The sequence below is a fragment of the Alnus glutinosa genome, chromosome 12 (assembly GCF_958979055.1).
Source record: "Alnus glutinosa chromosome 12, dhAlnGlut1.1, whole genome shotgun sequence".
NCBI lineage: Eukaryota > Viridiplantae > Streptophyta > Magnoliopsida > Fagales > Betulaceae > Alnus > Alnus glutinosa.
In genome coordinates, this window is record NC_084897.1 from 6958442 (window position 1) to 7030530 (window position 72089).

The 72089-nt window shown below is 36.4% G+C and overlaps 1 protein-coding gene across 1 annotated transcript; it reads left to right on the forward strand.

The window, feature by feature from the left end:
• The first annotated feature begins 3368 nt into the window (after window positions 1-3368).
• LOC133851509 (mitochondrial Rho GTPase 2) lies at window positions 3369-29639 on the forward strand. The gene is made up of 14 exons (XM_062287954.1): window positions 3369-3677; window positions 3961-4093; window positions 4232-4381; window positions 5286-5462; window positions 5558-5809; window positions 13979-14047; window positions 14147-14202; window positions 19006-19087; window positions 22905-23116; window positions 23312-23378; window positions 23635-23747; window positions 28458-28608; window positions 28768-28954; window positions 29066-29639. The coding sequence occupies exons 1-14, from the start codon at window positions 3451-3453 to the stop codon at window positions 29137-29139; spliced, it is 1950 nt and encodes a 649-aa protein (XP_062143938.1). The 5' UTR covers window positions 3369-3450; the 3' UTR covers window positions 29140-29639.
• The last annotated feature ends 42450 nt before the right edge of the window (window positions 29640-72089 follow it).

Below are 72089 nucleotides of genomic sequence, written 5' to 3' on the forward strand. Positions count from 1 at the left end.
GTAAAAATCATGGGTTTTAACTATTATACCTATTTTTATAAAATTGGTATTACGAGATCTATTTTGATAAATAAATATTTAAAGGTCTTGATAAATGTCGTAATAAAGTCCGCATAAAAAGATTAGTAATAAAATGTAATTGGATTAATTTTACATGCCGTTACCATGACAGAATAACGATAGAAAATTAAGTTAAGGTTTGGAAGTTAGGAATAAGAATAGTGTTGGAGTGTATTGTTAGTGAACTATATTAATTCACTATTGTGTGCATAAAAATGTATTGCAGTGTATCCTTGTGTGTTCGGTTTATGATGTTAATGAAAGGGAAAAGAATGAAGAAAACAAAAAGAAGAAACACCTTGTTGCTCTCACAAGTTACATCTTTTTTAAAAGGAAAGGAGAAAAATACTCTGTTTCATGTGCTACAGCAAGGTTGCAGTTTTAGCCCTTTTTCTAGAAGCTTTTGTCACCAATTGTATGGAAACCCTTTCGGAAGCAAAAGAAGGTAAGTATCTTTATACTTACTGAGGACGAAGCTGGTGGATTTTTCCTATAATATTGTGTCTACTGCTTTATTTACTTGTTTGCGCATGTGGCTTTGCATATTTTATTATTTTAATAATCTGTATAATAACAAGCTGTTGGATCTAGATCCACAGTGGGTACATGAGGCTTCACAGGAGTTTCTAGGTTCTCAGTGAATGAGGAGGCACCCGAAAAGAGGATAATAAACAAGCCACTGAAACCTTATGATTTCAGTTATGCTGGAACCGTAGGATTCCAGTAAAAGATTAATAAAACATGGGAGATAACTCGTAAAAGGGGGACCGTAGGATCCCAATCAACACGCTACTACGGACCGTAGGATCCATCACGAGAGGAGTGCTTCAAAGATATAATTAAAACTTTGCATATAAAACAATCACGTCATTTCTTTGTTTATTTATATATACATATACATATTCAATCAAATCTAGACTATGACTTGCAACCATAGGCCATAAATTGTCTATATATATTTATATATAATCTTTATTTTATTTTATTTCATTATGTTGCATTTCATAAATAAATCAACATTCATTATATTATTGGAAACAGCGGACTTACTTTGGTATTTTTGCATTGTTATTTCTATCTATATTATTTATTAATACAGGGTTTGAGAACGAAGAGTATCAGGACTATCCAGATGCTTAGATGGATTTGAGTAGCAGTCTTTTGAGGTTAAGTTGCCTCCTGTGTTGTGGTCTCTTGGATGTGATGGACTACTCTGCTTAGTTTATCATTTCATGCACCGGTGTCAAACTCTTTTTATATGTCTTTTCGATGTTATGATATTTTGGTATTACTAATACTTTATTGAGTGTCGCTTGTGGCACGTATATTATTATTATTCGAGATGTATTTATATTATCAGAACAAAGGTTATTATTTTATATATTGAGGTTATTCAGTCATCTCTAATATGTCATTGTAAAGAAAAAAAAATAGATATATTTCACTGCCAATATTTAACTCTGATGATGTCGTAATGCTACGTGGAAATCGAAATTTTCACATACGTCTTTTTGTAAAAGGCAGGGCGTTACAAATAATGACTCACGTAATCTTATTCCATGCATAACACTATTTTGCCTTACACCATCATATCAACCCAAAGCTTACCTGCTTTTCCTCATAATAGCCCAGATAGTTGCCCATGTTCCTTATCAAGACAGATCGTTAAGGCTAATATTTTATAGTCTAAATGGAATTTCCAGTTTCATTTACGACTACGAACAAATAATTGTATAAGTTGCAAGGATCTTTTTCTATGATATTTTGTTTGATTATTTCCTTACATCATAGTCAAATACAATGCAATTTAACAATACACAATCACACATAAGGGTGTATATGCGGACACGATTATTTGCAATACCTGCAGCCACATCCGCAAAATGCGGATACCACTTTTAGATATCCGCATTCACATAATGTTTTTACTAACCGCATCCGCACGGTTATTGCAGTTTATTAAATGCGGTTGCTATCCGCTATCTGCATATAGGTAATGTTTTAATTTTTTTTAAGCCCTAATTTTTTGTAATATATTGATTTCATATTACTTTTATCTTTTTGTTGAAGTGTTACACGAGAAAGCAACACAATCAACTAAACTAATGTAAACATAACATAGACCTAATCCAAAACATTGTCGTTTTGGTGAATTTATTACATATAACATGTATAAAATATATATTATATATAAAGGGTATGCGCACCGTTATTTGCATATGCGGATAGTGATTTTGCTATCCTCAGCCGCATGTGCGGATAGCGCGTAAGGGCTGTCATGGATAAAAATTTAACGACAGCATGAACGATTATTCGAGAGCGCAATGACAACGACGATGGGTTAGGGGTGGAAGTAAACCCTCTGATACTTGATTCTGGCTTCATTTATTCTATTGTGACATATCGAGGATGACATGGCATAGTTTAAGTAGAGCCAAAGGACTAGATGAATAACTAATTTGACAATATTTGATGATCTGGCCATAATTATATGGAGATTATACATGTAGCACAACGTGATTCGACTAACTAGCTTTTTTAACGCGTGGCAAACAACGTATTAAAATTGATACACACCAAAAACACATGGACCAATTTTATATTTAACAAAAAAAAAAAAAAAACATATGGTACACTTACAATTGGCAACACAGGAACAACGAGTTCTTTTATTTTTGAGATAAATACAAAATCAGTTTATATGATTGACCTAACTTACAAATCGCTCTCTGTCGTATCAAAGTGAATTCAGAGGTCTTAGGGTGTGCCAAAAATTAATTTAGTCATTGGATTCAAATTTTGTTAAAATATTTGACAGATTCGATTTGGTGCCATGTCAGCGTCAATAAAATGATGACACATGTTACTCTTAATAGAAAATATAAATATGTCAAAAAAAAAATTAAAATTTTTTTTCTAAAAAAAATAAATAAAAAAACTAAAAGGGTGGGTTGCGAGCCACCCCATCACCTCTAGGGGTGGCTCGTAACAAAGGGTGGCCGTCGGTTCCACTTTTTTCTTTTGTTTTTTTTTTGTAAAAAAAATTTGTTAGTTTTATATATTTATATTTCTTATTAGGAGTGATACTTGTTATTATTTTGTTAGTGTTGACATGAAACTTAACCGAATCCAACAGTTTTTTAACAGAATTTAATTATCGGGATTAAATTATTTTTTTTTTAGCATATCTAAAAATGTCTGAAGTCAATTTGATATAACAAAGAACAATTTGTAATTTTTTGGATTTATTTGACATTTTTCCCTTTATTTTTCCTGCACGCCCCAAAGCCCCGGCTTCCTCTCCACGCATACTTGCGCCTCATTCCTAAAACAATTACAAAACCTCGCACACGCGCACGTGCTCTCTCTCTCTCTTCCCAATCAAATCCAATGGCGTTGGCGGGTGGCTCAGTCGGACACCCCAGCAGCTGCGGCAGCCGAACCGGCGTGCGAGTTGTGGTCGCCGGCGATCAAGGCACCGGAAAGTCGAGCCTGATCGCCGCAGCCGCCTCCGAATCGTTCCCGGAAAACGTCCCTCCAGTCCTCCCTCCCACTCGCCTCCCCGCCGATTTCTTCTCCGACCGAGTTCCCGTAACTCTCATCGATACCTCCTCCAGGTACTTGCCTCCATATATATATATATATATATATGTGTGTGTGTGTGTGTGTATATGTGTGTTTGTGTGAGTGCGTGTGTTGCTGAGGAAGCTGAAGAAATTGAATGAAAACTGAGTTGTTGTTGTTGCTGTTTTTTTTCCCCATACTTGGTACTAGTAATTTTAGTTTCACCTAAACTTGATTCAATTCGAGAATGGTCTGATTGAGTTATTAATTAAGCCAAATTCAATGGATAGCATTTGAAAAATAGTGTGTAAGTTGATATTTGTGTGTTAATTTTAGCTTGGAGAATAGAAGTAAGCTCAATGAAGAATTGAAGCGAGCTGATGCCGTTGTGTTAACATACGCCTGTGATCAACCACTGACGCTTAGTCGCCTGAGCTCTCACTGGCTCTATGAACTTCGTCGCTTGGAGGTTCGCAGATCACATATTTTACTAACAGTTATTATTATTATTATTATTGCTGCTGTTGTTGTTTGTTTTCAAATTTTCCTCCCTGTTAGCCGGTAAACTTATCCTGCTCTTTCTCCCTATCATTTGACAAATGGATAGATAAAGGTACCGATTATTGTTGTTGGATGCAAACTAGATTTGCGGGACGAGCACAACCAGATGAGCCTGGAGCAGGTCATGTCACCAATCATGCAAAAGTTCAGGGAGATTGAGACTTGTATAGAATGTTCTGCAGCTACCCTGATTCAGGTATATACTGAGATGCCTTGAGTTTTTGTTGCTTGGATGTTTTGATTAACATCACTGGAATCCACTGTTGGTTGGTGGTGAGTCTTGCCCCAGCTAAAGCCGTAGAAAGTCTGAGAACTTTGGTGCTTGTTTGTTTGGCTGCTTGCTGGTGTCTTAAAGTTCTAACATTACCTGATGACATATAAGTATAGGTAGGCTTTAGGGGATGTCAAAACTCGGCTCTGTTAGTGTAATGACCCAGGGAAAAGCGCTAGCTACATCTGCGCTATCACCCCAAAAAGACTAGTCAATTTAGAGCTTGTCTAGAATTCCTTATAAAGCCTAGTTTCACTTAGTAACTAGGCAATGTGAGACTTAGCACTCATGATTATTTTTATAAACCATCCACTCTATGTGGGCTACTCTTTATCTTCTCAATGAGGGACAAGGGTGTTACAGTTAGTCATAACAGTATCTGATATGTCTACCCATTTTTCCAATAATACAAAACAAATATAAATCTAAAAAGGGTGGGAAAGACACAAATCTCATGAGAAATTAAGGAGGATAAAATTGCTGGAGTATACACTTGTGAGAATGAGAGGTGAAGTCCCACATTTAATAGCAGTTAAAATTGTGAGTGATTGATATAATATTATTGGACCTAAACCTATAGGATTAAGCTTTTTTTGTTAAAGTGGCGTCTTGACATATTATATCAAGGCCTTACTTGAAGACTTTCCAAGTGTTTATCTTCCAACAAACATGTCCTTTTCAAAATCAAAGATTGTCTAGTGGTGCTTGTCAACTATAATCTCTATCGTCTACTGAATGTAATATGTTTTTGCACCTATATTATTTACTTGTAAATACTTTAAACATCATGATCTGGTTTAGATATTTGAGGTTGCCGCTGTTATTGTAGGTCCCTGAAGCTTTCTATTATGCTCAAAAAGCAGTACTACATCCGACAAGCCCATTGTTTGATCAAGAAAACCAATGTTTGAAAGACCGATGTGCGAGGGCATTAAGGAGGATATTCATTCTTTGTGATCATGACATGGATGGTGCCCTGAATGATTCTGAGCTGAATGAATTTCAGGTTCCTTTTCTTTGATATTTTCTTTTTTTATATCCTTTTTCAGATTTATGGGAGCCTTTTGTTCTATCTTGACATTTTGTAACTACGTTAAACAGGTTAAATGTTTTAATGCTCCACTGCAGCCTGCTGAAATAGTGGGTGTTAAAAGGGTTGTTCAAGAAAAGATACCAGCTGGAGTCAACGATCTTGGTCTTACTCTTACAGGGTTCCTTTTTCTCCATGCTCTTTTTATTGAAAAAAGCCGTATTGAGACAACTTGGGCTGTCTTGAGGAAATTCGGATACAACGATGATCTAAAACTCATGGATGATTTTCTTCCAGTTCCATCTAAGCATGTGCCTGATCAGGTATATCTCACTCTCACTTTCTTTGTTAAGAAGTTTCATTGCAGTCTACCTTGCTCTTGTTCAGTAGAAGATTTTGGAAAACTTGCATGACTATTTGGCTACAAGAACTTTATTGCTGGTGTTAATTAGGGCTGTAATCGAGCAGACCTGAACTTGGCCTGTTCGAACTCGGTTCGACAGATCTATACATGAGCTCAAGCTCGTCTCGAAACTCGAGTTGAGCTTAAGACCCTTGCTCGAGCTTGGGCTTGAAATGTTTTTTTGGAGTTTGAGCTTGGCTCCTATTTGGCCAAAAGTTTTCAAATGAGTCAAGTCTGACTCTTAACCAAAAAGTAAAGAATCAAATAGTTTAAACAAATACAACAAACATTATTAATTTAATCAAGAAGAGAGTTGTGCTTAACAGATGATAGCTTTCACTTTTTGTAAAAGACTGATTGGCTTCCCTTTTATCAAGTTTCTCTTCTGGGATACCACTTCTTTCTGATTTGGGATAAGCTGTGACCACCTTCATTTTTATAAAGTTGTTCTTGTGTTATACTACCTCTTCCTTACGATGTGGGACTGTCAGATTTTGTATAACATATAAGCTGCAAGACGTACAAGAAAAACTACTGGGGCATATATGTGAAGAAGCCACTGTTATTATATTGGAATAACGGCAGCTTTGTGATCACCGCATTATGTCTTTGTATGCAAAATATAGCAGCAATTTGACTACCACTATTGTATACCGAACATATAAGGTGCTCACAAAACATTTGTTATTTCTCATCTTTATACATATAATGATGGTTTTGTTGACCACTGCTATTTCTTATATAACTTTTTTAAAAAATAAACTTAAAAATTTGAAAGTATGGGATTTTTTTGTTGACCACTGCAATTTCTAACAATTCAAATACTATATGTTAATGTGTATCATTATAGGTATATGTAAATACACTATATAAGCTCTCCTCTCTCTCTCTCGCTCTCTGCCCTAGGAGCGGCGCATGACAGCGCGTTTTACCAGGGGTTTGCCCTGTTTCGCCTACCAGACATCCGGTTGCTGTACGGGGATAGTTTCTTGAGCGTAAGGTGTCTGTGGGTCGCACTAGTAGCTCGCGTAGGGGCGTCAACCGGTGGGTCTTGTGATTGTGTGGCTCCTTTCCGTCGAAAATGTGATCGTTCTCTGGGTCAGCCGCTTGGGTTCCGGGTGTTTTTTGAGATGGAGTTTAGTTTTATCGTGGAGTTGAAGACTTTTGTCTTCTCGGTTCTGGATGGGGCGTCGACACTGAGGGTGGGGGAGAAGAGAAAAAGCTTCTCCGGCGCAATTTTCATCAGTCCTTCGTGCTCTGAGTGGTTGGCTTCGACGTTGGAGATACTTGGGGGTTATCTGGAAGATCAAGTCTTCATCAAATCTTTCAGGGAAGGATCGAGAGTCTTGATTGCTCGGAGAGGGTGTAACCAAGCCGGCCGTTTCTTAGAGGAAGCTTCATTTGGGATGGGTGGCCGGAAAGGGTTTATACTGATCTCTGAGGGACGTGGAGGGTGGGGTTGGATCAAATTCTCCGACGAGCTGAGAAAGGCCGTTGATTCCTTCTTTGCTTCAGTGGGCGGGGGGTCTGGGTCCTTGCTTGAGTCGGTGGAGAATAAGGGGAAGGAAGTTGAGGATTAGCCAGGATTGGTCCCTTTCTCGAAGGGGCCCTCCTTTGTGGAGGTGTTGAAGGCAGGTTCGGCTGCTGTCGTGAAGAAGGTGCCTGTCGTGGGGGGTCGTTTATCCGGGAGAAAGGTCGTGCCAGTGGAACTTTGTGAGCTTGACTTTCTTCCGGCGGTGAGGGTGTTGGATGCATATCTGAGGTCGGCGTTGGATTGTTCTACCTTGGAGTTGTTTGATCCGTTGGGTCAGGACCAGCCTCGCTGTCCGCTGGGTAAGTCTTATCCTGCACGTGCGAGTTTGAAATTTGAAATTTCAAAGTTGCGCACGTGGAGTAAGCGGGTTATAGGTTTCAACATGGCTTTGGGCCAGGCTGCTAAGAAGCTTCTGGGTTGGCTTGCAAGGGATGGACTGAGACGAAAGGGCTTGCACTTGGGTTGCTTCATGCCAAAACCTAGTTCTTCCCGGTCGTCGTTGCCGGAGTCGACGTTGGTGGCTTCTTCTGGGCTATGCGATCACATTCTATCGGAGATGGTGTTTCCCTGTGGGGATCCTTTGTGTGGAGACAGATCTGGGGGTGGGTCGTCTATGGTTGAGTCGGCTCCTCCGTTCGTCTTCCCACCCCTGCCGATTGCGGAATTGCCGTCGCCGGTGACTTTGGCTGCCCCTCTGGCGTTGACTGGGCTTTTGTGTGGTGAAGAGCTCTCCGTCTCTTCTTTTCCTTCTCTCTCAGGGGCCTCTGAGTTGGGGAAGAAGCTTCGTTCTTCACCCTCCCCCTTGCTGCAAAGTCGTCCATTTAAGCAATACTACAGGAGGGCTAGGGAGATCAGGGTAGGGCATTCTGTGTTATGGAATGATGGGCTGTTATCTGACTCTTTGGTAGCCTCAAAGCTGTCCGCAGAATCTGTTCTTTTTAAGGAAACGGGTGGAGAGTTTCATGCGAAAAAGAAGACTCAGACTCTAGCTAAACAGGGTCTTTTTAGGAAGGGTTTTCTCAATCTTCCCCCGATTGTTTCTGTCCCTCCCGTCTTGCCGCGGGAGGTCAAGGACGTTGGGGTGGCTGGTCCTTCCTCTCCTCCGAGCGGCTGCATCGTTCCTTGTTCTGGTGAGGGAAATGGATTCTCCCAATCTCAGAGTTGGCTTGTCGGTTTTGATCATAATGGGGAGATCGTAGTTTGGGAGGAGGAGGAAGATGATTATTGGGATGGTTTGCCCTTGGATTGGGCATTGGAAGGGGCTTTTGGGGAGGAGGCCCTGGCAATTAGGGATGCCATGGAAGAAGAGTTTCAGTGGGAGAAAATGATTGCGCGCCAAAAGTCTAAAGGAAAAAGAGAGCTTCTAAATCTGCATAGCTCTATCAATTATGGTGATGCGAAAGATCGCTCTAGAAGTAGGAAAGGCAAGGCACACTTGTTGTAGGTTTGTGCGCTTTGGTGGGTGGTGGGTTGTTTTGCTCTTGTTGGTTCTATTGGGTTTTTGTGGGTTAGCTTTGGTTGTTCCTGTGTATACTGCCTGTGTGCCTAGGGGTGCCTTACGCTTTCATTAATAAAGTCTTTTTACTTATATAAAAAAAAAAATACTAAATACTATGTGTTAATATGTATCATTACTATAATTATACGTATATGTGTAGTGCTATACTTATAATAATAGTGCTATATAATTAATATAATTACATATAATGCCCATTATTTATGTAAACAATATATTATAATGTATAGTGTTAAGTATAATGAATAACATATAATTAATATATGTCATACACTACAAGTATATTATACTTATAAGTATATGTATACATATAATTATAATAACATAACATATACTTATAATATACTATTCCTTCAAAGGTGGGTACAATAAGTGGTCTTGCCTTGGGGGGTTTCCCGACATAAAAAAAAAAAAAAACTTATGATATGTTAAATTATTATGTGTGTGTGTGTGAACAAGCTTAATGAGCCGAGTCGAGCTTTGTTTGCGAGCCAGATCTAACGAAGCCGAGCTTTGGCATGTTCAGCTCGGTTCGTAAACGAGTTTTGAAATTTGTTAGAAAAATGAACCGATCCCAAGCCGAGCTAATCCGAGGTTCTTCCTGAGCCTACCCTGTTCATTTATAGCCTTAGTTTTAATTAATTGAAGTGTGTTCACTATAGAAAACTAAAAAGCCTAGATGTGGCCTATTGCTTATAGACTTTTGCTTGGAAGCTGACTTTTTTTTATTTTATTTTTTGGTTTGGGGAAGGTGGGGGGAGTTAAAAGATTATAGGACTTCTGTAATTGGTCCTCACCCAACACTTGTGGGTGGTGCATGCACATTGTTCTCTTGACCTTTTAGTTGGGCAAACCTTGTTTCATGTTGTTTGCGTGTTAATATCCTAAGTAATTGAAGTGTAACACTCTAAACCCACCCAAGGTAATTTTATGATGTTGTTACTGTTTTTATTTTTTATTTTTTATTTTTATTTTTAAATTTGTTGTGTGGTAGCTGATTGCTTAATTATCTTTTAGGAAAAGTACACATGTCCCTTTCAAACTAACACCCAATCTACAATGTCCCCCCCGAACTATCGATTGCTTTAATGTCCCCCTCAAACCACTAAAATTTTTGCAATGTACCCCCTTTGTCCCACAAAGACAAAAATGCCCCTAAAAGAATCTCAAAATGACAAATACCCTTATGATTTCGAAAAAAAAAAAGAAAAAAAGAAAAAAAAATTAAATTAAAAACCCATGGTGGCTGTGGGTCACCAGTTTTTTTTTTTTTTTTTTTTTTTTTTTTTTTTTTTCTTTTCTAAATTTTTAATAGTCATTTTTGGTACAAAGGAGGTCTATTGCAAATTGAGTGTTAGTTTGAGGGGGTATATGTACTTTTCCCTTATCTCTTTTAATTTCGTGGGTTTAATAGGGGGTTTGTTAGGGGGCTGAAAAAAAATTATAAATGACAAAAAGTTCAATAATTGTTAAGTCTAAAAGCTAGCAGAATCTGGCCAGCTTTATTTTTCTCCAAAAAGGAAGGTTTTATTTTTAAAACAAGCCCCAATTAGGCGCCAGATTTTAGCCAAATTGAAACCCTAATCAGTCGCCAGATTTTAGCCAAACTAAAACCCTAATTGCACCCTTTTCAGTTACCATTTTTGAGCCCCTAAAATAACCCTACATGATATTGAAAACTCATCTCTCTCTCTCTCTCTCTAAACTAGACCGAAAATCCTGCATTAGTTTTGCGCAAAGAATCTCCCTCACAGCTGCAACAAGAACAGATAGGATTCTCCAGTTTTTTTTTTTTTTCTCAAACTTTTCTATTGCAAACTGAAATTCAAATTGCATATATCCTTCCAAAAATTTCTGTATTGTTTTTATGCAAAATAAGTTTCAATTTGAGCCCCAAAAACTCATTCCTAGAAGCTGCCACTCGCTGTACAGCTTCTAGTCAAGAATGTGGTAAGTGTTCACAATGATTCTTTCAAGTATTTGTTATGCTTGAAAGGGTGCTAGATATGTTGGCTTGTTGGAGAGGTCAGGTGGGTACTCGTTCAGTTATAGCTGTGTGGGGAATAGCCCCATTGTGCTTAATGTGGACCATATGGAGAGAGCGGAATGTAAGATGTTTTGAAGATCTTGAAAAGTCGAAGGACGAGTTTAAGAACATTTTGGTCAAATCCCTCTTTAAATGGACAGGGGCTTTTTATATTTCTTCGTTTTCTAACTTCTCTGATTTTGTGGAGTTTTGTTCTTCTTTTCACCTTAGTGGGGCCTTATCTTTGTATACATCCTGTGTACTAGGGTTACGCTCCTTTGCGTTTTTCAATGAAATGAATTATTTATCAAAAAAAAAAAAAGTATTTGTGAAATCATTTTTCAATAAATATGAGACAAACTTCCCCTCTTGATTCCTATGATCTAAATCTTACAAAAACAGGGCAAGAACTTTTTTCTTGCGCAGTGAACTCTTGCTGCCCCAAAGAAGAACATATTCGGCCTCTTGGTTTTATCCTAAATTCACAGCCAGATTTTGCTTAGGTATGGGTTCTAATAAGCCTTGTCATTGATTTTAGTTATGGTATTATGAGAACCATAACAGAAACCTAATAAAACGTGAATAACGGAATTAAAGTTTGATGTTTGACTTTACTATGCATGATGTCAACACTAAGGAAAACCCTTTGGATCTGATTTCTTCTCTTAAACGACATAGATATTGTTTATACAACATGATGACATCATTACCTGAATGTTTGACATTATCAGTTGAGTGCGTTGTATCGCACCATAGAGGCCAAACAACAAGGTTAGGTTGCTGCAGAAAATTCTGGAACACTGCAGCCACCTAGAGGCTACGGTCTGGTTCCCTTATGCATTCGACCAGCGCTGTCACAGCCACATTCAGATGTGTTATCTTCCCTTGTTGACACATCTATGACCTCTATGCTATGATCACATGTACTATAAATAGTTTAGACAGTAACATGAAGTGTTGCATGCATTCTAGGAACCTAGGATGAGATGCTATGTGCTACAGAAACTTCTGTAGCATTGCAGTCACCAAGAAAGGTGGCTGTTATGCCTTTTCTAAAGAGATATTTTGAATCAAAGTGACCATAGAATAAACCCTCTTTGAGTTGTTTTTCTAATGGTCCAAACCACGTGATCATTGGACACTTGTAGGGCTTACAATGGAGTAATCTTCGCTGGCATGTTGCTGGAATCACAACACACACACACAAACAAACATTTTAGTTGAATCTTGAGGCCTTAAAGCCTATCTTTTTGGCCCAAGATCAGACTTATTTAGGAAACCTTAAGGTGACTTAAAAACCCAATAAAGACTAGATATAAGTGGTGTTGGGACCTACACTCTAAAGAGCACGAGAATAAGCTTACATTACATGATCCATGCATACATCAATAGTGTGATCATTCAAGAAAAGAATCGAACTTGAAATACGAAAATAAGTGTCTTAAAGAGGAGAAATCAGATCTGTCACTTAGTGTGAGAAGCAATGTTTAGGAAGATCAAACAATGAAAAAGAAAAAACAATATGTGAAAATGTTAACAGACAGAATTGTTCGTGAATGTTGTTTGCTTAGGTATGTAAGTGAAGTCTGTTGAATTCTTGAAGTTAAGGAATGAGGTAAGTAGATATGATTGTACCTTTGATTTCTTCAAAATGTGAATGCCATGTTTTCTTAAAATTGTTTTCAAGATATAATGTTAAGCCTTTATTTGGTAGCCTTCTTTATGCATCCAAAACGATATGTTTGAAAAAGGGTTTAATTGAAAATGATTTTATGTGCATGTTTCCGCTATGTTATGAATATGTTATGATACTCAATGAAAAGTAAATGGAAAGAAAAAAATGAAAGAAAAAGGAAGACGATTGTATGAAATCATGAAAAGGTTTTAAATGTTTTTCTTGGCCATATGAAATGATGTGCAATGGTACTGGAGGTAATGGGTGGGGCGCAACCATCTTGTATGATCCGTCAGGAATGGTTCACTCGAGTGCACCATTGTTTATTGAGTGATGTCCATATCCTAGACGCGGCTTCACCTGTGACCACGGGAGTGGAGTCGGGGATCCTTGTGATCGTCAACCTTACACACATGGCGCAATTGTGTGTCGGCCATTTAAGAGATTAAAAGAAAAAGAATGTTTTTGATATGCGTAAATGTTTTACTTGTACTTTTGATGTTTTGAAAATTGAAAATTGTTTTCAACTTCATTTACTGTATGTTGTATTCACTTACCAAGTACTCAACTCACTCTTTGTTTTAATGTTTTTAAAATAACCCAAATGATGTCATGGATAGTTCTACAGGTCAAGGAAACTAGGGTTGGAAGCCTTCACCTAGAAGCGGATTACATAAGTGCATATAGTACATTAGTTTGTTTTTGTTCCTGCATGATTTCTATGTTAAGACTAAGGGTCTAGAGGTTAAGTTTTAATGGGATGAGTTGTAATAACAGTAATGCGATGGTTTAAGTTTTAATTGTTATGAGGCGTTTGGTTTACTTTAATTTTCAATTTATGGAATTTTGGTATCCTTATGTTTCTGGTTCGAGTGATGCGTAACATCGTCTTCCCATTGGAAGGGGGGTGTTACATGAAGTGTTTAAGATCCTCCATAATTGAAAAGTTGAGTACTATTTGTAGTTGTTCTTTTTTTTTTTTTAAAAAAAAAAAAAAAAATAGCGAGTTACCATCTATCCAATGGCCGCGAATGCATATTCAAATTTAAGAGTTGGCTATGTTTGCCTTGCTGCATTATTGCTAATGTTCAAGGAAGCGTATAAGCTAGATTTTAGCGTTACATACTTGAAGGCTATTGTTTACCTGGTTTGTAGCGTGCGTCGTATCTAATGATCATTATGACAATCCCTGGCATAACTCCTACCCCGGTTCTAATCTATGACTGTTGAAGAATTTATATTCTACGCTTCCCTTTCATAAAAATGTTTCTTCTTTTGTAGACATGTATTTTTCTGTGAAATACTATTAAATATTTAATCTTAGATGTTCTCTTGTAGAGTGTGGAGCTGACAAGTGAAGCTTTGGAGTTTTTGAATGGGGTCTTCCGGCTGTTTGACTCTGATAATGTATGTCTTCCTGCCATTACAATGTGCTTTATGTTTATGCAGTTTTCTACCTTGCTAACTGATTTACTGTAACTGAATCTCTGATGTTTTTTTTTTTAGGATGGAGCCCTACAGCCTACTGAGCTTGATGAACTATTTTGTACTGCACCAGAAAGGTTAATTTGGTGTTAGAGTTTGTTCCATTTGTTTGGTATCATACTCATGGTTCTGTTGCTTTCATTTATTTGATGAGGGCAGCATCTGAATGCTCCTTCCAGTTGATGTTGGACATATACTTTTCCTGGGAGCTTCAGGGAGCTGCCTTTCAATATTGCTACTCTTGCTTGCTGAAATATCCATTTGTCTCCAGTGGATCCAAATTTTAAACTTAATTTGTGTCCAATTATTCTTGACAGTGCTGTAGTGTGGATTGTCTGTTTTGCTGTTCCTTAGGAACATTGATGTTATTGCTTTTGAGTGTTGGTGTACGGACTGTCTCCTCACCGTGAGTGCTGTCGACACGTGAGGGCGTGTGCTGATGCTCTCTCTCTCTCTCTCTGGTTTTCGTCAGTAGTTCATCAACAGAAAATGTAGTTCTTTTGGATGGGGAAGTCAAGCTAGTTGTTTGTCAAAGCCAAGTCTTTTGAATTTGCATTTGAGGAGGGATGTTTATTTTAGGAGTGTACAAGCGGGCGGTTATTAACCACCTAATAACTTTTTTTTTGATAAGTAAGTAAAATTTCATAGAAAAGAAAGCGTAAGGCGCCCATATGTACACAGGAAGTATACACAGGAGAGCCAAAGCTGACCCGAAAAAACCCGAACAAAAACTCAACAAAAAGACCCCAAGACAAAACCTAGAAACCGAAATAACACCCAAAAGACAACCTACAAAAGAACCCAAGCAACGCACCCAAAAAAAACCAAGAAAAAACTAAAAACTGAAAAAGCACCAGCGAACAACCCACAAGAACCCCCAAGGTATACAACCCTATGACCTAATGGCCTTGTCTTTCCTACACCTCGAAGAAGCTTTAATGTCTCCGTAATTGACAGAACTTTGTAGATTCCGAAGCTCCCTCTTACTTTCGTGTTTCTTGCGCTCTATCATCTTGCCCCAGATTTCAATGAGCCTCTGTCTCTGTTCCTCAGTCACCCCTGGATACATCTCTGTTCCGCCTAATAACTGCTAGCCACATAAACGCTTTTGTAGGCGGTTGGAAAAACCATTAACCGCTTAGGGCGGTGTGGTTAGCAGTTTTAGGGACAGGCAAAGGCGATTAATAACCGTTAACTGCCTACCCTTGTATATAACATATATGAATAATAATATACAAAATGACTTTGTTTTTGTGTTTAATAACTAAATAGCTCAATCTGCTGTGGAAAAGAACAAAAAGCCCCGAACACCCATTGAAATTCCAAATCTTGGTGAGATAATTTTTTTTTTTCTTCTTACCCATTTATATTTGGTACTAGATGGGTGGGCCACATTCTTAGTTGGTTTCTTCTGTAGTTTGTTTTGGGGTTTTTCTTCGTTTTCGAGGGGTTCGGGTTTTGTTGGTTCTATTGGGTTTTAGTGGGTTAGCTTTGGTTGTTCCTGTGTATACTTCCTGTGTACTTAGGGGCGCCTTACGCTTTCTTTAATAAAGTATTCTTACTTATCAAAAAAAAGATAATACTACTTCCACTAGATCAACTCTCTGGATCTCTGGATTGACGCGGTCCCATGAAATGACACAATTTATAGCTGAAGGCAAAAGAATTGAAAATCATGTTATACTCTGGTGTACTTAGGCGCGCCTTACGTTTTTAATAAGATTGGTTTATTACTTACAAAAAAAAATGTTATGTGGCATCACAAGCAGACATATATTAATAGCAGCAACAACAACAACTCGATTTCAAGGCCTCAAACTGATGGGAGATGGTTATCTTCTCCTCGTACATGTGTTACTCAACATCTTTTTCAGGACACAATGGATGATAGCAAAAGTGTCTCCGCTTGGGCTGCTTTCCCAAGCTATTCAACTCCACACTTGTCGAAGCTTGGAGAATGGCTCATTCTTGACCTAGTTGAGAAAGCAAAGAAAGTTGACACTGCTACTAGTTACCGATTGTTTGGTATTGAGTTGATTAATCACCCTAGAAAGAGGTCCAAGGAAGGCCCAAAACATCAAAATAGGCCCATACCTAAATAGTGGTTATGCGGTGCGGATTGAGCTTCAAATAATCGCTAACCAGCAGCTTTTTTAAAACCACTATCCGCCTAAGGCGGAGCAGTTGCGGTTATGAAAATCTAATAACCGCCTAAGGCAGTTACGGTTGCATTAGAGGCAAACTGTAACCGCTTGTACACTCCTATTTTATTTTACGGGTTCATGAGAGATGTAGGGGTGTACTGAGATTTGGGGTTGTAGGGTCTCATCTTTGCCTATGAAATATTTTGACCTCCCGGTTCAAGGTAATATATTTAGGATACCATCATTGAGAAAATGGAGAGAAGATTAGCTGGATGTAAAAAACTTTACTTGTCTAAGGGTGGTCGAGTAACGATGATTAAGAGCACACTCTCCAACATTTCCACCTATTGGTGTCCCTATCTTGATTGGTGTTGCTAATCAATTAGAAAAATTGTAGAGGGATTTTTTGTGGGGTGGTTTGGATAATGAGTCTAAATTCCATCTTGTTAATTGGAAGATGGTTTGTACTCCTATTTAGGAGTTTGATTACTTTCAATCATGCTCTATTGGGTAAGTGGTTATGGAGTTTTGCTGTGGAGGGAGGCCTTTTGGCATTAGATAGTGGATAAGAAAGTATGGTAGTTTGGCTGGTGGGTGGTGCACTGACGATGTCACTAGATCTTAATGGGTGAGTCTTTGGAAACACATTAAGAGGGGTTGAGATGTCTTCTCTAGTTTTACTAGTGTTTGAGGTGGGTAATGGCTCCGTACTAGGTTATGGCATGACATTGACTCATCTTTCCCTTGGAAGATGATTTGGAGGACTAAGGCTCATTTGAGGTTGGCTTTTTTGACTTGGACAATATCACTAGGGAAATTCTCACTTTGGATAATTTTTGCAAGCGCCACATCATATTGATAGATTGGTGTTGTATGTGTAAAAGGAGTGGGGAAACCCCAGATCATCTTCTTCATTGTGATGCCACGAGAGATTTGTGGATTATGGTATTCCAGATGTTTGGAGTGGGTTATGCCTAAACGGATGGTGGATCTGTTGATGTGTTGGAAAAGAATGGTCGGTCGGAATGATAGCAATATTGTTTGGAATGTAATCTCTTCCTTTTTAATGTGGTGCATTTGGAGAGAAAGGACGCTCGAAGCTTTGATGACCACGAGAGAACGAGCTCGGATCAACAAACTTGTTTTCTTAAATCCTTATTTGAGTGAATCTTTGCTAACACCCTTCCCCATGTCTCTAGCTTTTCTGATTTTTCTACACATTTTACTCATTCTTGATTTGCTGGGCGTTTTGTTTTATTTACTCCATGTGTAATTGGGTGCATGGTTGCACTTTTAATGAAATTCCTTCACTTATATTAAAAAAAAGTGTTGGAGCAGTGTCTTCACATTGTATTAGTACATTAGCACATCATCTAAATGATGAAGTTTTATTTTTGTTTACTATGATGAATTTTGACTTTGTAATTTGTGAAAACCCTGAACTCAGATGTGTTCTTGCTCTGCAATGCCATTGGGGCATGAGATTTTATGTGTGATTAGAATTTTAATTTTGCATATAGTTCACAGGAAAGTGCCAACTGATTGTGGGAGATAAACAAGAAACTGGATTTTTGAATCTGCATTTGCAGGTGCCCATGTTTACGCATTAAAGTTCAAGCATACACCATATAGTATTGTATATCTACTTTTGCCCCAAGCCAATTGTTTGATTACCAAGGTACTATCTTGAGTGTTGCTCTTATGGCAAATTTCTCCCTAAGCTTCTGATTTTGCCAATTAACTCCTTTGGGTTTAATCCATAAAACAAATAGATCATTCCACTCAAATTTCCATCTTGTTTGCAGTGGGAATTCAGTTGCATGTGCTATTTACATGTTTGATCCACTAGTAGGCTTCCACAAGTCTTTTATAACAAAATTCATATGAAGTTTCATGATACTATTGAAAAAAATTACCAAAAAAAGCAAAGATAAAAATTACAGAAAAAAGCAAAAAAAAAAAAAAAAAACACAGGCTGAAGGCGGCGCCTTTATTCCTCGAGGAGGGGCAGCCTCCGCCCCTTCCCCGTTGAGGGGTAGGAGGCTTGCCCTCAGGCTGCCCCTTCAGGCGCTTGAGGGCTGCCTCTGGCCCCTCAGGTCAGCCCCCTGATGAGGGGGTGGAGGCACCCCTTGTTGGGCGGCTTGAGGGGGCAGAGGCCACCCTTTATGCGAGGGGTGGAAAGGCCGTCCTCAGTTTTTTTTTTTTTTTTGGATATTTATTTTTTCAAGGATACAATAGAAGTTTCAATGGACAGGTACCTTGATGATTTGCCTATGTTTTATTTTCACCATTAAATTCATGGCTTGCCTGGGCAAGGCCATGGGTTACATTGTTGGAGAGAAAAGAGTATTGTTTATATTGAATTTCACTACTTAACTTAAGATATAACTTGATAATGGGATTTTGGAATAAGATCTGTGTTTCCAAGCCCAGATGGCCAGCACAGCATGTGGTACTTAGTATATTTATTCAGTTGCTCTATTTTTTTCAATGAAAATTCTGATGATAATCTTTGGTTCATGCCTACACATTTATGTCTTGCTGCTACTAATTACATAATGTTATTTGAATCTGGGACACACTAGTCAATCGAAGTGATGACTTGTTTTTGGTTCCATTTCTTCTTCTTCTTCCTTCTAAAAATAGAACGTTGAATTATGAAAATGACCTTATAATGGTGGTCTTATTTTGCCCAGACTATATTTCTTAGATGTGCTGTTCATGTTTTAATTTCAGTCCTTGGGGCGAGGCTCCTTATAAGGATGCTGCGGAGAGAACAGCTCGGGGTGATACTTCTCTTAATGCATTTCTATCTCAGGTGTGTATGCGTAATATCTGATTCTTGCATCTGCCATGAGTGGTTATATCAATTCCATGTTTTATAGTCCTAAAATAAATGATTGTGTTCAATGATGTATATGGTAACATTTAGGCCTAAGATGAGATAAGTATGCTACCTTCATACAGAACGGTGAAACATGAGTAGGAACTCATTTTTGGCAGTGCTAGCTTGTAGTAGCAATTAGCTGTAAAGTGGCCTCTCTCAGGTAAGTTTCTTAATTAGATACTTTTGGCTGTAGAAGGTAAAATTTATCTTCTAGTGTGGTTCTTATGTTAGAGTATACTTGAGTGGAGGGTTCTTTGGTGATATTTCCAGTTTATCCTAAATTCACATTGTTGTTTTGAAAAAGTTGTTAGATTAAGGGGCTCAATTTTTCATTCACTTTCAATCCTTTTCTTAAAAAAAAGAATTAAGTATTATAAAAGTAAAAATTTAAGATGATGAACTAACAAATTGACCAACAACCATAAGACAACTACATCCCTCGGAAAACAAATCGAGGTGGATAGCCTCTAAAATGTTACCTGATTCAGGTTGCTTGTTTAAACTCCCCACTATCCCATATGTAAACCAATAAATTGAACTAGCCATGAGATGATCATCTTAAAGTAAACATGAGTTAGAGATGCTATCTACAGTTAGAATTCAAGTTTTTGTATGTCTTCTTTATTTTGGTCCTAATTTAATTGGGATTCAGCCTTGAGTTGAGGGGAGTTCTGTCTTTACTCCATTAGCATATAACCTCGTAGGCATGACCTGTGATGATTGTAAACTTACAAAATAAATCTTTTTTTGTTTGTTTGTCTTTTTATTTATTTATTATTTTAAAATATAAAGAGATTTATGTTGTTGTTTGAACAAGTAATGTTCATGTCCAAGTGGGCATGCCATTTATTTTCTGCATGTTCATAGTTTATTACAGGGATAACATGCTTACATATCCCAGGAACTGACCTTGACCCTGAGATGTGGCATCTTGATCTCATCTTTCCTTTGTGGGAGTTTACATTCAAGGACCTCAACCCTCCCCTAATTTCTCATATTATGATTGTATTTGCAACGACTCCTCTTGTCAATCCAACTAACCAACAAGAACAGTTGGGTGCTTCCTTGCTCGGACCCACAACAACTGGCCTCTACTCCTACGGTTAGGGTGTCAGATGTAGACTTGAATACTGGGTTGGCTCTGGGAGGGCTTCCTAGGCTGACCTCTAAACTCGTGAAGTGCTATAACTGCAAGAGGAGGAATAGCAGATTTTTGAATATGGACGATAGCTTGATCGCCGAGGCAAGTGTCGGCATTCTGTGCCCCACCTCTCTCTTCTGGTGCAATGACAGGCTTGGTCCAGTCCCAATAGTGGCTGATTGGATTCAGCCCATCTTTGAAGTTGGTGGATAGTGAAGATGTTGACGGAGATTTCTGGGGTGGGGAAGATGGAGACTTTCCTTGCCCTTTTGGTGATTTCCCCCCTGCCACCCACCCGTTTGGACTGGGCTTTGATGGGGGATCCGTGTGAGGGGATCGACGTCACCTTAGAGGTTACCCCTTGAAAGGTAAAGGGTAGAAGGGAGCTTATGAACTTAGAATGCTCCATCAACTATGATGCTAAGGGAGCATTCTCTAGGGGGGGGGAAGGTAAGATTCACACTTTCTAGTGTTAGTGCCTCGGGGGGTTTTTGGGCTTTCTTGTTTTGTGGGTTTTCTGTTTGAGGGCTTGTCGGGTGTGGGATTTGTGGGTGTTCTTGCTATATTGTTTGGGTTTCTTCTGCTCGTTTGGAGCCTCTTGTGTATATTGTCTGTGTACTTAGCGACGCCTTACGCTTTTTAATAAATTACATTACTTATAAAAAAAAGCAGGTGGGTGCTCCACTACCATTTTAGTTATCTAATTAACCAAAATAAAGAAAAAGAAAGAAAGCTTCCTTCCAACCTTCCAAGACGTTAAACAACCTTCCTGGATACTCTTATCTGGCTTTGAACATGAGGGTACTACTCTTGAGCTCATTTTGCTTTGGGAGGTACCATAGCAACTGAATTTGACTGCTCCTTGAAGTGGTGAGTATCCTTGAAAGTGTTGGAATTATATGTATAAAACATAGTGAAAAAATTTGATGAATAGCATCAAGAAAATATGGCAAAGGATTATGAAAGACAAAAATAAATAGCAAGGGAAGAAGCTCACCAAGCAAGTCGGCTACCACTAGGAACAAAGGGCTGATTTGATTCTCTTGCTCATTCTCACAAAAAAAACGTATAGGGTTAGGGTTTTGAGACTTCTAAACCTTCTCCTCAATTCTGGTTAAGAGACCAAGAGTGTGAGCCCTAATGCCTGCACAAACACCCTTTTTATAGGCTTATGTCTCCTTGTAGAAGTAGTATTAGGCTTCCAAGTCAAAGTAGGACTTGGGAAAACCTTAGTTAGCACTCCCACATACACGGCCACTAGGGGGGAATGCTTGTGTAATTAGGTCAAGCCCAATAAGGGTAATAATCAGTTTAAGAAGAAACCTAGAGGGAAAATCAAACTAACTCCAATAGGCGTAGGACACTTGTCATCTTATGACTTGTCATAGGTTACTATTAATTACAATTAATTCCACTACATAATTATAATTGCACTCTAGTATTCTTTCTTTATTATTCAAATACTCCCACTGAATTCTTATATTTTGCATTTGACCTCTCTGTGAAATAATCCGTGGTCGAATTAAAGTCTCATAAAAACTGTTTAATTTATTACCTCGTCATTCTTGAGTATCCAATTTAATCCCTTGATTATTCTTGTACTCTTTGAAATCTCATTTCATTTAGTACATAAAGTTTTATAACTCCTTACTAAAATACTTAGGCCTGAGATTAAGAATAATCAATTCCATGAAATCCATCTCAAGGGGATATTTCATGTCGCTTTGATTAAATCAAAGGATTATGAATTCCATCTTGAGGAGTAGTGTTTCCACAATGTTACATGTGAGCATCCAACACATGGAGCTTTTGATTATGAAAGATCTTACTCTAAATGTATCAAAGTGATCTCTACTTCACATTCCTTTCGGGATTGAGAGTGACAGCTGTTTATTGGGTCTTTCTTGAATCCTTGAGCGAGCCACAACTATTTCAATGCATTGAAGAATAGTTAAGAGATTAGTCAATAATAGAAAGGAAAAATAGATATGAAAATTCACCACTGTTATGATGAGTTGAACGTCCTTCCTAAGACCTTCAGATCTGGGAATACAATATTATGTCGGAAATCTATAAAGAATAGAGAAGAGCTGATTCCCCCCCCCCCCCCCCAAACTCTTTTTACCTTTTATCTCTTCTCCCCTTCCCCATGAGGGTCCTAGCATAATGAGAAAGTAGAGGCAACCCTTTCGAGATGAATCTCCTAGGAGAACCATAATGCCTCCCGTTTCGACATAACAGAATCCCAACAATCTGTATGATACTTTTTAAACATGGATTGCTACAGTCAGCATTTACAATTGTGAATATTGCTGAACAAATAAAGGCCACAACCATTTTCCAGTTAAATCAATATACCTGAAAACAAGATTACCTCCCTAGACCTCCTTAATCCTTCCCTTCTAACCCAATGTCACAAAAATTTGACATAACATTGGAAGTTCCATTCAGGAAGCATTTGGGCTTTTTGTTTCCTACTTTATTAAGATTGCTTTCTTTATTCTTTTTAGCTTCCATCCATTTTCTAATTATAATTCCTTGGGAAAATCCTTGTTAATCTTCTTAAGCTATTTGTTAATTATATCACTGTTAAAAATGTTGTTTCAGTGGGCTCTTATGACCGCATTAGATCCACGGCTTAGTTTGGCTAATTTGGTATACATTGGATACGGTGGAGATCCTGCTTCTGCACTTCATATCACAAGGAGAAGATCAGTAGATTGTAAAAAGCAAAGATCAGAGAGAAATGTTCTTCAATGCTTTGTTTTTGGTCCTAAAAGCGCTGGAAAATCTTCTCTTTTGAATTCGTTATTAGGAAGGTGCTGCATCTATACCAATTACTGTAATCAAAGTAGCTTTATCAGTAAACAACATTCTTGATATGTTCGTCTTTCATCTTTCCTATTCTTCATGTTAACTGTCTTTTGTCTTTTGTTTTTATTATCTACTCACTATGATTTTTCATTATTCTTTTTCCTTCTAAGAAATTTTGTTATTGCCTATCCAAAATACAGGCCTTTCTCAAAAATTAATTCAACAGATGGCGAGCGTTATGCAGCAAATGTTGTTGATAAGCTTGGGGTGAGTACAATTAGTAGAAACACAGCATGGCCCAGTATGTCAGTTGAATCTTTCCCCTCCCCTGCTACTCATGACATTCTAAATTATCATTGACATCACTGATGTGAGTTAAAATGATGTCCTGGTAAAAGAAATCACAGGATTCTTTTTCTTTGTTTATCTACATGCTAATATCTGAAAGATAAATTTTCTCATTCATCTTTATGACTTGTTGATGAGCTATATAGTCATGTTTGTGATGTTATTTTCCTTACAGGGAAGTAAGAAGACTCTTATATTGCGGGAGATACCAGAAGATGGAGTTAAAAAATTCTTGTCTAATAAGGAATTTTTGGCTGCTTGTGATGTAGCTGTCTTTGTCTATGACAGGTAACTATGATGCTGTTGTATTATCATAATTAAATTCTATCATTTGTCCACAGTATGAAATGTTTGCATACGGTTTGGCAATTTTAATTCCATTTTCAGTGTTTTTTTTTTAAATTAAAATCGATCTTGTATACTGATATAGTCAACCCACTTGAGACGGGCTCTAAAAGAGAGTGATTTTGCCACGCAGCTATAAGACTGCTTAAGAGGGGGAGTAGAGCACATTTTTTTTTTTTGTTCTTTCTTTCTCCTTCTTCATCTTCTTCTTCTTTTCTTTCTTTCTTTCTTTCTTTCTCTTTTTATTTATTTATTTATTTTTAAATATTAATCCAAAGAGAAAGAGTGTGGCTTCAGTAACCAGCAGCAAGGACTTCTCCAGCATATTACGCTGCTGGACTTGTGGTAGAATGAAGGTAGGCTATCTCTGACACATCTTTCTTCTTGGCACCTTTGGCCCTCCGCACGGGAATCTCCACACTGCTTCACCTAATATCCTCAAAGTTCTCCAGCTTTTCATAATTTTGGAGAACTTCCAGTTATCAAGGAGGTGAAAAGCTATGTGAAGTAAAAGAAGAAAAGGTAATGGACTGCTACTAAGAACCTAACAGAATTTTTCAAAATGTGGGTTCTAAAACAACTTGTGAAGGTCCGGGTTGAGACTTGGGGGCCAACAAGGCTAGGGCCCCATTTTCCAGAAATGACTGGTCAAGGTCAATCAAAGTGGGGATTCATAGATGATTTTTAGCATAGAAAATATGTTACAAAGTATGATCACCATTTATGGAAGGATTGAAGACGGGATTGATTGTTAACTCATGCGCATATCGCGCCAGCTTCACATTTCAACATGTCTCCTGAAAGGCCAACAAAGGGTACCTCCCCCAACTGTCTAGGAGTAGAGAAGAGAGCACCTTCAACCGACAAACACCATGTTTCCTGCTCTTCATCCTCAGTAGCATTTTGGCCTTTTCTTTTCCAACTACTGTGATGAAAGAAAGCACAGAAACCCATCTTTCTTGCAGGTCCCAATAAGTGGGTAATTTAGGTTTACTCATCAAGTAAAGCCTCATTTTTTTTGGCGAAGACCAGAACTGGTTCAATCTATGTGACTTCGTCTCACCAGTTGAAAAGGAAGACTATTTTGAGGCGGGCAAGGAAGGAAGAGGCAGGATACTTCATAGAATATAAGAAGAGATCATTCTCATTCAGAAATGTCACTTTAGCCCCCTCTCTTTTTACATAGCAAACTTGTTTGTGTACTCTTCCTTGATACTGCCCTGATAGAAGTCAAGCCCTCGGTCTGAAAACGGTATTGATCTTCTTCTTTCCTAGCATTATGTAAACCATTTGATCCTTGTCATCTTGCGTGGAAGTAGCCAGACAAAGACTTCTCTTTTTCTCCCCTCAACTATTAGACTGCATCCCACCACCTGGTCGATGAAGATCTGAACCTAGCCGTCTTGCTTTGGAGATGCCGGAGACGTCAGTCCTTGGACCTCCGACCAATGTGATGATGATACAAGACGCCTTGACCTATCCATAGTTTTTTAGTGTAGTCCCAACGTGTTTGATGCTGACAAGCTTGGGTAGGACTATATCTAGCCCAATAACATCTATATATATGTCGGATTGTTGTTGAGGTCACTGTTGAAATTAGATAGCGATAGCAATGGAGTACTCTCCAAAGATGCAACTGAGGATGATACAAGGGTTGCTCTCTCCACTTCTTGCCATGAGCCTCCCAGGTAAGCTATCAAGGGATAGGAGTGCCCGGCCCTGCACACCATACTCCTTTCTCCATGCTCTACCCATCCTGTTCAATTCCCAAACATGAGTATGACTACCTACACCTTCCTTCTTCACCTTTAGTCCATCTTCATAGCTTGAAGCCTTGTTTCTCTAATCTATCTTTAGCAAGAATATCACCCTGCCTTGCCGACCTATAATGTCAAATGAGTCTGCTACCCTCTGTTATGTGACCCCCAGTACTTAGTTCTCCTGTGCCCTAATCGAGCCTTGTTGCTTACCAGGGCTTGTGTTGGGTAAGGAACACTAGCTTAAAACTCGTGGTTGGTTAAATAGCCTGCTATCTTTACTTCTATGAGAAAGAGGGTCTATTGAATTATACCTGGTAAATCTTGCCAGAGGTTGTTTTCAACTTTCCAATCACATAATTGCCATTGTGATGGAGGCTCTGAGTCGAATGATTTCTGTAGCGGTTAGTGGGGGCCTTCTTGAAGGCTTCATGGTTGGCAATGCTACTTTCTCTTATTTGTTGTTTGCAGATGATACTTTGATTTTTTGCAATGGTCGTCCTTCCCAGTTGCACTATCTTAGAAGTCTCTTTCTTTTGTTTGAAGCTGCCTCAGGCTTGAAGGATAATTTGGCCAAGTCAAAATTAATTCCTATGGGCGATGTAGATCAAGTGGAAAGCTTAGCCGATATCTTAGGGTGTGGGCTTGCCACTCTACCAGCGAAGTATCTAGGTCTTCCGATGTGGGCTTCCTATAAATCTATTCATATTTGGGACGGTGTTATCGAAAAGATTGATTGTCAGTTGGCCAGTTGGAAAAAGGTTATATCTTTCCAAGGGAGGTAGAGTCACTCTTATCAAGAGTACCCTTGCCAACATAACCACGTATTTTTTCTCTTTTGCTCCTCTCGGCAAGTGTAGGTGCTCGCATTGAGAAGTTGGAACTAGACTTTTTATGGGGAAGGATTGGTGATGAGTTCAAATATCACTTGGTGAGTTGGTCTAAGGTTTGTAACTCAATTTCAGAAGGCGGGCTGGGTATCAGAAATTTGGTGATGTTCAACCGGGCTTTGTTAGGCAAATGGTTGTGGTGTTATGGGATTGAGAGGGAAGCTTGGTGGAGAATTGTGGTGGACTCCAAGTTTGGCAATTTATGGGGAGGTTGGTAATCTTTAGAGCCTATAGGTGCCTTTGGGGTGGGGTTATGGAAGAACATTAGGAAAGGGTGGGAGAAATTCTTAGGCCTTTCTAGATTTGAGGTGGGGGATGGGGCTATGACCAAATTTTGGCATGATATGTGGTGTGGGGATACAGTTCTTAAGAAAGCTTTTCTTGTTTTATTTGGGATTGCTCATGCGAAAGATGCTTCTGTTGCGGATAATTTGGAGCTCTTGGGTGATTCTAATCAGTGGAGCGTGAACTTTTCTAGAGAAGCACATAACTGGGAAGTGGATGTTTTTGCTTCTTTTTTTCCAGGTATTGCACTTGGTTATTGTCAGAAGAGGTAGTAAAGATAGGCTGTGGTGGGTCTCCCCCAATAAAGGCTTGTTCACAGTCGGGTCTTTCTTTAGCTCTCTGGCTTGCTCTGTGGAGAGTTACTTTCCTTGGAAAAGTGTATGACGGACTTAGGCTCCTTCGCGGACGGCTTTTTTTGTGTGGCCGGTAACTCTAGATAAGATCCTTACTATGGATAACCTCAAGAAAAAGCATGTTATTTTGCTAGATAGATGTTGCATGTGTAGGCGAAACGGGGAGTCGGTGGATCATCTTCTTCTTTACTGCGATGTGGCTTACGCTCTGTGGAGTACTATCTTTACTCGTTTTGGTTTGTTTTGGGTTATGCCTAGGAGAATCCTTGACTTATTTGCTTGTTGGTGGATGTCTGGAAGGTTGAGGAGTGCCGCGATTTGGAAGATGGTGCCTGTAAACGATATATCTGTCACCTCATCTCATACATGTGCAGCATCAACTTCATGTCCAGATTCATTTGAAGACTCATTGAAACAATCTCTAACTAATGGATAACTTAGAGATAGGATATTTTGTATTTTTGAATTATATTTTCTGTTATACACTCTTGAATTTCAAACTTAGATAGGATTACATGTAATCTAATCCTCTATATATATGTTCTGAACATCAATGAAATTATTCAAGTTCAAAACCTTTCAGTGCTGACATGCATCCTTTGGTGTGTTTGGAAGGAAATAAATAATAGGTGTTTTGAGGATTTGGAGAGGTCATTGGAGGATATTTTAGCTTATTTTTTACATACTTTGTACCTTTGGACGGTAGCTTTTGTGTCCCCTTTGTCGCTTAGTTTTGGCAATTTTGCTATTCGTTTTTCGATTTCTAGTTAGGTGCTTTCTCTTGTATACTTCCCGTGTACTTAAGGGCGCCTTACGCTTTTAATATATTCGGGGGCATAATTTGTTTCAATTAGTCATTCAACAAAAAAAATTTGGTTCGGTTTGTAGATTTGGGGTAGTGTTAAACCAGAAACAATCTGAAAAGGTCAGGTTCTTAGGCGCTCAGCATATGAGACCAATTTGTTGACGATTAACTAAACCAACCCAATCTGTTGTGGTTTTGAAGTTTGATTGTTGTTCCCTTTCATTTCTTTTCTTTTCTTTCTTATTTTTTTTTTTATTTTTGCAATTTCCTTTTTCCGTAACAAAAGTCTGTCAAATATAACAGATTTGGTACAAATAGTTATGCTAGTCCCATTTACCAGATCTTGAAACCCAAACACTAGGATAAAAAAAGAAGAAAAAATTACATCTTTTCAAGGCTAGACTCACCTCCAACTGAACCTTGAAATAGAAATCAAAACTGAGTGATCAAATAATGTTTTTTGGTTCTTTGCCAGAATCAGATAGAGGTTTTTTTTTTTTTTTTTTTTTTTAATCAAGTTTTTGCATCACTATCATAGTGTGATGTTGTACTTCTATTTCCAGTTCAGATGAAAAATCTTGGAAAAGATCAAAAGAACTTCTACTGGATGTTGCTAGGCATGGAGAAGATATTGGTTATGGAGTGCCTAGCCTCCTAATTGCTGCTAAGGATGATCTGGATCCCAATCCAGTGGCAATACAAGATTCAGTAAAGGTTTTTGTTTTCTCCTTGGCTACCTTGTCTTCACATTCTCAATTACGTGTCTACATGATTTTCAACTTTTCCTGCGAATTTGGCATTGCACTTACTCTTATTTATTTACTTCATAAGAAAATGTACTGATGATTCCAACTTTTGACATTCCTGTTTTAGGTTAGTCAGAGAATAGGAATAGTGCCACCTATTCCTTGGAGCATGAAATCAAGTGATTCAAGCGAAATATTTAGTAGAATTATAAAAGCAGCGGAACACCCGCATTTGAGCATTCCTGAAACTGAGACTGGAAGAAACCGCAAGCAGTACCGACAGCTTGTTAATCAATCTCTCATTCTTGTCTCAAGTATGTTTCTCTAACCCACCCATCACCAGCATGTGTGTATGTACATCTACAATTACCACTTTTATATTGTTTATATGCATTTGTTGACTGGGATTTTGTCTCAAATCACAGTTGGGGCTGCTGTTACTATTGTCGGACTGGCAGCTTACCGCGCCTACGCTGCTAGTAGAAACACTTCGAGTTAGGCATCAGGAGTGGTCCATCAAAAAACTTCTGCCGTGCTACCGCCGTGAACTTTAATAAATGGTCGACTTTTTCTAGCCTTGCCCCAATTTTTGGCATACTAACCTTGTTGGTCATTCTGAAACCAAGTTGTATATAGAATCTTAGCAATTTATTCTCCAAGGCTTCCTATCCTTTTCAACATCTACATTTTTCCTTCTGGTTCAACTCTCACTAGCCATGTACGCTTCTTACTATCAGCTTTCAAGATCTCTTTCTGTGCTACGACTTACTGTGCTCAGTCAGTGAGGCTGAACGCCCAATGAGAGAAAACTCAAATCGGCTCAGGATTCTCCTCTCACTCACTATTTTTGCCCTTTTCAAATTTGTGCGCGAGTACATGCAATTTTTCAAACTTGTTTCTGCATGAAGGTCCCCATTTTAGTAGTTCTCATGCACTTTATGTGGTGTAAGGATTAAATTAAATGAAAATTTTATGGCCATAATGGGTTGAATTCATTTATCTCCAAGGTAGTTATCAGTTTATTTGGTAGATTGGTATGGTTCTGCTGAATTATTTGTAGTTTTCTGCAGCATCTGGACATTTGGTGAACCCCAATTTCGATTGTGTAGGCCCAGTGGAAAAATGAAAGGGCCCAAATCAATGCTAATATCATATTGTTCTTCGCACATTAGATAAAAAAAGAAATGTATGCTTAAATAATTAAATAAAACTTTTCATAATGGAATTAGAAGATATGGTTTTTTTTTTTTTTAAACAGCTTTTAAGGTCGAGTTTTTGGTTTAGAACAGTAACTTTTCTAAATTTCACTTCTTGCTCTGAATGTAATGAAAATTCTTAAGAGCATTTCCAACCTATTCCCTTCCTTTCATACAGGAAAAATATATATATACAAAAAAAAAAAATTATAAAAAATCACCTATAGCAAAAATCTTATCGGTGTGGGAACCAAAAGAGTTTCCTTATCTATTATTTTAATACAAAATGTTCATCTTTCCTCTCTCATCTCTTTGCCTTTTATTGAGAGTTGTGTTGAAATTTTGTGAAAAATGTGAGGGTAAGTAGGAACTTATATTTGTAAAGAAAGAATATTTAATTGATATATGGAAAGATAAAGAAAGCTAGTGTGGAGTGTATTTAAATAGAGAAGTAAAAAATAGTTTTGTTCTCTAAATTTTGAAAAAATTAAAGAGAAACCGCTGTGAATACTTTAAAAAACATCTTGAATTAGATTATCTTGTTATTTCTTAAATTAAGTAAACACTAAGGAAACAAAAAAATTGTATCATAGATCTAGAGAAGTAAAAGTGTTTCGCTTAACATTATTTTAATAAAAACAAATTTTCTCTTTTCTCTTTCATTTTTTTAGCATTTATTTAAAATAATATTTAAATAATTTCTCTTTTCTATTTCTTTCTTCTAATGTGTAATTTAAATAATATTTTAATAATATAAGCTAAATGATAAGAGAACAAAAAATTGTATCATAGATCTAAAGAAGTAAAAGTGATTCTCTTGACATTATTTTAATTAAAAAAAAAAAATTTATCTTTTATCTCTCATTTTTTTAGTATTTATTTAAAATAATATTTAAATAATTTCTCTTTTCTATTTCTTTCTTTTAATGTGTAATTTAAATAATATTTTAATAGTATAAGCTAAATGATAAGGAAAGTTAGTGCTACTGCTCTAAGAAGATTTCCTCGTGCACAAGAAGATTTGATCTCCTAATCACGCCGGTCACCCCGTGTCACCGTGTGTGTGTTTGTGGGCAGTGAAGGGTGGCATTTGACCCAAAAGGCAGGACCTTTATCTCCCATCAGGAATGGCAACACCACCTCTGAAAGATGCGAAACTTCTTCTATGAAAAATCATTTCGAATGCTTTCGCTACTATGGGGAATCTAAATCGTTTGGCCTCTCACTGACATTCCCTCACTTCCTCGACCTATGGCTAGATGGTGAAAAAGAGGCTCAGCTTTTTTCTTTTTTTCCTTTTTTTTTTTTAAGGAAAAATAAAGAAAGGTAATTAGTCACTTATCACAAGACAAGACGACTTCTAATTAATAAAATAAAGTTCGATTTCTGATATTACGAGTGAGGAAGCATATGATTTGAATTAGCATAATTTATAATTATTTATCAGAATTTAAGAGAATTTAAATAAAAAATTATGAGAAATCAATTATGAAATTCATCTGATCAAATAAAAAGCGACATAACGGGCAGTAACTTTTTGCTGTGATAGAGGCATCCAACGAGTTATTCTGGAGGGTGACTCTCTGCATGTGGTGGAGGCTTTTCGTCAAGAAAATCGATGCTGGCAGTGATTTCGCCAACTTATTGAGAACTCCAGGATACTGCTGCAAAGTTTGTAATCTTCTGATGTTCGTCATGTACGGAGGGAAGCCAATAGAGCTGCTCATCGTTTAGCTAAAAATGTGTTAATGTCTATGGAAGATACAGTTTGGATGATGGATTATCCCTCATTTATTCAGAGTATTGTACTTGCTGAGTAAGGTTCTTCTACTTGATATGGAATATAAGATCATTTTCTCAAAAAAAAAAAAAAAGAAAAGAAAGAAGAAGTGGGTTACCCAACTACTAATTTGGTTAGATATGTTTAATAAGTGGTTTTCCACGATCATTTGCTCGAATTATCTCAAATTCAAATAAATAATTATAGACATGATTTGATTTCTACTTCGAAATGAGAATAAGTGGGGAAGGGAGCATGGAGTGGTGAGGTCGCGTGAGCAACGTTTAGAGGCCTACATGATGTTCCCATTTCGTCTACCTGATTGAACTTGTCTAGTGTCTACCAAGATCTTCTACCTCCTCATCATCATCATCATCTTGTCCGGTGTAGGAGCCAAGAAAATGACCGACACCCTCCCTCCAACCCCAAAATTGGAAAGAAAAAAAAAAAGTAAAAAGGAAAAAATTGATGATAGCCCCTACAGAAAACAGTAATTATAGGAGAAAAAATGTTAACAATGTCGGCATTAATTAATGTCATTATCTCATGCCATCGATCAGCTAAATAGATGTCTAAATATATTCCGGCCAATGATTCCATTAGAAAAAAGAGGGGAGGGAGAAATACATTTTAATTAGGCCCTCCAACTATTACCACTTTTGTACTTAAGCCACTCAACTTTAAAAATATAACATTTGACTCTCTTTAACTATCATTTCATTCACCTGTTTACAAATAAGCCATTCCATTAAGAAGTGGCATAGAAGAAGAGCTAGTCGCATGATTATTTACAAATGCTTCTTATCACAGTATGTGAAGGTGGTTCGACCGCCTTCAAGGTGCAAAAGAAGTCATGCGTGGTGTGGCGCAAATAAGTTTTTTTGTCTATCCATTTTGACGCAAATTGCTAACATAATGTCTTATTTGTAATGGGTGTGTAAGATTTGAGAACTACATATTTCTCTTCATGAATCTTATGAGATCATTACTTTGATATTTATAACTATCGTACAACCATACAACTTATTTTTACTATGATTATGAATTATTACAACTGTTCACCTCCTATTTCATTATAGATTTTTTAACGTTTTGTATTTAATATATTGTGAGAACTCTTTAATTGTTTAGTTATTATTATTTTCAACTAAACAAAAAAATTGTAAATATTTACTGAATTCCATCGGACAACCACATGTGCCCGTTGCAGAGTAATGTTAGTAACCATTTTATTTTATTTTTTTGTTATATTTTTATCATCTTAAAGTTGATGTGACTTTTAAAATCATCATATATTGGATAAAACTCAATAATAATTCATCACAAAGCCAATAATAATTAGAGAACAAAAATATGGTTTCTATCAGGGCGAGCTCGATACATTTTTGGGCCTTAGGCGAGAAGTTTAAGTGATGCATTTTATTTAAAATTAAATATTATTATATTTAAAATTATATTTTTATTTAAAATTCATTCTTCTCGCTTTTTGAAATGCAAAATTACTTATTAAGTTTTTATATTTAATTTTTTTAACATTTTTTTTTCAATTGATAATATGGCTAATTCATTTAATATTTCTTGTGATATTATTGATCTTAGATTCTTATGTAGGATTTTAATCTTTATGATAAGATTATCTAACACTTTTAACCTGCACAAGGAAATGCAAATTAGTGTAAAAGTATTTCATAAAATCGAATAAAAAAAATTAATGCAATTGATTGATTGAGTTTTTGGTAACTAACTATGTTTTTTTTTTAATTGCTGATAAAAAATGGAATGATTTTAAGGACATGAATAGTAGTAAGTTATTAGGAAATAATGGAATTAGAGAAGAAGAGAGAAATTCAAATTTGAATAAGACTTGAATAAGGAAATTGAAATTAAAAAAGAAAATGAAAACTCATAAAGAGTAGGATTTGTAATTGAATAAAATATTTAGAGACCTTCCATATTTTTAACATTTTTTTTCCATTCTATTTTGAACATTGGACTCAATCATAAATGCACTATTTTTGAACGTTGTATGTGTTCTGAAACAATACACGTAAATGTCTCCAAGGGGTAACTCAATCGGCTAAGAACCACGCCTCATGAAGCGGAGGTCACTAGTTCGAATCCCCTCTCCCTCTTCTTGTGTGGACATGTCAAAAAAAAAAAAAAAAAAACGATACACGTAAATGAGGAAAAAAAAAAACCAATATTAATGTATTTCTTAATTATTATTTTTTTTACTATAATTTGGGACCTTAACTAAATAATATTGTCGGTAATTACATAAGATATTTAATAACTTTTCATCTTCTTAGCATATATATATATATATATATATATTTCCATTCTATTTTAAACCTTGGATTTAATCATAAATACATTATTATTTTTAGTGTCGTGTGTATACTGAAACGACATATGTAAGAGATAGAGAAAAAAAATCACATATTTCATGCAATCATATTAATATCTTTTTTAATTATATTTTTACCATAATTTGAGACATTAATTAAGGAATAATGATGATAATTAAAGCCTTAATTTTTTTTTAAAAAAAACAATCTTCATTAATATTTCTTAATTATCAGCGTTATTAAATTGGACACGCCGACTTAATCCGCCACTCTAGCCGGCCCTAGTTCCTACTTTTCCGGTTGTAAATTGTTTTTTTTTTTTTTTTCATGCATATATCTGTGATATCCAAAGTATATTCAGTAATCATGAAGCACGTGAGGCTAATAAGCAATGAGAGATCCTTTCCCTCTCTCTCTCTCTCTCTCTCTAACTAAAATGCATGGAGGGAACAAACAATCCACAAGCATGCGCTGATGGTGACTTATAGCCTGCGTGAGGACAAGAAAAGTTTGCTGGTGCTGGTGCAGGGCACAGACAGAGAGAGAGAGAGAGAGAGAGAGGGAGAAGGAGAGGCTGGGCGGCTATCGCGGAGCTGTTCTTGGGAGTGATGGATATGTGAATGGAACAAGAGATCTTGTTTAACTCTTTCTTCACGGCCTTGGATCTTCCAGAATCCTCACCTTTCACATCAACTCAACTGGTTCTCCTTTTCATGGCAAATACCAAATTCCGAGATGCCATTTCACGTAAAGATCATCATCTTCCATTTTCTTCGTTTTGTTTTGTTTTTGTTTTTCTTTTTTTCCTGCTTTCTGTGTCTTTCTCCCTAAGCAAGTATTATGGAAATGGGAAGGTGAGAGAGTACATCAAATAAAAAAGTACAAAAAATGGTGGGGCAGCCAACAAAAATCCTCTCTCTCTCTCTCTCTCAGCAAGTAAAATGGAAAAGGAAAATAAAAAGTACAAAAGACGGTGGGGCAGCCAACAAATATCTCTCTCTCTCTAATCAAGTATAATGGATAAGGAAGGGAGAGAGTACATCACAAAGATGGTGGGGGCACGAAGAAAACTATAATGAACTAGAGAAATAGGGAAATGATATTTGGAGACGTTTTTACCGTCTCTAACAGGCTTTTTTAATAAAAAAATAATTTTTTTATATTTTTTTATTTTTTTATATATTTTTTTTATTTTTATGAAAAAGCAACTTTTGATGTGAAATTAGAAGTTGCTTTTTCATTAAAAAATTATCGTTTAATGAAAAGGGGCGGGTAGGAACAGGCTGTTTTGCCCCTGCCTATCATTGCTCCTAGAAATAAAATATAAAAGTGGAATAAAGAAAATAAATATAAAGGAGTTAATGTTTTCGTATATGATTTATATCAACAGGTTAAACTTTCAGGAATTATATTTTGCTCTTATTATTTTATAATATGATTGCGTACAAGAGTAATATTAGTGACAATCTTTTAATTCTTCTTTTATCCTCTCAAAATTGATGTGACTTTTAAAATTATCATTTGATCAAAATTTAATAGTGATATATTCCAAATCCAATGATGATTTTAAGAGCCACGTTAATTTGGGAGGATAAAAAGATAGTTTCTAGCATTACTCTTGTATACAAAAGATTATTTATAGATCTTACAAAGATGATTTGAATTTATTCAAATCCAATCAAATCTCTTCATTTAGGGTAATTTATTGTCATAAAATTCCAAAATGTAGGGTAAATCCAAATATAATTTAACATTCCCTCTTAAACTTAAGATGAAAGATTCTGAAAGTTTGATTTTGAAAAGAAGTTTTTTTATTTTTATTTTATTTTTTTTTTAATTTTTGAGATGGTAGTAGTTGGTGGTGGAGGCCGAAGATGGTGGCGTGAAACTCATGGAGTTGATGGTTGCCAGTAGCAATGACTAGAGTTCATGACGGTCAATGACACTGACCGAAGATGGGCTTTTAAAAACAATGGGCCTAAAATAGGGCAACTATGGTCCAAATATGATTGGGCCAACTTGGGTCAAAAATGTGACAACTATGGGTCTAAAATGGAACCGAGTAATCAAACAAGACAAACAAAGGCCAAAATGGGCTACATGGGCCAAATATAGGCAGCATGGTGCGTGTGTGTGTATGTTTTTTAGTGTGGGCTAATGGGGAGGTTGATGAGGAGTTGATTTGAGGAGCAAAATCAGATTGTGGCGGTGCGAGGAGTTCGTGGTGGTCGGAGAAGAGTCTGGAGCGAGATTTGCCGAAGGAGACAAAGTTGATGGTATGGATTCAAAGCAAGTGGTGGGGGTGAGTCCATGACGAGTTTTGGCATTGGACTCAGTGAGACGAAGATTGTGTGGGAGAGCCATACTTAAGGATCGACCAAAGATAAACCCTAGGTCTTATTTTCGTCCATATCAGAGACGCAAACCTTAGAGAGAGAAAGAGAGAGAAAGAATGAGAGAAAGAGAGAGAGGGCTCTCTTGGAGGTTTTGATCCTCAAAGCTTGGAGAGCTTCTACCTTTTGGTAATGAACTTAACCAAATCTATAATCCTCAGTTTTTATTTATTTATTTTATGCATGCTTTCACTGTATATTTTCGTACCTAAACATGCTTAACTATTTCTTAATTACATGTGTTAAAGTTGTTGCTTTATTTTGAGGAATGTAGTTTCTTGCTGAAAAGCATGAGTTTTGACAGTAGATTTTCTTTTTACGTCAAAACAGTATATGAGCATCCATATTTTAGTAACTTAAAACACTTTTCCATGGTTGATTAGCAATGGGTTTGATTATGAGAATAAAAGTTAATGTCTTTAATATTTTTAAAGTAATGTATGGAGCTAGAAGTTTTGGGAACTTTTGGGCATGGTCGATGATGTATTTTAGGGATTCAGAAATCATTAGAAGGCTTGCTTGTGCATGAGATTCGGGTTTTATAAAATATTTTTTTAGAGTTAATGAAAATGAAAGAGCATCGATCAATCGATCCTCGAGGATCAATCAATTGATGAAGGCATGGAATGTGTGATTAAGGTTTTTAATTCATGATTAGGGTTTCACATGTAAGATTAGGACTTCCAGTATGGTTATATGCCTAATATTAGAATATAATTTGCAGTGACGTGAAATTAATCTTTTAAGACATCCAGGATTGAGGATGAGCATTTGAGGTAAGTAAATACTTATAGAACGGTTTAAAGATTTTTACCATGCAATATTCTTTAAATGGATGTTTCTTATCAAATAATTATGTTGTGAGCCTAATGATTCAACAAACATTTTATAACTTGAATTGAGACATATATTTATATATTAAATGAACTATGATAATTGAAAATATTATGTGGATCGTCATGTATGAATGGCAGGCACATGGGTATAAAGGCTTCCCTATGGTCCAAGGATTTATGTTTATTGTTTAGCCTTGGATCTAATAGTTTTATAGGTGACCGGCGCAACCATGTTTGAGTGAACACATAAACGACATTGTTAGTGGTGTAGATCATCCGGGTTTTAAATCCGGTCGGGCCACTAGTGATGAAGGTATGCGTGCTTCACCAGTGCACCAATGTAGTACTACAGGCCCCACAGGACAATGACAACCCTATTGAGAAAGGGCAAGGGCTCGAATAGACCATATGAATGAAAGTTATGGATTTTAAGTAGTTATGCATTAAAATATTATTTGAATTGCCCTTGAAATTATGCACGTCCTCATTCCAAAAGAAAACGATTTTTGACTCTAGTAAATTAATAGAGACAACACTTACTAATTTGCAAAATTCATGACATTTTCAATAACCAAGGTCAATGAATTATATTCTGTAAAATGAGGCTCATTGCATAATAAGTTTAATGATAATTTACTTACTAAATTGTGGACTCACGCATTTACTTTTCTACATGTAAAACATCTCGGTATTCTGCAGTTTAGCAAGTTATCAACAAGATATACTGAAGCAATTCGTAAGCCTGAAGATGCTAAGCAGAAAGCTTGTGTAGGCAGGTTTGCATAGCATAATTTAGACAATAATAATTGTTGTGATTTACCTTCTCTTGGAAGCTCTGTGTTTTTAATGGATGATAGATGATAATTGAAGTTATTTAGTTTCAGTTGAGATCATTATTTTATGCTTTTGGCTATATGATTACTCTGATCTTTAGTGTTTAAGGAAGCAATTTTAGCTGATTACGAGTTAATTAGTGTGGAAGCATTATGAGTAACATATTGAGTTAATTGCCATAGTTAATTAATTTTGGGAGCGTTATAGAAGGGGCAGTCCATAGGTGGATATGCCTGAAACAATACCTAATGCACCAAGAAGCAAAATCGAGAACCATTGAAGGGAGCAAAGGACTTGTAGTGGCTTTGGATAGGTATCCTACATTTGAACTGAATTCTTTAACCGTAAGAAAGTGGGTTTTTTAGCTATGGGCCTAGCAAAAGAAAATCTTAGGTAGTTTACTTATTTTGTTTGTTTATTTCTTATTTTAGTTAGTATTATTTATTTTTTTTTATAATAAATTCTATTTGTTATAATAAAATTGGACCGAAGCCGTCGAAGAATAGCACCATCGTGATTTCTGGTGAGCAGCGGAAAAGGTTCGTGGACGCCAATGAATTTGCAACTAGATCTGGAAGTCTCCATAGCCAAAAGGAGGGTACCATTTATGAAGATCAGAGAGAAATCCGTAAATTTGTTGCATAAGCAAAAAGTAGCAGCGGAGGTAGCGGCTCGTTCAGCACATGCGTGTGCTAGGGAGCGTGTGGTGGGCAAGCGCAAAGACGGCGGGAACCAATGGATGTGGCGGAGGCTAGTGAGATTGAAGGGGTGAATTGTGGGGGGTGGAGGTAAGGGAGACACAATAGATCTAGCTTCTAAGTTGCATACAAAAAGGAAAACAAAAATAAAGGGAAAAAAGGAAGGAAAGAGAAAAGGAGGGGGAAGAAAGAGAGAGTAGGCTGATCTACTACCTAGTAGTCACAAAGGGGAGTCAAGGCATTCACTATTGAAAAAAGAAAATCACTTGGAGAGAAAAGAGAGACAAACTCTCTAAAACTTTTCTCATCTCTGTCTCTCTCTCTCTCTCTCTCTCATTTTTTCAACAACACAATTGTCATCTTCAAAAAAAGGTGCCCCAGATTTTTACTCCATTTCCCTGGCAGATTTCGCTTAGGTGTTATAAAAAAGAACTACATGAGATCTTATGTAGTTTTTTCAATAGTCTTGATTTAATTTTAAGTTTTTCATGAGAGAGATTGTGGAATTCAATACGGACCATAGCAAAAATTAAAAGAAATTTCTTGTAGTTTTTTTTAGAGCAACTAAGCTAAATCCTTACCTAGCAGGTGGTAATAGAAAAGAAATAAAAATCAGTCGAATCAGCACCAAGTCATTGTAAATACCCAAATTAGACAAAAAAAAAAAAAAAAAGAAAAGAAAAGAAAGAAAGAGCGTTATCCCCGTTATTATGCCATTAGAGAAAAAAAAGTAAGTAAATCACCAAGTCATTGTTCAATAAGAATAGGCACTTTAGAAATAACATGAGTTTTGGGTAAACTAGTGAGTGTTATCCTCGTTATTATGCCATTAGAGAAAACTAATATATTTGTAAAGCAGTTAGGTCATAATTTTGGGGACAACACATATAGTACTTTAATGCATAAAATCATGCTGATGAAGTGTGTAATATATTAGTCATAACAATTTACTGTTTGTAATCATCCCCACATGGCGTACCCATACATTTAACCCTCTTACGAGAGGCTTGTATGTTTCGTAGGACCTTTGGTACAACTTGAGTACCCCAGCAAGGTACATAGCTAGCCATCACTAGTGGCCTGATCAAGTTCGATCTGAGTGATCCACACAACTAGCAATGTCGCAGGTTATAACCACCATCTGTACATGGCTATACTAGTCACTATAGTCAATGGATCGAAGGCATCCTAAATCTACCATCTCTAAGCCATATTGTCAAGTCTATATAGTAGTATGTACGTACCCCAAATTCTGCACCTCTTTTTCCCATGGTGGTACGACGCATAACAAATTTATAAATAACTAATTGAGAATATAAATTTAGTTCATGATAAGCAATAAATAACAATGCAATAGTGAATCATTGTCTATTAAATGTTAAACTCACAACATAATTTGATAAAAGACATGAGTATAAAAAATACACAGTTTATAAACAAAATAATCATGTTTGATGACAAATATTTTAGTTGTTCCATGGGTGATTACTTACCTCAAATGCTCTTTTCTAACCTTGGACATACCGAAAGGTCAAACTTCTCATTTTTGCAAGACATACACGAATATTAGTCAAAAACTTAATCAAAACCCTAATCATGCACTTTCTGCCCATAACGATTGATCGTTCCTCGTGGACCATTCAATCGTTATGCTTCAGAATGTGTTTTTCCCCATTACAATACTTCTAAAGAGTACCATTTATCATGCTCAAATGTTTGAAACAACCAAGGTCGAGTGTACAACTTAAAAACTTCAAAGGTCCTAACTTTTTTCTCATAGTCACATCTCCCTTGTTACATAATTAAAGAAATGCTCTAAGGTGTTGAAAGTTAGGTATTTTAACACTATTTTAGCGTTGACAAGAAGGCTACTCTTTAAAGTTTACATCTCTCATGCAAGGATGATGCAAAAGAAAATCAGGTATAAGATTTGAAGATTATTTATTGAATAAGATCAATCAGAGAATAGAAAGAATCGTACAAAATATTTGAATATTATGTTTAGAATAATATATTTTACTTTATGTACAAGAATTTTACTTTGTCTCCAAGTTTACGGTTATGTTTTGTATTTTTAATTCTTTCATTTTCTCCAAGTATTCTGCTTGGAGAATACTCAAACTTTGCATATATAAATGTATGTTTGTATTATTTTGGAACGAAGTTTTGAAGTCTTTCAGAGTTATTTCTCGATTTACTTATTTGGGGCAATTATGATTTTTCTTTTCCCTATTTATTATTTTCTCTCTTTTTGAATTTTCTTTTCTATCTTCAATTCATAGTTTCTGCTGCTATTATAGTATATTTTTATTAGGTTCTTACATTTTATGTCGTAGAAAAACTTTGAGCAAAAAACTGTCTTTTGGTTTAGTAAAGAAGAAATGTTTCTTCAAAAGTAAATAAAAAACATTTTGGAATGAGTTTTTTTTTTTGGTTGCCTCAGTAACATCATATCTTTAATATGTAGTATTTTTTACGTCGTTCGATGTAAAAAAGGGTCCGGGTTCACATAATTTGAGAATCTATTTTTTTTTTTTTTCTTTTGAAATTATAGAGTATTCTAATCCCAGAAAAGATGACACGAAAAAAAAAATGTTTTGGAAAAACTAATTAACCCTCAAATTACCACATAATTTGCAATGTCTTCCCCCTAAATTTTTTAAAGTTATAATTGGGGTTCTAATCTTTTAGCCCCTTTCAGTTACCCCCTACTGTTAATTTTTTTTTTTCGTTAAACTTAAATGGCTAACATGTAAAATGTCTGTTATACTCCCATAAAATTTATAAAAAAAAAAAATTAAAAAGAAAACAGAAATAAAATATTCAAAAAAAAGAAAGAAAGAAAAAAGTAAAAAAGAAAAGAAAATTGAATACTAAAAAAAAAAAAAACAAAGAAAAAGAATGACCCACAACCAAGTTGTGGGTCGCATCATACCCAGACTAATTAAGCCATGGGTCATTTTTTTTCTTTCAATTTTTCTTAATGTTTTAGGAAACTTGTATTTTTGTCGTTTATACTTCTTTCCATAGGATTTTGTTTTTAAAAAAATAATAATAATAATAAAAATTCCTAAGAGAGGAGGGTAAATGATAGAGGGTGATTAGAATTCCACATTGCAAATTTTTAAAATTTGAAAGAGGCCAGGAGATTAAAAATCGCGAGAATAAGTGATATTATTTCTGCAAATATTTCTTTGAGATCTTTCTTCACACTAGCACATCCTACGCATAGGGATTTGATTTCTACACTACACCATCACAACAAGTGCACAACACCCCTTAACATGAGAGTGGGCCCCACACACTGAGCCCCACCCTCATGTGAAAGGGTGTTGTGCTCTTGTTGTATTGGTGTTGTAAATCTAATATTTTCCCCTACGCATATAATGAGTTTTCAATTGGACACATGTTCTCCAAGAAACAGATCTCTGCATATCCTCCTTTCTTTCTTAAACCAAATGAGAGGAAATCTGACATAGCTACAAGGCTCTCAAAATTTAACCCTTTTTTTGGCTCATAGTCAATGCATGCCCCTTCTTTATGGCCTAAGATACAAAATTAGAATTGGCAAAACGCGTTCATGTGTCAAGTTGGGGTGAATTTGTTTGACCTGCCAACTCGTTAAGGATCCATTTTGACGCGACTCATTTAGCTAAAAGGGTCAGACTCTTTGATTCTAACACGACCCACTTAAATAACGGGTTGAGACGACATAACCCGTTTGACTAATTTATTTTAACGAGTCGTGTCAGGTTGACCTGACACGGCACATCTTACCCAAACATGAAAAGAATGAGAAGAGAAGAAGAAGAGAAGAACATAGGCAAGAAAACGTGAAGGAAAAGAAGAGATTGAAGTGAAGAAGAGTGAAGTGTTTGAGAGTTTTCTAAGTTCTACTCTTCTTTGGGTTTTAGAGTTATGATGTTTTATTATATTTTTTTAAGGAAAAAAAAAAAAAGGAGATACGGGTCTGTTGGATCAATCCGCAGGTCAATCGGGTTGACCTGTTTGACATGTTTATTAATCGATCGTGTCATAAATGGGTCAACCCATTTATAATCTGAACTCGTTTGTGTCAAACCCTATAACTTCGTGTCGAATTTGCAGTACATGTCAAAAATTGTTAGCACTAATACAAATATCTTGAGTAGTTAGCTAGACAAAAGGAAAGAGGGTACACTCATTATATATATATTTATCCTCTTCAAATATGCCATTTATGTCCTTTCTTGTTAAACAGATCGAGTACCAAATAAAGGGCAATAAAGCTGTGAAAAATAGCCTTACCCTATAAATGTCATGTATGTTTATTGTCTGCTTAGATGGTTGGTCCAAAAATCATTCGGAAACGAGCAAAGGCCGACAAGGAAGTGAGTGCATGCAAGTCCACACATATTCACGCACCCAAGGCATAACAATGGTGGAGTGAGAACTTTATTTCAAGGGGGTTAAAGATAAGAATATAAAATAAAAAGATAAATTATACTTTAATCCCCTTAAACTAACCTTTTTTTTTTTTTTTTGGCAGTGAGTCGTAATTTAAGGGTGTAAGTGCAAAGCAACGGTTTAATTTTTCGTAAGTGCAAAATAACTTTGAAGGAGTTGGGCAAAGTAGGGAGGAAAAATGAATATTGAAATTTCATGTATGCATCTTCAAAAATATTATTTACATGTTAAAAATATAATTTAGCTTCTCAAATTACCATAATTTCTCTGGATGGCTCCCCAAATTACCAACGCTTGCACTCTGGCCCCCCAAACTATATATCAAAATCTTGAAAAAAATACACATTTTAGCGAAATATTTTCATAATACCCCTACCACATGTCATTTTTCAGTTAAAAAATAATAAAATAATAAAAACTAAAAAAAATTCAAAAAATTAATAAACACAAATTTTGTTTCTTACTTTTATTTTTATTTTTTAAAAAAGATAGTTTTTTTAGTGTTTAATTTTTTTTAGAATTTTTTTATATTATTTTTTAATTGAAAAATGACACATGGCAGAGGTATTATGGAGATATTTTGTCAAAAATAACTTTTTTCAAAGGTTTTGGTAGTTTGGGGGATCAAAGTGCAAACGTTGGTAGTTTAGAGGGTCATCCGGAGAAAATGTGATAATTTGAGAGACTAAATTGTATTTTTTCCTATTTACATAAAAGATGTATAAAGAATATTGTATGAAAATATTAATAATACATATCTATCCATCACAAATATATTCTTGAAAAAACTCCAATATTAGTGTGTGTCTTCAAGCTAGTCCACACAAAGATGTTAATTACGTTTGGACCAAGGATCATTATAGTGGCAAACCGTATCCATGTTTCGTGCCAACCAAGCAAATTACCCTAAATGTTCGTTGAAAAAGCAAATTACCCTAATAGGTTATGCATGCCTAATAGATATATAGATTCTTCGAATGGTAAGAAATTCATAGAGTAAATATAAGAGACCTTTTTGTGAAGTTCATTTATCCGAACGAATTTTGGACAACCCATTTGTATTTATTATCTGAATTGCTGTTAAAAAACCGTATTTCTGCATTTCACCTTTGATACGGGACAAACCATGTTATAAAAATCGACAATTATTTTTCATCCAAGGAGATGGCAACATCTAACGAATTGAGTTAAATTATAACAGATTGACAGTTTGAATGGCTAAATCATAACATGTGTTAGTTTGTGATGCCTAATAAAAAATAATTGTTAGTGAAGGGGAGTAAATAATATTTGACACATTAATTTATAATGTCAGCATGCACGAACTGTGGTTTAACCCTTTTGAGGAAGAAAAACATGCATACAAAAGTAAATTATATTTTATCCACTAAGTGACATGATGTGTACACGTAGATAACATATATTCTCTAATATTCTTGAGAAATATGAAAGAAGTAATAATTGCAAGAAGACAAACACACTCATTATATATGGAATCCTAATGGTAATAGGAATGCGGGTCCTTCTTTGATACCCCTTTTGGATCCTGTGAATCCTGTATAGTATACAATTGTCAGCCATTATAAAAGGAATCTACTTGGGCAGGCTATATATATGAGTTATTCTATGACTATATCATCCACATTTGAGTAGTTGTCACTCAATTATCCATTCAATATATATATATATATATATAGAAAAAAATAAACCTCTTCGAATACTTTTAACTCTTGCAAGCCGTACGGTCGTCAATTACGATTTTCTATTAACACAGTCGATGCACGTCTGCATGCAAGTTTCATGCTTATCGTCTTTGTTTGTTTTCACTGCGAGGGTACGGTATATATGCGGTTCTTTGCCTTTCATCTCCCTTCTTTTCTTTTCTTTGTTTGTTTGTTAATTTGCTTGCTCTTTTTTTTTTTTTTTTTTTTTTTTTTTTTTTTTTAATAATTAAACAAGAAAAAGGTTTTAAGGTAGGATCATTCTCACTTCTGATTTAAAAGGAAAAAAGTGTGAACGATCCTATAAACAAAAAAAAGATGGGCTTTCCAATAACAAACTCAAAACAAAATATAAACAAATGTTAAGAAATTGGTCAAATAAGTGACTTGGTCCTCTTAAGGGGTCGTACAAGACGGTTGCAGAAGCAAAATGGGTACAGATTAAGGCGAACCTATCTGAACGCCCACTTAAAAATAGCAACAACAACCAGAAGGATACTGAAGCCGAAGATACACTGTTATAGTTTCATCTAGGGATTGAAGAATTAATAGAGATGTACCAACACAAATCCGGTTACAAAAATCTCCACTCGAAGATCTAAACGCCAAAGAGTTGGAAGACAGTAACCTACAAAACCCAAAAGCAGCAAAATACAATAAAGTTGTAAAAAAGGGAGAGCTTTTGACAGCAACTCGAAGGACATGCACAGTCGTGGGGTGATTGGCAAAGTAGATGATGGAGGCAGTGGCAGAAAATTGGGAGGCCGAAGAACACGATGGTGTGGCACGTCGAAGCTATGGAGGAGCGGGGAACGGCATATTGGGCTTGAAAAGGTCCGTATCTGAGATCCATCATAGAACTGTGAATGGTGCGTCGGCTGGGGGTGGAACATGACTAGAAGATGATGACTGGGCGGATCGAGGTTGACTGGTGAAGGAGGAACGATGGTGCAGCTGCTTAAAGGCAAAAAAGAAAAAAAAGAAAAAAAGAAAAAGAAAAAAAAGAAAGGCTGATGACGAAGGGGGGAGGAGATACGACCCCTGGAAAAGGGGAGGACCCCAGGAAAAAACCGCACAGAGGCGGAGGAGAGCCCTCACTGAGGAGGCGGAGAGATTGCATATATGGGAAGGGGAGAAACTTCTCTCACGGGAGAGGGAAGCTAGTGGATTGCTTTCATGTCCTTGATAACGGTGAACAATCCTAATGGATCCTCTATTTGTCTCTGGTCTGGTCTGTAATATTTAATTAGGGCTTCTACAACTTTTATTAAAAAATTTCTTATAAACTAACATGACAGTCAATAATTGATGAAATAATTAAAACAAAAATTGAACCTATCAACTTAATTAGTTAGTGTCTGATACACCCTTAATTAATTATGTTATGAATTGTTGGTACAAGGACCTACAATGACCTCAATACTATCTTCTAAGGAGGAGCTCCTTCCGCAAAACAAGAGAGAGTCGTCGCCAATCTTGGATGAACGGAGCACTCCGACGCCCAAATTGGTAAATGTATGGTGAAAGGGTATTTTAGAAGAACTTGATTAAGGGTTGGATCACATACATGATGGAGGGGTCTCTCTCTCTCTCTCCCGCCCTCTCGCCTATGGCTTTAGGGGCCTCCAACTAGAATTTTTGTAGGGAGGCCGTTATCTGACCTAACGGGAGAGGCCGAGATCGACTGTGGTGTATCTCATTGAGACGCAGGTGCATTTTGTTGTTGGTCTAAGACCTGGTGTGGACTTGGCCGTCAAGCCCTTCTATAGTCTTTACTGGGGCTTGGGCCTAGACATGGTCTTCGTCATCAGGCCTTTCCTCGGTTTAGTGTATTATGGAATTGGCATCTTTTGGGGGCTCCATACTTTGGAATTTCATGGGCTTCTTAGTGCGCAATCAAGCCTTAGAGGCCCGTTAGCAGTATGATCTTCCAGAAGCCTCCAATTTCCTTGGACAGTTAGCTCGTCAACCGGTTTATGGGAAATTGGCTGAGTTGTTTATGGCGGTTGATGGATTGTTAAGGTTGGGCTTGGAGGATCCGCCAATAATATGGTCGACCTCCATGAATTATGGATTACTACCGCTTCAATTTGTAAAAAAATTATAATTAAAATTGTAATACCGTGAATATTAATTTTCCAAATTTAATATCGAGTGTATATAGATAGCATTATTTACCTGCTTTCACGATGTTTCTAAAATTCCACTAGATAGGAATCGAAACAAATGTTTTGTCCTACACAAAACCCTCCGTCAGCAGGCAGCAAGGACCCTGGTGGCCTTGAAAGCCAGCATTCCAGAAGCCCTTTTCATGACCAATCAATGATCGATCGTCATATTCTTCCGTGTTCTCTTCCTACGATCCAGACCATATGACATCATTTAATTATAGTTTTAACTTCTTGTAAAAATTGGTTTTCGATGAAAAAAAAAAAAAAAAAAAAAAAAAGGTGGAAATTAATAATAGAACTTTATGGTGCATGGGGACCGGCCGATTTTATATCTTTAAAAGTTTCTTTATGGTAATGGGGACCGGATAGGTGTCTGTGTGGCAGGCGGCGGCTCCTAGATTTCTCCAACTCTTTATTTGAATGGATTACGTCCATGACATGGATGTCTGACAAGTAATAGGTTAAAGCACAGAGAGAACGAAAGTGTAATTTGATTTGATACATGTGGAGAGCAATGAAGTTGAACACGTAAGGAGAAGCTAGCTGGTGAAAGGTATGGAAGACCACATAAATTGGTGGGGGATACAATCTGGGCGTTGGCAGGAGTCAGGACGATAAGGCCAATTGCACAGGATGTTCGTACGTACATCTCCCGCGTGTGGAGCATATAGGTGCGGTCCTCCTTCACACTGCATTTGTGGGTGTTACGTGTGGTGCCATTTTCATATGTCATCCATCCACACATCATTGGACAAGCTAGGGCCAGGCCAGAGAGAGAGACAGAGAGAGAATAAGTCAATACACATCCATTTGATCCTTTGTGGGGTTGTGGTTTTATTTGTGTCCAAGCTTGGGTGGACACAGAGGCTTTGTGTGGTAAGAGTGGACCTCTGTTGCATGGTTAGACCCAACAAACGCTAGCTAGCTTTCCATGTCATTTTCTCTTATTTTTATTTATTTATTTTTTTCCTTATTTTAAGTTTCCAGAGGATTGTTACTGGTTATCTCTATTTAATATTTCTTTTTCATAGTAATTAATTTCATACGTGTATTGCATTATATGTCATGGTTTATTTGAGTCCATTTCAGATTTTGATGCATTCTGCCGCGCAAATGACAATCTAAGAGCACAACCCATGCATGCAGATATATGGACGTTCCTTATACATGTTGTTATTTCATATAAAATTCATGGGAATAATTATGTTGTTATGCATTGGAATATATAATAAAACAAAAGCTCTTATCCCCCGCAACAGCCCCCCACCACAAAAAAAAAAAAAAAAAATAAATAAAGGAGAAAAAAACCAAAAAAGCAAAAAGCAAAATAACAATGGACCCGATTAGAGAGATCGATCGAGGAGGGGGTTGGCCATATTAATCATTAATCACAACGACACAATAATGTTTAACTCAATATCAAATCCACATCAAATGAATAGGATTCGATCTCTTTCAATAACAAATTGTTTATAATTAATTAATTTGAATAATTGCAAGTTGGTTAAATTCAGCTTCTATTTTGTTCAAGTATATATACCAATTAAGTTGCATTGAGCCTCATTATATATGCTACCAGCCAGAATAATCATTGATGGGTTTGACAATATATAGAAGACTAGATGGAAACCATTCACCTTATAAAATGGTTACAGCTTGCAAAATATTTCAGCCATATACTCCACGTCAGATTTAATCTCCCACCTAATCTGTTGCAACCTCCCACTGCACCCTAGGATGCGTGTGATATGCTCCGCACGTGTGAGATATATAAGATAAAATAAGTGGGAAAACGTTGTCGCATTGTAGGTGTTTCTTTTGCCTTAAAGATCTTCATTGATAACATAAGCAAAAACTGATCGAAGGGAGAGACCTCTAACTAATGAGGCATACAGAAGCTGCGAAAGGCCATTAAGGAAGAACGATTCGAGGAGACCAGACGAAGGGAGGGATCCCTGCGGTTGTCGGCACTGTCTGTGTCTGCAATGGCTAACGAAGGGAGCCCAAGACCCTAATATATACTGTACTACGCATACACTAAGTCCGTTTTATATATATATATATAAAATATATTATAACAAAATAGAGTCTGTCTATGTGTGTGTGTGTGTGTACACTATAAATGGTGATAGAGAAGGTTTGAATGAGTTTTGCCTTGCATTACATTGCATATTTAATGATTCAGAGAAAAACACTAGTCACCTTTGCACTATCACTTCAAAATGATTAATCAAATTGGAGCTTACTTAGAATTCTTTATAAATCACAGTTTCACATAGTAACTAAGCAATATGTGACTTAACACCTATGAATATCTTTATAAACCATCCACTTTATGTGGGCTACTCATCTCTTTCCAATATGGATTGGAGTGTTACAAACTCCCCGTTTATGCCCCTGACGTTCTCGTCCGGGACACGTCATGCAGTACTCCAATATCACATGGCCGGCGTTACTAGGTGGCTTTTATACCATTTGTAACGACTAGTCAATTTAGAAATTCCATAGAATACTTTATAAATCTCAATTTCACTTAGTAACTAAGCAATGTGAGATTTAGCACCTATAAGTATTTTTATAAATAACACACACTATGTGAGTTACTCATTTCTTCCCAATTTGGGACGGGGGTGTTACAACATATGTATATGAAAATTCATAATGAAGAAAATACAAATATAAATGGTAAGTTATAAACATGGAGTTAATTGGGGTGGTCTTGTTTTCCTTATGTTAGACAATTGAAATACACAACAAAACTAAACAGTACCTCACCTGAATGGCATTCAAGTACTGTTATTTCACATTATTTTCCAACATCTTGTTCTTCTTCCTAAGTGTGGAGTACACTACCAAAATTGCTGGAGTACTAATACCCATAAACCCACAGTCTAAGATCACTAGAAAACACACACTAAGAGAGAGAGAGAGAGAGAGCTATCATTGTCTAACACTCAATTTAGTTGAACAATTTTCTGATGCCTCAACCCATCCAATGGAGGAGCTATATAGCATTACCTCCATTGATGGGAAGGCAAGAACATAGCTATGGAATAATGCCCGGGGCATTACTCCACATGATTGTTACTAGTCGTTTGACAATTTCAAGCGGCGAAATAATGATCAGGCGTTATGCCTGGCCATTGAAGTAAGTCAGGCGTTATGCCTAGCTTCTTGTAACTGAGGGTATGCCCATGTGGGTGCTATCAGTTAATATCTCTCACTCCCACATAATGGGTGTGACCCAACCATACATCTCCTAATGTGTTTTTCATTTTCATACTTGGAAACAGACTATGTGACTATTGAGTACACATGAAGAAAAGATGGGAGCAGTACTATACCGAATCTTAATAATAAAAAGAAAAAGAAATTTAAAAGAGTGAGAGAGAAAAGTATAGCAACATCCCTAAAAAGTGTCTATTTATGCTCTAGACTCATTTGAACACATCTAATCAAGCATTTCTAATCCCTTTCAAGTTCAAAAAACTCAGAACAATGCTTGACCTTCCTATAATTACCATTATGTATTCACGATTATGTCACTATCAGTTCCACATAGCGCCATAACTTGTTGATAGTGAATACACTCAAGGATGTGTTGTCAAATAGTCTTCCATTTGTCTTCATGTCACTCAACTTTGGTCTAATCGCTTTCCCAAATATGTCCCTTTAGACTACATCAATCATAGTCATAGACAACAAGCTAGACTAGCAAACGTTAAGACCTTTGTCTTATGACATAGTCAAAAGTCAACAAGGGCATAATATAGCTAGAGTCATAAAATGACCCATGAGACTCACATGGTGAGGAAGAATGGATCTAGTCACTCACCTCCATAGTCGGTCAAATAAGCACATGTAATATGAAATACATGCTACAGTTGAGTTTTCTTTCCAAAAGAGCGTATGGATCTTACTCAAAACATTGTATAGATCTTACTCTAGACCCTACTCGAGCATTTATCCCGAGTACTCAAGCGTATGTCCATACACAGTCTAAACAATAACATAGACCGCATCTGAGCTCCAACTAAGGAGACATCTATTTGTATCAATCAACTTGCTATACAAGTATCAAGGGACACAACATCTCATCTCTACTCACTACCTAGATGTCAAAGGCGATTGCTCATGTGAGTGAGCTGATCTAAGTCTATCGCCATACCTTTCATACGATGGAATCAATTACACGTATGGTAAGTGTGTGTATTAACCAACATGCCATATGATAAACCCAAAAATTATGAATAGCATCATATGCATTAATAAATAAATATCCTAAAAGAGTACATTAATAGTCAACTGAATAACAAACAATTACATTCTATGCATTCCTAATCTCCTAACATGAGCTTGAAAAGCATCTCTAGTTATAGGCATTGTTAGGGGATCTGCAATTATGTGACTTGTAGAAATGTGTTTTAAGACTACCTCCTTTTGCGTAACCATGTCTTTGATGTAGTGATACTATTTGTCAATGTGTTTGGTTCTTCCATGATAGGTGGGGTCCTTAGCATAGGTAAGAGTTACTGTACTATCCCAATGAATCATCATAGGATCTAGAGCATCCACAACAATCTCAAGATGATGAAGGAACCTCCTCAACCAAACAACTTCCTGAACTGCTATTGAACAAGCTACAAACGCAGCCTCCATGGTCAATAATGCTATACAGGGTTGTTTCTTGCTACTCCATGTAATGGCACCATTATTAACAAAGAAACATATCCAGATGTCAATTTGTGGTCATCTAAGTCACTACCCCAATTAGCATCACTATAGCCAACAAGCTGCAAATTTGAACCCTGATAGCATTTAACACCCCAAATTTGAACTAGTAACTTCGTAAGTAGAAACCTCTGGTTTTCACGTGACATTGGATTTGTTTGTTAAGCTCAGGGACAATACAGAATAGTGCTGGTCACTATTCACATTTTTTTTTCTTTTTTTTTTCTAACATTTTTCAATAACAATCAACATCAAAACGTTCTCACTTTTTTCACTTTTTATATCATATCAATAATTTTTTATTACTATTCAAATAAAAAAATTCACTACAATACAAAACTTTTTCACTTTTTTATACAAATTCTTTTTATTTTATATCACATCATCACTTTTTACTAATTCCAGAACTAACAACCCACTACTCTATTCTGTTTTGTTCTTTGCCAAACAAGCCCATTACTACATCAGAGATAAAATTCTCGTAGTAGAAAATATATTTTTTTCTCTAAAATCTTAGGAATATATAGCATAACAGATCAGAGCTAATTGAAATACTTCAAAATATATATTAGATGGTGCTTAGTTTTTCCTTACAAGATAAATGGCACACTAGGTGCATCAATTAAGTGCCACAGACGGCACATAAGCATACACAATAAAACACGGTAAGTATAAACATTATACTAAACATATTACACGCAATGTGAAAAGTAAACACAAGTAGATACAACTAGCTACTTAGAGGCTAGCACATAATAGTCTATAAATGGGTTTAGAAACCATCAAAATTGGCGATGGGATCCGCGTCTTCCCCTTCTTGGTCTTACATTCATAACTATGTAAATATGAAGCCATCATATTTACATACGAACAAACAAGTGAGTCATCCATTTTTCATAACATAAGATTCCATTGGACTAGAAATAGTTCATAAAGATAGCAAATGTAATAATTATGTGAATATGCATCGTAGTAATCAATTAGTTTGTATTTTATGATCATCTTAATTCAGACCTCTCTCTTAGGTTGTATTTCAACTCATTTACATTCGTTAAGCCTCCCACTTTGAAGTTTACCTATTTTTATTGAAATCCTATTGGTCTCAGCTTTAGCTATATATTAAGGACTTTGGACACTTTGGTCAATTGATTGGCCATTATTCGCTGCTACTAACTAGCTTTGTTGATAGTTATCTTTTCAGCTATTTAATTTCATGGACAGTATGCATTTCATAAACATTTTTCCAAACAATGAACAAATATAATATTAATCATTTCAATACTGAATCATAAAATAATCTCCCATAAGTACTTCCATACTTATACTTCTCTAGAAAGGTTCATTGATTTCTTTTCTGCATATAAATCATATCCATACAATAATACATATATCAATAATCTATCAAACAAATCATTGTTTATAGACCCTCATCTCTTTATATTCATTATTATCTATCACTTCATTATGCTGAGACAATCACTTATAATAATCTTAAAACCTTGGTTTGTGATTTGATGACGAGGCTATATGACTAATATTACCAAATATGATCCTCAAGTATGAAGATATATCATAAAGATAATAAAAGTAAATACGATCAACTCATGCTATTCATGAGGACAAAATGTAAGTATTTAATACTATAATTCATGTTTAAACACCAAAGTAAGCATAAAGCCTTGGTAACATAATGTTTAAACATGAATCCTAACACAACATAAGGATATTGAAATATAAATAACATCACTTATGAAAGTCTTAAGATCAATCATGAGCACAATGAAATATAAATACGATCTACTCATGAAAGTCATAAGATCAATCATGATGACAAAGAAATATAAATACGATGTACTCATGAAAGTAATAAGATCAATCATGTGGAGAATGAAATATAAATACGATCTACTCATGAAAGTCATCAGATCAATCATGAGGACAATGAAATATAAATACGATCTACTCATGAAAGTTATAAGATCAAACAATGAATGTAAAGACAGTTTATATTACGTTTTACTTTACATCTTTTATCTCTTAAGCTTATTTGGTCTTAAACAACTCATAAAACAAGTATTGAAATCAAATAGTAAGGAAAAGATACCAAGTGTTTCATAGAATATTTCTTTAAAAGTTCACGTTCAAACCATATCTTTTGAGTTTTCGGCCTCAATATGTTGGAAGTGAATCAAAAGCTTTCTTAGGAATATTTAAGAAGTCACCCCATGCATCAAGATCACTTAACAAGCCAAAACTAAATTTGAATGAAATTGTAAAAATATGAGGCTTAGCGCTTAAATTTATAGGCAAAATTTGAAGTCAAAATGAACAAAAAATCGGCCGACCATATGGAGGGTAGAATGGGAAGAAAATTTCAATTACTATTCAACCTTTCAACTTTTGAGATATTTTGTGATTTTTATCAGATCTTTTCTTCCTTCGTCATTACTCTTCACCACTACACACAATAATTTTCTAGAAGAATGGCGACCAGCCATGATGATATTTTATTTTGACAGTTTTTAGTTTAATTTGACAATTAAAAACTTACGACACCGCTTTTTCGAGTAAAAAGTCAACTTTCACTGAATTGATTTCTGATCACATCGAACTTTACTAAAAGACATTTGCTTGCTAAATCTAGTCCAAATATATCTAAAAAAAAATTCGTTAACTACGATTTTAGAAGCAAGGTGGGAATAAAAAAGTACATTTTAAGGCGAGTCAATGATCAATTTACTTGTCGGAAAAGTCATGGAGTTGACTTTTATTGAATTTCTAATTTATCGTAGTTCATCACAATATAAGCATAACATAATTCATTTTGGATCAATCTAAGTTTGTTTGACCAAGCTTTTGTCCAGTCAAAGTTTTAAGCTCAAAAGTTGACTTAGACTTTTAGAGGTTTAAAATTTGATGAGAAAGTTTCTAAACTTCAGAGATATTCTTAAAACAATTATAAAAGCTTATTGATATTGTTTTCTTAACAATATTAATGAGTTCTATAAATGAATTTCAGAGCTTTGAATTTCTCAGGCGTTACATAGCAAACTACATAGTTCGTGGTTCCTCTGAGGTATCTCAATATTCTCGTGATTGCTCCCCATTGGGCCAGTCTAGGGTTAAACTAGAATTTGCTGACTAAACAAACTGCATAGCATCTGTCTGGTTGAGTACATGTCATAAGATACATTAGGCTACCTACGACTGTAATATCTGAGACATTAATTATATGTTTAAATGTAAATTAAATTAAGTAAGTGATTAGAGTTAGTAAAATGGCAAGAAAACACATAAAAACAAGTTTTGAGAAGTCGTATCGGGATGGGCATAGGACGGGGACAGGACACTAGTTCTAGAGAGTGAAAATTCACTCCCTAGAAGTCGTGTTCGGACAAGCTATATGCGTGTCCGGACTCCCAATGCAGAAACTCAATTATAAGGATTAAAGCTCGCGTGTATGGACAATCACTTACCATGTTTGGACACTATGCGATATAAAACCAAAAATGAGTCTTTTTAGCTCATTTTTCTAGATCCTTCCATTCTCCCATGGATTTTCTTTGGGGTTTCATCTAAAACCCATATTTCTTGAAGATCCAAGCCACCAAACTCAAATCTATCTTTAGAAACGTGATCTACTAAGCTCGATCTACGTTTTGACCAATTAATTTGAGTTTAATCTTTCATTATTCTTTAGGTTTTGAGCGTTTTTGGAGCTTCCTAAACGATCACCAAGCTTCGAGTTGCGTTTGGGTGAATTTTAGGAAGTTTCTAAAACCCTAGCTTTTTGGGATATCATTTAATTGTAGTTTTAAGTGCCTAACCCTAAGATTATCTTATGGGTTAGTGTTAAATGTTGTTTGGTTGTTGAATGAAACCCTAGATATTCTATGAGTTTTCCATGGGTCTAGCTCTTGAGCAATTTAAGAGCTAAGTGTGAGTCTAGAGTTAGAAATGTTGTATTGTTGTTAATGTATCATGCAATGTATTAATGCAGCGATACTTAGCAAGAATTTGGTAGAGGATTCTTCCATAAGCCATAAATGTTGCAGCCAAGGTGAGTATTTTACTCACTAAGAACCTATTTGATTGAAGCAAATGAAATGTTAAGTTTTGTTAAATCCTGAGCCAATGTTATTTTGATGATTGTATATGCTTGTAATGTTTCAATATGTTCAAATATGTTAAATCATGCTTTGATGATTATGTGTTTTGATATGAGATTTGAGAGTGATTTTATGAGCTTTGATGACATAAATTGAAGTGTTGTATTCATGAGCCTTTTAGAAGTAGGGATTTCATATTGTGTTGGAAAATATATGATGACATGATGCTATTTGAACATGAAAGTAGATATATGATAATTTGAGCATGAACCATGAGCATGTATATATATACTTATAAAGATTATGGAGCCAAAGTTGTCTCCATTGCGGAGCCAAAGTTGTCTCCATAATGAATTAAATGGAGCCGAAGTTGTCTCTGAAAAGAACAATATGGGCCAAAGTTAGTCCCCTATTATAATGGCATTGCACGACATGAGTTTAAAAATGTTTTATGTGATTTGAGCTAGACATATTAATATACATATGTGTCTTAAAGGGAAATAGCATATTTATATTTCTATTCGGCTAGTATGCTTATGTTTTAAGTGATGTCCAAGTTGGATATGCTTGTATACTTGTTTTCTTTGAAAATAGTGGAATGCATGTATGCTTGTATGACTAGGTTATGATGTCAATGGTTTTAAAGCGATGTCAAATTTGGATGTTCCTGTATACTTGTGTTCTTCGAATATAGTGGAATACATGTATGCTTGTATGACCAAATTTTGGATGTCCACGATTTTAATGATAAATTGATGTCATATTTTGACCTGCTTGTATACTTATATTCTCTTAAAATAGTGGAATATTTGTATGCTTGTATAATTGGAATATGATGTCTTGATTTTCATGTTTGGATGTACCGGTATACTTATATTCTCCAAAATAGTGGATTATCTGTATGCTTGTATGACCAAGCAATGAGATCACTGATTTTATGCTAAGAAATGCTTGTTTGCTTGTGTTCTCAAAATTGCAGAATGCTTGTATACGAGCATAGATGAGATCTTTGTTGTATAAGTATGTGTGTATAATGTAGTAAGGCTTTCCAATTTATGTGTACCGGTGTTTACTCTTATCAGCTACAAATGTTTTAAAATAAAGGCATCATGTTGGTAGTAGCTGTTATTATAAATGAATGGTATAAATAGAAGGATTGGCTCATTACGAAAACATAGTGAGTCTTATACTGTTGAGGTGGTGAACTCATACCTTCACCTGTATGGACGTGGCTAACACTACGACTGTATAAATGTTAATGCTTTAGCTGCAAGTACCATGGATGTCGAGGATGACCCAGTCACCTAGAGGCTGGGATGGTATGATTGAAGCTCATTGAGACGGCCATATGTCACGGACAGTCCATCATTTGTAGTTGTTTTGTATATGGCTTGTGTTGCTTATGATACGTGTATTTGTGGAGACATTTTTTTGATATGTAATTAATATTATGTTTAAAGCCTTAAACAGATAGACGTTATAATGGCCTGTTGATGTATTAACTTATGATAGTTTTATGAGAGTTGCTTTTTGCTGTTCAGATTATGTTTATATATATTCCGCTGCATAGATGTTGACTCTGTATATAAGGTACATATTATGAAATTTGTACCAGATGTTGATTTTTCGACAAATAGTCGTGCCACTGTGATAATTCATTTTGGTATTTATTAAAAAAAAAAAATGGGTCGTCACAACGACGTCACTAGTATAAGAAACATATGCCATCTTTTCTATCTCATCTTGAGTCTTAGGATACATGTCTTGGTTTAAGTTCTCGCATTTAGCACTAGGATTGTCAATGGGTTTAAAATCATACATCTGAAAGTCATAACCTAAAGCTCTAAGCTTTTATCAACCTCACCTCTACTAGGGAACTCTTCCTCGATGAAATCTACATCTCGTGACTCTATTTCAGTCACACTTCCATCGGTTTTTCACCTATCAACACATAGCCCTTGGAAATGCTTTGAGTATCTTATAAAGATACACCTTTTTCTTTTAGGGCCTAATTTCCCATACTTATGAGAAGTGTCATGAACTAAAACCCATTGAGCCCATGGCCGCAAGCAACTCAAATTGCGTTTCTCACCAATCCATAACTCATATGGTATGGAAAGTACTAAATTGCAAGGCACTGGATTAAGAATGTAGGTAGTAGTCAATTGTGTATCCCCTCAATATGATATTGGTAGGTTTGTTTGCGCCATCATTAACAAACCATCTCTAGCAATGTTCAATTTCTCCTTTCTCAAACACCATTTTGTTGCAACATACTGGGCATCGTAAACGTCCTTTTGATCCCTTTTTCATCACAGAGTGTTTTAATTTTCTCAGACAGATATTCATGTCGACGGTCAGTTCTTAGAGCCTTAATACTCTTGTCTAATTGATTCTCAACCATACTTATATATTGCCTAAAGTAATCAAATGCTTCTGACTTACGGGGCACATAAACATGAGAATATCGTGTAAAATCTTCTATAAATGTGATCAAATATACAATCTTGTGTTTTACCCCCACATTCATCAGGCCACAGATGTCTAAGTGCACTAATTGCAATGAAAAAGATGCCCTATTGGCTTTTCTAAATGATTTTTGATTGACTTTCCCATCATTCAATGTTCACACATGAGCATAGAGACCTTAGCGAGATTGCCTATAAGGCATTCTTTAACTAATCTAGCCATCCTATCTTGCCCAGTATGGCGAAGCCTAAAATGACATTTAATTGAATCTACATTATTAGATGAAGTTAGTAAAGCAAATGAATTATTAAAATTAGAATAATCCATATATAAAATAAAAAAATTGTCAAAACTAAAATCACATCCATAATAAATTGTTCCCAAATAAAGGAAAACACCATTATTCTAAAAAAGAAGCTGACAATCAAGTTTAAGCAAAGTAACTATAGAAAGCAAATTCCGTCAAATCTCAGGAGTGTAAAACACATCGTGTAGTAATAACGTTTGTTCACCTCGCAAGTCCAGCTTGTAGATACTGATACTGAGTACCTCCACACTAGCTTCATTCCACACTTATATGTCGTGACTCCTGATAGGAATCCGACGATACTCCAAAAATATGAGCCGACCTTGCGCTACATGTTCGGTTGCTTTTGAGTCTATAGTCGACACATGAGAGGAGTGAGCATCCATACCATGGCTGTTTACAAAATGATAGTGAGAAAACTCACAGAGTACCTTGTTCGGCTCAATTCACTCACGAGCAAATTGGCTTTCCTTTCTACAATGAAAACAAACCACCTTGGACATATCCTCTCGACCAGCATGCTTACCTCTCTTGCGCTTGATAGTCCTCACCCTGTTTGGCGCTGGTCTAGTAGCTCCTTGTTTGTCATTGTTCTTGCGCTTTGGCGTAAATGCCATGTGTAAACTTAGCTCAACTAGGTATGTGGAACTATTGGGCTTAGCAGCCTCTAGATGCTCAACTTCAAGCTCCAAATGACGTGACACATCATCAAAAGTCTTGATGTTCTCGTTGTACGTTAGCTAGCTTATAGTCTCTAAGGAGATAGGTAGTGAATCAATCACTGCTTGGACCTGTTGCTCGTTAGTAAGGTGGTTTTCGGCTGCTTTGAGTTCGCGAATCATGGATGACATCAACCTGATATGTTGCTTCATCATATGATTTGAGTCCAACTTGTAGGAGTCGAACCTCATGGTCAATCCATATAGTCTGGTGACAGAAGTACCAACACACTTTAAATTTAGTGCTTTTCACATCTCTTGACCCGTTAGATACTCGTAGAATTCACCAATTAGATCGTTGTCCATTCTACTTAACATAGTAAAATGTGCAAGACAGGGTCTTGAAGAGCTCTTGTTCATTTAAGACATATTGGATCTTTCGATGCCATATGTCAAAATTCTCTCCATATAGCTTTTCCCTCTCATTCATATCAACAACAATGCCTTTTGAAGCCATATCACTACAAAAAATGTGCAAAGGGATATTACACACACACATCCAATAAAAACTATTACGTGTTGATTTAAGTTAGATGAAAATAATTATTAACACTTCCCGGAATCAAAAATTCGATAAGCTTCCTAATCATTTCTCACGCAACAAGTGTCAAATTAGTAATTGTTAAATTAATTTTTGTGCAAAATTATGTTTGGGAAGAAAAATAAATTTAATCAACCATACTCCACTTATTCAAGTAATCTAGGCATTATCAACTTATTACAATATATATATATATATATATATTAAAAAAAAGTATGTATTCACATATATATAAAAAAACTTAGAAGGCTTTCTTAACAAACAAATACCCGCAGCCTGGTGGTTAGGCCATGAGTCTTTGAACTTAGGCAACTTGGGTTTGAATCCCCTAGGTTGCATGAACCACTTGTTTGTTTATTTGTTTGTTTTTATTTATTTATGTGTTTGTTTTTTTTTTTGTTTTTTTGTTTTTTGTTTTTTGTTTTTTTGTTTTTGTTTTTATTTTGTGCATTATAGGTCAAAACTGGGGCATGCTGACGTGTTTGGGTTGGCCCCAATAGGGCTTTTTTAATTTTTTTTTTTTTTTTTTTTTTTTTTTTTTTTTTTTTTTTTTTAATTTTAAAAAAATTGGGTCACCTTAAAAAATCTACTTGACAACCCAACTCAATTAACCCAAAAGTGTTATTTTTTTCTTCATTTCAGTATCATTATCGTCCGCTCCTTTTAACACATGTACAGTGGCAGTTGATCATGGCCGCCACCATTGCAACCCTTTGCTATGGTGTCCTCGGGAAGCCATCACACTTGCCCAAGTGGCAGCTCAGCCACCACTAGGCTCTGTGCTCCCTTCCCCTCCTTTTTTTTTTTTTTTTTTTTTTTTTTTTTTTTTTTTTTTTTTTTTTTTTTTTCCGCATGTAGTAGCCATAGCCACTACATATTATTTTTCTGCATGGCGCCACCTTCACACACCGTTTTGTGCAACAATTTTCTTTTGCTGTTGCATTACGGTGGCTCAGGTCACCAGGCCAAGACTACTTGCATCCATATTATTGTATAAATTTATAAAAAAGCTTATGACCCAATGATTTTTTCAATGCCAAAACAATGGGTTAGGATAAATCCAAACAAGGTTCATCCATCTGTTTACATAGATGCCTCAGGTAGGCCCAAAAAGTTTATGAGAAGGAGTCTTGATGAGCTAGGAATCCATATAGGATTAGAAAGGGTGGGGAGTAAAGATGAGAAGTTCCAAGTGTAGGGAGGTTGGCCAAAACAATCGAACCAGCCCAATGAGGAAGAAAGGGTCTGCTATAAGAATTATGTGGAGAAGTGCACTCGAAAGTTCAACAACTGAGTTGACATTTCAGACGAATTCTTAAAATTGCACTTCTTGTTGATTGCCTCTCAACCTATTGCAAATGAACCACAGCCTTCAAAATCAAACCTAATTGTAGAAGATGTAATTGAAGATGTTGTGTCTTGTCTTTTTCAAGCGGACATCTAGTTTTGGTACCCGCTAATTTTTTTGTTTTTTGTTTTGGCAGCACATTGCACAATCACAATCTGCAAAGGAGAATAGACCAGCATGTACAACTAAGGTTGTAAATCTATTCCATCTTTGTGCTACTTTTTTAGTATTCTTGAAGCAGCTTTTTAAGGATCTTGCACATGCAACCTGCTACTAGCAAAAGGGTTAAGAAAGTTGCACAAGGAGTAAGACAACCTGTTGCATAAACCCGAAGCTTAAGTATCCATATTTTTGTTTCTCCACTTGTTAAAATATATAAAATGATTAGGCTTCCCGTTTTCAGTCACAAACACCAGCCATAGTGAGGGGTAAAGGTAGGGTGACATCTACTAGTGTAGCTACTAAGGACACTCGACCTCTGTAACACCTAAGAAAAATGCTTAGGACTAATTAGGAAAGCATTTAGAATTTATCCAAAGCACTAAGAATAAAATTTGACATTGGGGAATAAGAAGCGAAAAAGTTGTTTAGTGGACTCGTTCGCAATTCTCATCCGTACGAGTGAAGCTAAGTGTCCTAATGTTGCTCACCTGCAATGCTCGTCCGTACGCATTCCAACTGAGGATAGAATAAAATGTGTAACGCCTAAGAAGATAATTAGAAGGTTTATTATAGTTTATATGAATTAAACAATTATTAGAAGTAATAACATAGGAGTTTTGCTTAAAAAGTTTGTAAAACACCCATGTTCCAGTGTTTCATTCAAACGGTGAGGATTCTCGTTCGAACAAGACTCTAAAGGAATAGAAAAACGTGTTCCAGTAAGTCCCATTCCAGGTTCGTTCGAACGGTGAGCTCTAGAGGTGTTCCAGAATGTCTCGTTCCATTTTTCGTTCAAACGGGACCAGACAGGATGTCTTGTTTCATTCTTGTCTAAACAAGAGACATAAAGATATCTCATTTTCAACTTTTTTTGAAGCCGTTCAAATGAGAAATTAATTTGTTTGAATGGGAAAGACTTGAGAATCACAACTTCAGCCATTTTTCTGAAGCCTCTCCCTCTCTCTCTCTCTCTCTCTCTCTCTCTCTCTCTCTCTCTCTCTCTCTCTCTCTCTCTCTCTCATGTTTTCTCATGTTTTTCTCTCAAGCTCTCTTCTTGGGTTTGCTCAAACCCTAGGTATTGATTATTGGAAGCCTCCGAAGTGAAATCTAGCACTAGGAAGACGATCCTTGGCATTAGGACTTTGCTTTCATCCAAAAATTTGAGGTAAATCATAAGCCCTAGCTTCTCCTAAAGTTGAGCCACATTTCTGAATGTAGTGCATAATGTTGGTAATTTCTTTACAGTGCCTACTTGTTGGTGAATCCTAAGGTACGGGTGGCTGTTTCGTAAACCAGGACTTTAATTCTACCAGGTAGTTTGAGGTAAGGCCTAAACCCTAGTTTCTCTAAGTGTATAAATTGGGGGTTTTTGTTGGAGCACAACCCTTAAATTACAATTTGAAATTCAGTATTTCATTGCAAGGCTTGCGTAGGGAGATCCTTCACAAGCTAGTCAAACGAAAACTGTAAGTATTCATACTTACTGAGAATGATACTACCCTTTAACTATTTTCAAATGTTTTCAAAGTTAGTGAGTTATCTCTCTTGCTAAGAAAAATTAAATGAATTTCTCAAGCATTATATGATTGTATAAATTTCGAGTTGATGATATGTTGAGAGATTACATGCTTTATGATACTTTGATGAATGTTTATGAAATATGTTTTGATGAATGTCTATAAGGTTTATCATGATTACGAATGTAAAGGATATGATGTATAGTTTGAGTTGAATTGTATTGTTAATGATTTCATGAGCATTTAAATGGGGAAAAAAAGGGAATGTATGATGAGATGAACATAAAATGTGATCAAATATAAAGGTAATGGTTAAAGGTCTGATGAAAGAGAAGAAAGTCCTTGTTATGGGTGAGCCTTACCTTCTCAACAAAAGGGTTGAGTGACAAAGGAGAAAGTTCTCGATGGGGGTGAGCCCAATTCTTCATGAAGGTAATGATAAGATGCAATATTTAATGAATAAAGAAAGATGAGAAAGTCCTTGTTGGGGGTCATTCATGTGATGACCCCGGTTCAAAACATGACATATATATATATATATATACAAAAGGGATGAGTGAGAAATGAGAAAGACCTCGATAGGGGTGAGCCACATCTGTCATTCCATTAAACAGTAATGGAAAGATACGAAACGATGACATGCATAATACATGTTTTATGATTTGGTTTATGAGAATTTTCATGCTAAATGTGCCAGTATGCATATATGTTTGAATGGAACAAGAACATATCTATACGGTCACAACTAGAATGCATATGATGGTTTCACGCTTAGATTTGCACATATGCTTGTTCTTTTCCATAAGTCTTGGTGGCATGTATACGTGCATAGTTAAGAAGTATGATACATGTGTGTGTGTGTGTGTGTGTGTGTGTGTGTGTGTGTGTGTGTGTGTGTGTATGTATAAAGTTATATCACGATTTAAATGAGTTAGTATGCGTATGGTTCAAGTTGAAAATAGAATGTGCTAATACTCCCCCAGCTAAATGGAAAGTTTTATGAATTTTTATGACTATGGTGTTTACTTCATCAGCTACATAATGTTTTTAAAAGAAATATCAAACCATTAGTAGATGATGTTGTAAATATATAGTAGAAAATGAAATGGGCTCCTTACGAAAAGTCAGTGGGTTTTACTCGCTAAGAATTGTTGACTTACTCATTTCCACCTATATTATCGTGAGGTTCCATGATTGCTTAGATTCTGTTGTTGCAGGTTCTAAGAGTTTGGATGAAGATTCGATAGCCAGAGACTTGGGCTATTATGATTGACGTCGGTGGGTAACACATCTTTTTTGTGTTAACTAGATTATTAGGCTAACTTTTGCATTGCAACATTTGTTATACCATGTAAACAATGTTGATGTATTTTAGGTTTTGTCGGTTATGACACTTTTGTGTATCCATTTTTTTGAAGTATATATGGAAATGTAAAGTCTTTAATGATCTAGATGTTGTGTTTGGTATGTCTACTCCCTATGTGTTATGTATCTGTTGCTATGATATGCATGTAACTCTAATGCAATAGGTTCATTTTCATAAGAGACTACGAGATATATGTATGTCACAGGTTATTGTGATGATCCGGTTTTTTTAAAAAAAAAAAAAAAAAAAAAATTGCCATGTTTTGATCTGGGTCGTCACCGAATGTCTCGTCCGCAATGGTTGCTCATACTCGTTACAGCCCCAGCCTAGTCCAAGAGGTTTGTCCGCAATCTCGTTCATTGTACGAGCATTTACTCATTCGTACGAGTCATGCTAGTATAAATATCCAGCACGCGATTTCAACTCATTTCCTCACCTTTCTCTCCTCTCTCAACCAATTTTCTCTATTCTCTCACCTAGGATTAGTACCCATAGCTTGGGTATTGATTTAAGAGAGTTTTCAAAGCCCAATAAAACACCAAAACATGGTTCTCAGTGTTGAAACTTCGATTTCACTGTTTGATTTGAGGTAAATCTCTAAGCCCTAGTTCTACTTGAAGTTGAGTTCATTTTTAGGGGTTTTACTTGAAAAAATAAAGAGACTTCTAATTTACGGTGTGTATGTGTGAATAATGTGTAATGAAATAGCAAAATGCGGAATTTTTTAAATGAGACATATATTTTGTTAACAAAATAGAAACTCAATTAAGAGAAAAACAACTCCGGGGCAGCCAAACCCATAAATTCTATTATTCAGAAGACAAAGTTATAAACAAAGTAGTAACACTCATATACCCTTGATGCAGTGATCGTACCTTGCATTCTGACACATAACCCAAAGTAAACGCTTCCCAACCAGGTCTCCTACCTGAATGGGTCTTTAATGGATTCTTTTAGCTTAGGGCTCCTCACTAAGCTAGAATTCGCATGAACAAGAACCACACACCGAGCAACACTTAGAGAGCTAGAAAATCTTCATAATTTCTACCTAAACACCCTCTCTAAGCTCTAGAGAATTCAACACATAAATCGCCACTGATTCAGATTTCTCTAGGCGGGTCTAGATGGAGTCGTAGAGCATTTAGACGGTGAACTGTGCAACCTCCTTTCCTTAACGTGCTTCACGCGTTTCCATATTAAGGTCGCATCCAGATGATGTTGCCCTAGCGTCCGGACGGTTGCAAGTTGTCTTTCCCGATCCTTGTCTGCAAAGGAAATATGGATTCTTCTCGAACCCTGAAGAGTGTCTGGATGTGTTGCCCTGACGTCTGGACAGATGCAATGCTGAGTTGACAGAATCTTCTAGACACAGGAGGGTGTCCAAAAGCTTTACTGGGCCATCTGGACGGAAACAAGACCCAACTTTTGCTGAGTTGGAACCTTCGCAGAATCTTCCTGGAACTCTGAAATTGCCTTCTTGAAGCTTGTGACACTGAAACTTGTCATAATATGATCCTTTCCATATTAGAGAAATAAACTCTGAATATCTGAAGACTCTGAAATAAACGGTATCCATGTTAAGACAGTAAACATTACATGATAGTGATTTTGTCAAAAGAATGAAGCCAATAAAACTAACAAACTCCCATTTTGGCCATTTTGGGACAAAAATCACTTGACCGATTTAAAAATACAATCTTGGTCCAAAAATAAAAATACTCCTCCTTTTTGTCTCAAGAAGACAAAGGGTAAACAGAGTATAGAAAAACCATAGTTATAAAAATACAAATATCTAAAAACATGAATAAAAGTAAATTGTCTCAAAAATAGCCAAGAAACAGAAGTTTAAACAAACATCTAAAGAAAAATAAGAGTGATCACAACACTCAATCCTCATCATCATTATGTGGATGATGGTGTTTGAGGCATTCCTTGATGTCAATCTGGCACTGCTCAACTCTGACACTGATAGTGCTGACCTCGCGCTGAAGAGTACCTAAAATATCCATCATCTGAGCAAAGCTAGCATTATAAGATGAAGGAGGTGGAGCAGTCTGAGAGGAAGAGGCAGCTGCATGCAGATCACCCTGTACTGGAGAAGGCTGAGGTGCTTCGCCTTGACCTTTAAATCGAAGCTGAGCATTAGACTTCATGAGAGTCTGACTACCAAGAGCATCCTGAACTCTCACCTTGGGCTCAGTCTCAACAATATCTGTCACAAAACGGAGACAAATCTTCATGACAAGGCATGCAAAAGGAAGACCTGTAGCATACGCATCTCTCGTTTTGAGCATGATCTGCAGAATGTTCTTGTAGAGACAAAAAGGCATCCTCATGACCAGGGCGTAAAGAAATCTAGCCCTCTTCAGTACTAACTCACTTCTACAAGCTGTGGCCCATAGATTGTGTAAAACAATCTTTGCGAGTAAGCGGTTCAGGGGAAAAAATGCACCGATCTTGATGTGTGAGTGTGCTCACTCTTCGCCCTGAGGATGGGCATCATAGAAGTCCATATATGCTTCAAGCTAGGAGGATCCAATATCTCTGAGAATGGATTGACTGAAATGGCACGCATTGGTACGTCAATGATGGAGCTAATCAGCTGGGGGTCAATCTGAATGATGTGCCCCTGGACCGTAGTCTGTAGGATGATACCACTCTCATCATCCTGTATCACCTCTAAGTGCCCATAAAAGTCCTGCACTAGCTTGGGGTACACCGGGCATGCACAGCTGTAAAGATAGCCCAGTGATTATCCTGAATCATCTGAGCATTGAAGTCCAGTGGAGCAACTATAATATCTACTCGGAGAATATTCCTATCTGGGATGACCTGCCTATTCTCCATGTGAGCCCTGGTGGCAGCAATTCCTTCTTCTGTCCTCTGTCTGACCCTGCGTTGAGAGCTGCCTTACGACATTTTTCTGAAACAAAAAACAAAGAAATATATGCCAAAAATACCACAAAAATGTTAAATCACGTTAGTTCAAACGAAAAATGGGCATTATAACAGCAGAAAAATGAACTTTCCAAAAATTACACATGTAAAATCAAATAGCCCAAACATAGTTCAAATAATTGACAGAACAAATATCCCAACCTCAGCAGCAAAAAATATAAACAATTTCATGCATTATTTATCTCAACAAAAATATTCCACAATAAATCCTAATATTCTAACAGTTAATAAAAACTAAAATTAACAAAAGAGAAAACCCAAAGTACCTGGAATAGATAAAATATACAGAAAAAGACAAAATAGGACAAAATATGACGAAAACTAATGAGAAAATCGCACAATACCGCAAAAAAAATGTGAGAAAAACCGAGTTGTGCGGTGCAGGAGAAAGAGATGCGATTTTTAAACCTGTAGGGCACGCGTACGAACGTGTCACTTAACCGTCCAGACGGTTACTGCCAGGTTAGCATTCGGCAAGGCCACGCAAGTCCGGACGCAAGAACAGGTCCATCTAGACGGTCCACACTAAAAAGCTGTAATTAGAGGAAAATTTATAGAAGTATATTTTTCCCTAAAATTAGCTTCAAAATACGCATGGATAAATAACTGATAAGACAGTCAAATAGCAATTCAAAAATATGCAAAAATATAATTGAGAGTTTAAGTATTTAATAAGCACAAATTTCCTTGTAGATAAAAATTTTAAATAGATTACTCAACCCATGCTATACATGTGTGTGTGAAAGCTTTCTCAATAAGGTATGATGCTTGCTGATATGATTTAAAGCAACTGAATTTTCTAAACAAGAAAGAAAATCATCGTTAGATCATTCAAAAGTCAAATCTTATTTTACTAGCGCCTAACCACCCTCATCTGATACATTCTCCCTAAGATGCAACACTTTTCTTTTACTTAGTCCTTTAGTGACCATCTATTTCTGTAATGATTTGGTCACTATCTGTTTTTATAGGGACAAGTTTAAGAACAAATTTATACCACAATAAGTAGTGGATCTTTTTAATATCCATAATTACTGAAATTTAAATGTTTTTTATCACTTGGTCCTGCAACCTAGAGAGAAAGCCAGAATTTATGAGTTCTAGGTTCAACTAGCGAGTTGGTCAATTTGACCATCTTTATTTCAAGCCAAAAACAATTTAGGAGTAAGGGATATGCAGAAGCTACCCGATAGAAAAAAGATATAATATCTAGTCGTTGCATGTATGGTAAGAGCAAACTTGACCTCAGGAAGAGAGGTTTGGAATTACCAAGATAGAAAAGCAACCGCTTGACATGTTTTTTCTGTCATTCCCATCAAATATCTGCAAAAAAATTTCCTCAAGACAACAAGAGAAAATATGGGGATAAAACAAATATGGTTCCTAAGAATGCAAAGCATGTGAACAGATATTTGATAGGAAAAACCCAATGCAATGCAAGCAAACCTGACATGCTTTTAGGATTAGGAACCAAAATCCTAAGCATGTGTGTCCTTACCAACTAGGTGGGTCCATTCCTCCTTGAGGGGTGAGTGTCCTCATCCTTGTTGTCCCAATCCTGCCTCTCCTATGGTGATGGTGGATTGTCTTTCAACTATTTTTCCATATATCTCGGCAAGCTATGCATAAAACTTCTGAAAAGGGGCAACCTTTCATAAGATAGGTCTCTTTTTGGCGTCTACAAAGTCTCCTCGTAGTGTCTTGATGTGTCCTTCTTTGGGATCCATTTTTGATTGACAAGAACAGATCTCTGATGTTGACGTTGATGCTGTGGAGCTTGATATCTTGTTGGAGGTCTAGTTCCTAATGGAGCATGTCTTGATAGCTTCTTCTGACCTTGACACTGAGGACACCTGTGTCGGATGTGACCGCTTACATCACAGTGTTGACATATGGGAGGGCTTCTTTTGGTAGGAGGCTTCTTAATGACTTCAGCATCAACCGGACCTTCTCATTTAATGACAGTCTTTCCTTTATCCATGCAGGTGGGTGGAGGCTCAGGGACTATGGGCTTAACAAACAGAGTCTTTGAAGTAAAGGGGATATCAGAGGTAGAAGCTACATACCCGATCCCTGTCTTGTCAGTTGGGCTCTTCTAAATTGATAGCATATGAGTGAGTTTATCATCAGTGACCTTCTCTAACTGTAGTTGTGTCTCCAACAACTTCTTCTCTAGATCTTGAATCTTAAGTAGTAAGGAACTCTTCTCAGTCTGCAGACTGTTTAGCTCATGCATATGTTAATGGCGAATCTTCGTTAGCTTCAAGAACTTTATATAGGGGACTTTATAGGACTCTTTGAGTTCTTCCCCGTCTTCATCGCTGTGCTCAAAGTAGTAGGATTGGGAATCCTCCTGGTCTTCATATGGAGCCATAAATGCTAGAAATTCCTGATCTTGATCAGGAGTTTCTTCTTCTTCTTCTGACTCATCACTGGGAGTAGCATTGTAGGCCCTCCCTTTAGCCTGATTGAGATTCCCATAATCAGCCCGAATATGCCCAAAGCCTAAGCATTCAAAACATCTGGGACCTCTTGGATCCTTTTTCTAAGCTTCTTCTAGCTCAGATTCTCTGGGGTCCTTCTTCAGTCATTCAGTGAGCTTCTTTGTTAGTTTGTGATTGGCTGCATTCTGTTTGACAAAATCACTTTTATGTAATGTTGCTACATAATAAGGGATACCATTTATTTCAGAGTCATCATTTCAGAAATGTGCTTCAAGAAGTTCAAAGAAGATTCTGTGCCAATTCCTAGTCAAAATAGTCGGATCCCAAGCTTCCGTCCAGACGACCTATATATGCGTCCGAACGCCCATCAATGTCTAGAAGATTCAAACTGTTCAAGCTTGCATCGGTCTGGACATCATAGCAACGCGTCCGGACGCTTTTCAGAGTTTGAGAAGAATCCAGCATTCAAATGCATCCGTCCGGACGACGTGGCAATACCGTCCGAACGCCAGTCAGTGTTTGACAAGTAAAAGGATTTCCTTCTCAAACACAGATATGGGAAGACAGCTGCATCCATCTAGACGTCAGGTCTACATTGTCTGGATGATATCCTTGATAAGGCAAGACGTGGAGAAGAATTACAATCATCTGGGCACCGATCCTTATAATGGAAATTACGTGCAGTAGAAGTGCAACCGCTCGGACGCAGCCCTGATATGTATTGCGTGAAGCACGTTATGGAAAGCCGGTTGCACAGTTGTCCATCCAGACGCTTTCAGCTACTGTCCGGATGCCGCCTAGAGAAATTAGTTCCAGACTCGATTTAGGTCTGCTAAACCTATAAATAGAGGCCTATAGACATGTACAATAACTAGAATTCGGTATTGAATTCTCCATAGCTTGTTGTGTGCTATTGTTGTGCTCGTTATTGAAGTTTATCTTAGGGAGGAGCCCGAAGGTAAAGAAATCCATAGAAGACCCCTTCAGGTAGGAGACTTAGTTGGGAGGCGTTCACGTTGGGTTACATGTCATAGTGCTAGATACGATCGCTGCATCAGGTATGTGAGTGTTACTGTCTATGTACTAGCTTTATCTTCTGATTGTGAATTTCCTAGTTTGTCTGCCTCGGAGTAATTTTTCTCTTCATTGAGTTTCCACTTTGTTAACAAAATATTTGTGTTCTTTAAATTCTGTATTTACAATATTTTGTTACACATTGTGCACACACAGAGCAAATTAGAAGTCATTCTATTTTTCAATTGGTATCAGAGCTTGTTATATGAGAAGATTAAATTCTTGAGTGTGATTTTTTTTTGGCTTCTAATATTTTTTATCATGTCTATTAATATTGATTGGATGGAAAAAGGTAAACTCCAAAGGATGTGTGTCAAACTGTTTAATCAATTTGAAGATTTTAAAAATTCTAGCATTGATCATCTACAAAGACTTAAAAATTTTGAAATTGAGAAAGATGCTCTTATTGGAAAAATTAAGTCTTTGGAAGATGGTCTAATGAAATCAAAACTTCCTTTGGAAAAACCTTCTGATTCTAGTGTGGGTATTGATAGTATTGCCTCTATTCACATGCTATGCCTATTTATAGAACTATGTTTGTTAAACCTAGCATGTCTCAACATCATACCCATTCTACTTGTGGGGATAAAGGGAAAAGTACTAAAGGGACTAGGCATAAAAAATTCTCTTCTATCCCTATTTGTCATCACTGTGGCATTAGTGGTCATATCCGCCCTAATTGCTTTCAGATACGTTCTCAGAAACCTTAAGATAAACTGCATGTGCCTAGGAAAGATGAACCAGGTATTGAGAACCAAGTTAAGAATTTGAGTGATCAAGTTGAACTCATTAGTGAAAAGCTAGGAAGGAAGCCTTACTCCTAATGAAAAGAAATTTGTCTTGATTAATAAAAAGAAGAATACCTTTAAATAGGTTTGGATTAAGAAATAGGACAACTTGTGTCTAGTTGCCCATACTGCCCTGAAAATACTTGATACTTGTTTGTGGTATTTGGATAGTGGATGCTCTAAACATATGACAGGTAATAAGACACTTCTAAAGGAAGTTCAGATGGGCAGAGGAGGAAGAATTATCTATGGAGATGGAAGTCAGTCCAAGGTCATCGGAAAAAGACTTATTGACATTCTAGGACTAGGAGCATCTCAGGAAGCCTTATATGTGGAAGGACTCAAGGCAAATCTCCTCAGCATCAGTCAATTCTGTGACAACGACTTAGTTGTTCAATTCTCCAAGAAGGAATGCAATATTTTTTACAACAATGGGAGGAGAAAGAACTGTTGACAACTGCTATGGCCTCCTAGGTCTCACTTCAGAGCCTCA

Coding starts and splice junctions, on each gene's coding strand:
- LOC133851509 (XM_062287954.1), top strand. CDS start 3,451: ATGGCGTTGGCGGGTGGCTCAGTCGGACACCCCAGCAGCTGCGGCAGC. Junction 4,094..4,231: donor ATGAACTTCGTCGCTTGGAG/GTTCGCAGATCA, acceptor ACAAATGGATAG/ATAAAGGTACCGATTATTGT. Junction 23,117..23,311: donor TTGAATTCGTTATTAGGAAG/GTGCTGCATCTA, acceptor TCCAAAATACAG/GCCTTTCTCAAAAATTAATT.